At 43.6% G+C, this 68,529-nt stretch overlaps 2 protein-coding genes and 1 pseudogene across 2 annotated transcripts; 1 reads left to right on the forward strand and 2 right to left on the reverse strand.

The window, feature by feature from the left end:
- Positions 1-4,523: 4,523 nt before the first annotated feature.
- On the forward strand, positions 4,524-31,612 carry LOC128596543 (zinc finger protein 83-like). The gene is made up of 4 exons (XM_053606130.1): positions 4,524-4,577; positions 11,590-11,671; positions 24,744-24,870; positions 28,377-31,612. Exons 2-4 carry the CDS (start codon positions 11,657-11,659, stop codon positions 30,719-30,721), a joined length of 2,487 nt encoding a protein of 828 aa, XP_053462105.1. The 5' UTR covers positions 4,524-4,577; positions 11,590-11,656; the 3' UTR covers positions 30,722-31,612.
- A 7,380-nt stretch (positions 31,613-38,992) lies between these two features.
- On the reverse strand, positions 38,993-39,809 carry LOC128596544 (kit ligand-like; annotated as a pseudogene).
- Positions 39,810-67,337: 27,528 nt separating this feature from the next.
- LOC128596545 (dnaJ homolog subfamily B member 7-like) lies at positions 67,338-68,225 on the reverse strand. The gene has a single exon (XM_053606131.1). It carries the CDS (start codon positions 68,076-68,078, stop codon positions 67,338-67,340), a length of 741 nt encoding a protein of 246 aa, XP_053462106.1. The 5' UTR covers positions 68,079-68,225.
- Between the last annotated feature and the right edge of the window lie 304 nt (positions 68,226-68,529).

A 68,529-nucleotide genomic window follows, 5' to 3' on the forward strand; every position in this document is an offset into this window, starting at 1 on the left:
CCAACTTGAAAAAACAGTTAAGGTTTTACTTTTCATTCTCCTGAATGAATTGGTTAAATTTACTAAAATTTTTTTTTAAACAGAGTTTCACTTTGTCACCCTTGGTAGAATGCTGTGCCATCACAACTCATAGCAACCTCAAACTTTTGGGCTCAATAGATTCTCTTGTCTTAATTGCCTAAGTAGCTGGGGCTACAGGAGCGCAATACAACACCCAGCTATTTTTTGTTCCAGTTGACATCGTTGTTTAGCTGGCCTGGGCTGCTTTCATATCCACCACCTTTGCTGTGTGTGGCTAGTGCTGTGGGCGCCAAGCCATTCCTAAAATGTTTTTAATGATAGAAACTAGATTGTTCTGTGGAAATGTTTCTTACATTATAAAGATGATAAAGGAATTTTACAAAAGAAGATTTTTTAAAAATTAAGGAAACAATGTTTAGATTATGATACAAAGAAATATATACCATGGTTCATTTTCAAGTCTAATGAAATAATCTGGTTTGTATATAATTTTATTTTATTTTTTTTTTTTTTGCAGTTTTTTTGACCGGGTCAGGTTTGAACCCGCCACTTCCCATACATGGGGCTGGTGCCCTACTCCATTGAGCCACAGGCACCACCCCATGTATATGATTTTTTTAAACTAAAATTTTTTCTTTCGAATACTGTTTGTCAGCATGTATATTTAATATATTTTTTTCTATGTTACTTTAGTGACAAATTTAGACTTTATAAATGAGGGTGCTGTTTGGAGACAGATTTTGACATGAGCATGCTCATGGGACAATGGCAAGCAAAAGCTAAGTTCTCTATCATCTCTATAAGCATGAAAAAGCAGTCCACCTTCAAGTCTTTAGTGTAGGCATAGCTTTGGGAGAGTACAGGATAGTGAACTGAAATTTCTTTTTTCTTTTTTATAGAGACAAAGTCTCACTTTAACGCCCTTGGTAGAGTGCCCTGGCATCACACTGCTCACAGCAACCTCCAACTCCTGGGCTTAGGCGATTCTCTTGCCTCAGCCTCCTGAGTAGCTGGGACTACAGGCGCCCGCCACAATGCCCGGCTATTTATTTTGTCGCAGTTTGGCTGGGGCCGAGTTTGAACTGGCCACCCTCAGTCTATGGGGCTGGCGCCCTGCCCACTGAGCCACAGGCACCTTCCAGAATTGAAATTTCTGAATGTGGGCCTTATCTAAGATCAGATGCTTGGAAATCACATGTTTGGAAGTTAATGAGCATTTGCAGAGGAAAATGAAAAGGTAATAAGAGGGAAAATCATCCAGACTTCAACTTGACTTTGTGACAAGAAAATAATCTCTATTGCTGAATCCCTAGAGGCCATTGTGCCACCTTCCTGTGGCTTGTATTTCTATTCAGAGTGACAGTCTTTTAGGAAAGCAAGATGTGTTTGTGGCTGTGCCCGAAAAACTGGCACCCAGTATATTGGATTTTATCCAAAATTTCTTAATACAAAATTTACATAATAAATACATTTTATTTTAAGAATTTGAAGTTGCATGTGGTGCCACACACGTATAATCCCAGGTCCCTAGGGTAGCTGAGGCAGGGGAAAACAGGCTGGGCACCTGTAGCTTAGGAGTAGGGCACCAGCCAAATACCCTGGCCGTGGTGGGTTTGAAACTGGGCTGGGCCTACCAAACAATGACAACTACGACCAAAAAATAGCTGGGGGTTGTGGCAGGTGCTTTTACTCCCAGCTAATTGGGAGGCTGAAGCAAGAGAATCACTTAAGCCCAAGAGTTTGAGGTTACTGTTAGCTATGATGTCATAACACTCTACTGAGGGCCACATAGTAAGACTCTGTCTCGAAAAGAAAACAAAGAAAAGACCTAAATATATAAAAAAATTTAGCCTGGTCCATTGGCTCACACCTGTTAATTCTAGTATAGCGAGCCAGCACGGAGAAGAGGAACAAACCAGAGTAGACTGGGTGGGGATTGTGGAAAATACAACACAAGATAAGACAGAAACGAAAGATGGGATGGTGAGTTCTGACTCAGCTGATGGCTGCAACCAGCACCAAAACACAAAATCAGCTTTATTTTATAGTATCTCTTCAGGGTTGTCTATGGGGAAGTAGCATAGACAAAAGACATATCTTGGGTCTTATAGTATGATTTGAAAATGTAAATTACTTTTTTTTTTCTTGAGACAGTCTCACCATGTCACCCTGTGCAGAGTGCCATGGCGTCACAGCTCACAGGAACCTCAAACTCCTGGGCATAGGCAATTCTCCTGCCTCAGCCTCCCATGCAGGCGCCTGCCACAACACCTGGTCATTTCTTATTGCAGTTGTCATTCTTGTTTAGCTGGCCTGGGCTGAGTTTGAACCCGCCAGCCTCAGGGTATATAGCCTCGGCTGTAACCAGTGTGATATGGGCGTCCAGCTGGAAATTGTAAATAACTTTAACAAAGACAAATCATCCTATTAATGGTTTCTACCTAATGTCATTAATATATCATAAGAAGTAAAAAGGGAAAGATCACAAGGATTTCTGCATAGTTCCTAAAAATTAACTAGACAAAGAAAGAGCTAGGTGAGTTCTGGCAGAGGAAGCATGAAGAAAGGCATATGGTTTTTTGGGAAGGGAGGAGAAGCAGGTGGGGGTTCATTCCCTGAAAGTTCCATAGGCTGTTGGGGCCCAGCTGCCTCAAGGCCCGCTCTCCACATCCTAACACTGTGGAAGGGTAAGGTGGGTGGATCACTTGAGCACAGGAGTTCAAACCAGCGCAAGCACCAGTGAGACCCTGTATCTACTAAAAATAGAAGAACTAGCGGGCATTGTGGCTAGCCACTGAAATCTCACTTGGGAGACTGAGGTGAGAGTGTTGCAGGAAGACGAGTCCTAATGGAGAGAACGAGCACCCAAGCACCACGTTTATAAAAGGAAGGGCTTTATTCACCAGCTGGGAGCTTAAGGCATAGAAGAATTCCAAATGGCCATGCTCCCTGACCGGCTTGGTCTTTCCCTTTTTGTGGACAGTCAAAAAGTTCCACCCCATAGCTACCCTTCTCATTGGCCAGTTTGAATCAAGAGGGAGATGCTATTCCAGCCCCTATAGCACTACAGGATTTCACAGAACTTGAAATGTCCAAGTTGCAGGAAGTTAAGTTTACAAATTCCCAAGAGCTGAGTCACCATGGAGAGGATCCTGCAGGTGTATCCTTGTGGTCTCCTTGAGAAGACCTGTTCTCCTAGACCTCACTCTTCTGGGGTATCCTCTCTCAAGAGGATGCCTTGAGCTCAAGATTTTAAGGTGGCTGTGTGCTATGACACCATATTCACTGTACCCAGGTGACAGAGTAAGATATTCCCTCTTAAAATATATTTTTATAGATATACATATATAAAACAATTTTTAAAATGTATTTTCTAATGACCTTCATATTGAACTGACATGCACATGGATTTACGGTACATTCAGAATGCATTCATGTGAGCCTACAATAAGGCCAACAAATTTTATCTTAAAGGTACATAATCTCGGCTTGGTGCCTGCGGCTCAAGGAGGCCCAAGGCACATACACCTGAGCTGGTGGGTTCGAATCCAGCCCAGGCCGGCCAAACAACAATAATGGCTGTAACCCAAAAATAGCCTGGTGTTGTGGCAGGCACCTGTAGTCCCAGCTACTTGGGAGGCGGAGGCAGGAGAATTGCTTGAGCCCAGGAGTTGGAGGTTGCTGTGAGCTGTGATGCCAGGGCACCCTACCCAGGGCGACATCTTGAGGCTCTGTCTCAAAAAAAAAAAAGTGCATAATCTCAAGAGCGTAAGAGAATAACTAGTGTGAAGAACACATTCGTTATTCTCATTTACATTTATAGTTACTGCTTTTTCAAAGCAGCCCTTGGTGACCACCTTTCACTGGCCTGAACCCTATAGGCTCCAGGGTTGTACCGCTGACAGTCTCTGAAACTGTGCTTAGGCTTGAAGCCTTCCCTCTGGAGTAAACTGGGAATAGAAACAAAGGATTTCTACTGAGTTCTGTTGAGCATCAGCCTGAAACTGCACATTCAGCCCAGGGAAGGGTTTGCAATTCACAAGGTAGTTTGCCTCTCCTATACCGACATCCCTGGAGTAGTTTTTGGCCGGGGCTGGGGTTTTTTTGTTCTTTTCTTTTTTTTGTAGTTTTGGCCAGGGCCAGGCTCAAACCTGCCACCCCCGGTATTTGGGGCCAGCGCCCTACTCCTCGGGGCTGGGTTTGAACGCGCCACCTCCTGCATATGGGGCCGGCGCCCTACTCCTTTGAGCCACAGGCGCCGCCCCAGAACTGAATTTTAATTGCAAGCATGTTCCTGGATTTAATCACCAGTGGTGGTTGACGCTCCCAGCTAGATTCCAGTTCCCTGACCTCTAAATAGCTCCTGCCTCTTCCGACATTTTCTCCCATTAACCCATAAAACTGGGCACCTGGGGAAACGCCCGAAACGTAGCCTGGTCCAGCCCCGCCCCGCCCAGTGTCCGTGCCCGCCCACAAGCTCTCGGGTTCTCCGCCTCCGCGCGCAAGTTTCCTCAGAACCGGAAGTCGCTGATTGGAACAAAGACTATCCCGGCCCGGTGAGTTTCTCTTTTTGCGATCACGAGTTCGTTTCTCAGTCCCCAGCCCCTCTATACCCGGATTCTTGGGGCCGAAGCGACCTCAAATCCCCGCACGGCTCCTTCCACTCGGCGTCAATTCATGTCCCAGTGAGCGTCCCGGGTCGCTTCCCTGTGAACTGAGTCGCCCTGAGGCAGGTCCTGGCCCCGGTCTTTCTGACACAGGCATGGGAAACACCCCATTTTGCACCGTGTCGCTCCTAAAGCCGCTGAGTGACCCCTGCACTCTCTTCGCGCCCCCTAAAGTCCTCACTCGGGAGGGGGTTCACGCACTTCCGGGTCCCCGGCCTCCCCCGAGTGCTCTGGGTGGGCAGCGCCGCAGCCCCGCTCTCCGGGAGCCCCGTCCCGTCCCTGTTCCGGGGGTTTTGCAGACCCCACCTCTGCCCTAATCCGTCCCCTCAGCCCTACCCCGCCATTGTTCTTGGCGGGTCAGCTCCCCGGGACGGTCCTCAGTCAGCAGTTCCTATCCCCAATATGGAGAGCAGCCCAGACCATCGGTAGAGTTCAGTTTATATAATGAGGGCTGATGCAATCTTGGGTGAGTTTGCGGGATCAGAAAATTGCAGAGGCAGGTATTGTTAAATGCTTACAGGGTAAACAATAAAAATAATCAGAGATATCCAGCCACATTGGTTTTAGTCACTCCTAACAATATCTTTCTAGCCACCATGTCTGGTTGGGCCTCTCAGTATGGTGGGGGTCGCGGAGGGTAAATTGAGGAAGTGCGGGCTAGTTTCTGCAGCTCAGACTTTTCAGCACCACTACCTCTGTTTCCCCTTTTTTCCTTCTGTCTCCTTTAACATTTCATTAAACAGTAAACAGTTTGTTATGATTTCTTACACACTTATGCTATACTTAATGTCTAATGTTTTCTATTTATTATTTATTATTAATCTTTTTGTTATCTATTTTATCTACTCCTAAATTATTCTTAAGCCTTAGTAACTTCCCTAAACTACTGTTAAGCAGTCTCCCACCCCGCTCCCTCTATTGATTGTGTCTTGCTGATTTAGCGGCTGATTTAGCAAGAATTTAACCGTGAGGCAAAAAAGAAGGCAACAAAGGGGGGGGTGAGAGTGGCAGGATTTTTATACCATCTCACTCTCAAATGTAATTATTGTGCGCTGTTCAGGCGAGCATGTTATTCCTATTTATTACTGATGAATGTGTGGAGTAACAGGCGGAGAGGAAGAGGGAGGAAATAGGAAAACTTAGCCCAAGAGTGAAGGAGACCCAAGGACAGAGGATACCCTGGAAAAGTGAGGTCTAAGAGAACAGAGGTCTTCTCAGGAAGTCCCCAAGGCCAAACCTGCAAGGCTCTCCCCATTGTGACTCAGCTTTAAGAATGTGAAGACACTTTATTTCCTGGGACCTGGAAACTAATACTTGGTTCCAAGTCTGTAAAAGCCACAGCCCACTTCTCTAGCTTGATTCAAACTGACCAATGAGAAAGGTACCCTTGGGTGAAAGGGTCTTTTTGACTGGACATATAAAGAAGACAGAGCTAGTCTGGGAGTAAGGCCATTGTGGACTCTAGTCAGCATTTGCTCCCCTGGCTGGAATAAAGCCCTTCCTCTTTTAAATCCCAGCCCTTACTCTTTTTTTGTTTGTTTGTTTTTTTGTTTGTTTTGAGACAATCTCACTATGAAGCCCTCGGTACAATGCTGTGACGTCACAGCTCACAGCAACCTCCAGCTCTTGGGCCTACGTGATTCTCTTGCCTCAGCTTTCCAAGTAGCTGGGACTACAGGTGCCTGCCACAATGCCTGGCTATTTTTTGTTGTAGTTTGGCCGGGGCCAGGTTTGAACCTGCCAGTGCCCTACTCACTGAGCCGTAGGCACCGCCCTTTTTTTTTCTGGCACAGTGTCTCACTATGTCACCCACGGTAGAGTTCACAGCTCACAGCAACCTCCAACTCTCGGGTTTCAGCCATTCTCTTGCCTCAGCTTCCCAAGTAGCTGGGACTACAAGTGCCTGCCCCAATGTCCGACCATTTCTTGTTGCAGTTGTCATTGTTGTTTAGCTGGCCAGGCTGGCTAAAAACCCATCAGGCTCGGTGTATGTGGCTGGCACCCTACCCACTGAGCTGTGGGCGTGGTTGATCCCTTCCTCTTTTAAACAGGGTATTTGGGTGTTCTTTCTCTCCACTGGTTCTAAACTTCCTGCAACACTATGAATACTGCCCACTAGAGGACTTGGGAGGGAATTGCCAAGAGACTGGAGAGTGAAAGGCAAAGATACAAGGTAGCAGTGGAGCAGATCAATTCACAAAGCCTGATGTAGAGCAATAGCTAAAGGTTATTTGGCATTTCTGTGAAGGCGGGCTGGGACTCAATAGGCATCATCCTGGAAGACCAAGAGTGCTTACCTTTTCAAAGGTTTTAGGTTGGTTGAGTGGGCGAGAGTGTTACTTTGCTGTTCTACTGACTGTTGCAATATAGGGTTCCAGCTGGCTTCTGCTGACATGCTTCTGTTTAAGGTTTAGCCCCCCCCCCCCCCCAGCCATCGTGTTCCATAGTTCCAATCTCTGAAGGGATTGGTTTCAGCAGAGGTCATTGAACAACCAAGATAGAGTGCCTTGTGCTCAAAATGGATGGCCTTTGCTTGCTCTGATTTTGGAGTTCTTCTGACCAACGTATCAGAAGGAAGGACGCCAGTGGTTGGGGGATGTGTAAGGGGAAGCCTCTGAGCAATCTCCGGAAAACCTAGCTGTCCTGACAGATGAAGGAAACCAACATAGGGCAACTGGCAGTAAATGGAGAGGTGTCTCAGACAGAGAGTCATGGGAGGGCAGGAATGATTGGGAGTCAGGGTACACTGAGCAGCCTGGTTCTGGGATACCAGAAGGGGCACCTGGTGACATGGAGAACAGAGAAGGAGGCAAAGATGGGAGAGAAAACAGGGTGTGTAACAGGAAAGATGAAGTTTAACAGTCGAAGCAGATGGGGGAAAAAAGAGGGAGGGGTATGTGAGATTGGGATAGTCATAAGATTTGTGAGAAAGCTGTCAAAGGTGACACCTTTGGCTTGGTGCCTGTGGCTCAAACGGCTAAGGCGCCAGTCACATACACCTGAGCTGTCGGGTTCGAAGCCAGCCCGGGCCCGCCAAACAAAAATGATGGCTGCAACCAAAAAGTAGCCGGGTATTGTGGCAGACGCCTGTAGTCCCAGGTACTTGGGAGTCAGCCTCCCAAGAGAGAGGAGAATCGCTTGAGCCCAGGAGTTGGGGTTGCTGTGAGCTCCTTTTACAAATGGAGCAGAACAGTTAAAAGAAAGAATAGAGGGAAGACAGGGAGAAAGAGCAGCAGAGAGGAACAACAAAATGAGGAGCAGAAGCCCAGGGGAAGACACAGAGGGAAAGATAAAAGCAAGAGTAAGGGAGAGAAGGTGAGGATGAGAGGTTTGTAGAGAATGAGGGAGGGAAACACAAGGAAGTGAAGACAGAGGGGCCCTCAGCTTAGATGAGTCTTGATGTGATTGTGTATGATGATTAAGTTGTGCCACAGTGTTTTCCCAATTTTAATCTAATAAGTTTAGCATTTCCTGCAAATACAGAGATGAAAATGAGAATTGCACAATTCCTGTCCCTAATGCTGGTGCATGAAATAATTCCTGATCTCACAGGCTAGCCTCTACTTGCAGCCCAGATTCAGCCAGAGGGCAGTGATTTGACTCATTCCATTGTGGGTCACCCGCTTCCCTTTTCCTAAGATGGGGTAGGGAGTGGGAGAGTGCCTGCCATAGGAGGAAAAACCAAAGTGGCCTAAGGAACAATTTTGTTATACTGTGTTGCAGTATGTTGTTATAGCATGAGAAGGACCACCTGCTCAGATCAAAGGTTTCTGAATGGAGTCTTTCGATCGCCGGCCAGTGGCTGTCTCCACAGTCCCAAAAAGGAGACCATGCGAGAGCAGCCCCTGTCCAAGTCTGTACGGGATATTTATGGGTAGACTGATGCAAGCAAGCGGTAGGTTTAAACCAGTTTCGTTACAGAAGCTGATAAAGCAGTTGTGAGCAGTTGGCGCGGATCAGGAACTTGACTTTTTGGAAAGTTCCGGACCATTATCGGGTGGAGGGTAAGGGCTTATCTGGAGGGTTAGGGTAAGGAATTATCTCAATGTAAGACATTATAAATCTTGGTCTGTTGCCTGGAGCATCATCATAGCTTACATCAAGTTTGAACTCTTGGGATCAAACCATCCTCTTGTGTCAGCCTCCCTAGTACCTGGGAATACAGGTGGCCACCATGACACCTGGTAATGTTCTTCTATTTTTAGTCCAGACAGGGTCACATCCTTGCTCAGCATAGTCTCAAACTCCTGGGCTCAAGCAGTCCACCTGCCGCAGTCCACCTGCCTGAGGCTCCCAGAATGCTAGGATTATAGGCTTGAGCCACTGCACCAGGCCGAGACATTATATCTTAACACATTGTTTTTATTTATTTATTTTTTTGTGTGTGTGGTTTTTGGCCGGGGCTGGGTTTGAACCTGCCACCTCCGGCATATGGGACCGGTGCCCTTCCCCTTTGAGCCACAGGCGCCGCCCATTAACACATTGTTTTTTTTGTTTGTTTTTGAGACAGTTTCACTATGTCACCCTCGGTAGTGTGCTCTGGCGTCACAGATCACAGTAACCTCAGACTCTTGGGTTTAAGCACTTCTCTTTCCTCAGCCTCCCAAGTAGCTGGGACTACAGCACCTGCCAGAACACCTGGGTATTTTTGGTTGCAGTTGTCATTGTTTAGCAGGCCTTGGCTGGGCTCGAACCTGCCGGCTTTGGTGTATGTGGCCTGCACCCTACTCACTGAGCTAGGGGCTTTCAGCTTTAACACATTGTTTTTCTTTCTTTTTTTTTTTTTTTGCAGTTTTTGGCCTGGGCTGGGTTTGAACCTGCCACCTCTGGCATATGGGGCCGGTGCCCTACTCCTTTGAGCCACACGCGCCACCCTGTTTTTCTTTCTTTTTGTGCTCTGTTTCCTTGGGTAGAGTGAGTGTTATGGCATCATAACTCACAGCAACCTTAAACTCTTGGGCTCAAGTCAATGTCTTGCCTTAGCCTCCCAAGTAGCTGGGACTTCAAGCGCCCAGGACGAGGCCAGGCTAGTGTTTCTGTATTTATAATAGATACAGGGGTCTTGGTTTTGCTGAGGAGGACTGCAAACTCCCGAGCTCAAGCAGTGCACCTGTTCATACTCCCAGAGGGCTAAGATTACTCCACATTCCATGAACCACCACATGAGGCCAAAATATTGTTGATAAGTAATTTTACCCAGAAGCAGTCTCATGTCACTGGTAATATTCTAGTGTGACAATCAAGAGAGCTTTTACAACATCCTACATTATTTTGTGTTTTAAAACTTGTGATACCTAGTGCAAGTGCAGATATTCGATACCTTGTGATTGGTCAACAACATTTGGGTATGAAAACCCAAGTTAACTCTTGACCAGTCAAGAGTGTGTTCAGTGCAAAATTGTATAAAGCAAAGAAAAACAGTACGTGTTTACTTACAAGAGGTGGGGAGATACATCCTTTTGAAACTTCTCTTGAGACACTGGAGATGTAAGTGTGCAGGCCTGGCCTCTCCCAGCTCTGCTCGCCCAGGACCTCTCTGGCCTCATCTTCTGGTGTCCTGCTCGCTGGCTCTGCTGCAGCCACTTGGGCCTTTTTCTTTTCCCCACATTGCTCCTACCTCAGGGCCATAATGATGGATGTCTGTCTTTCTAGAACTCTCCTGCCTGTTAACTACAGGTAACAAGCACCCTTCCTTCATTACCTGTTTGTTCTGATGTCACCTTCTAACAGAGGACTTCTGTCCTCCATTTAATAATTTCAGCCACCTCTTCACCCCCACCATACCCCTGGTAGTCCATATTGATTGAGCTGTATATTTCTTTTGGGTCCCTCGCCATTCACTGTCAGGACACTGGTGACAGGTCTCCAAGGAGAAAGCAGAGAAAGAAGGTGGGAGGGATCCTGGCCTTGCTCTCTGAGTGGACCTCAGGCCTGGTATTACATTAGTGTGTGGAGGCTTTTTGAAAATATTATCTCTCCTGGCTTGGCGCCTATAGCACAGTGGTTACGGCGTCGGCCACATACACTGAGGCTGGCAGGTTTGAGCCCGGACCAGCTAAGCAACAATGACAACTACAACAGAAAAATAGCTGAGTGTTGTGGCGGGTGCCTGTAGTCTCAGTTACCTGGGAGGCTGAGGCAAGAGAATTGCTTAAGCCCAAGAGTTGGAGGTTGCTGTGAGCTTTGATGACTGGGCACTCTACCTAAGGTGACATAGCGAGACTCTGTTTCAAAAAAACAAAATAAAGAAAATACCTCTTGTGAGGCGCCAGCCCCACATGCCGAGGGTGGCGGGTTCAAACCCGGCCCCGGCTGAACTGCAGCTAAAAAATAGCTGGGCGTTGTGGCGGGCGCCTGTAGTCCCAGCTACTCGGGAGGCTGAGGCAAGAGAATCGCTTAAGCCCAGGAGTTGGAGGTTGCTGCGAGCTGTGTGATGCCACGGCACTCTACCGAGGGCCATAAAGTGAGACTCTGTCTCTAAAAAAAAAAAAAAAGAAAAGAAAATACCTCTCTCCTGTATTCCCCTTCACACAGTCAGGTTTAGACTCACCTTTAGTAATGGTTCTAGTGACCAGGTTTGTCCAGTCTTACGTCCAGCACTGAGCACAAAGGCTCTATGTCCTCCATTGCTGATCACAGACACACGAGGGGCTGTGCTCCCCCTAAGTAGAGGGGAGCTCAATGGAGCCCTGTATGTGGATTATCACCAGGAGGTGAGGGGGTCAGAGAATCACCAGTTTGTCTTTCTGTAGGAGTGTATCGTCCCTGCATCCCTCTCGGTGCCATGGGCAACAGAGGACCTGCCTTTCCGCAGGACGAGGTCTTCCCTGTGTGAGTGGTTGTGTCACAGGGAGGGAGTGTGTTGATTCTAAACAATAAGCAGAGTATTTTTCTTATTCAGGATTGCCTTCTAAAGAATCCAGTTACACGAAGAAGAAGCCCAGAAGAGGAAAGAAAAGGATTCAGAAATGGCTCTTACTCAGGTACAGTGATGTTCTCGTTGGGTCCTCTGAGTCCCCCTCCTTTCTGAAATGCTGGCACTGGACTTGCTGATCTCTGACTCTGCAGCGTCCACCCTGCTGTGTTTGCTGCCACTCAGCCCTGCCTTCCCTCAGTCCCTCTCCCCACGACCCAGTGACTTGAGCTGATGCAGAGGCTCTATAGGGCAGGGCCCTGGGAAGGACATCAGTTAGAGAGGGGATGTGGCCCCTGTGGTTAGTGAGGTGGGGCAGCAGGGACTGTTAAGGGGCCACATCTGGGTGCACTGTCACTCTGTAGACCAGGATTAGAGAAGCTGCTTCTAGAGAATCTACCCAGAGCAGGTGAGATTTTTCCCTCATTAAATAAAACTTCCTACCCTATTTTTTTTGTAGTTTGAAAGTTTGAAAACCAGAAACAAAATGACAAACCTTTGAGTTAATTAATATTTTTCAATTTGTTATAAGTATTCATAATTTTCTTTTTGTGAAAGTGTATATATAAAATGGATTTTCATACTTTGCTCAATTTTATTTTCATGTATTTTAGAATCTATTTTTTATCCTGTGGTTTATATTCTTTTTTTTTTTTTTTTTGTAGAGACAGAGTCTCACTTTATGGCCCTCGGTAGAGTGCCATGGCATCACACAGCTCACAGCAACCTCCAACTCCTGGGCTTAAGCGATTCTCTTGCCTCAGCCTCCCAAGTAGCTGGGACTACAGGCGCCTGCCACAACGCCCAGCTATTTTTTGGTTGCAGTTCAGCTGGGGCCGGGTTTGAACCCGCCACCCTCGGAATATGGGGCCGGCGCCTTACCGACTGAGCCACAGGCGCCGCCCAGGTTTATATTCTTTATACATATTTTGGTGTCTTTTTATAAGTTAGGCATTTTTTTTTTTTTTTTACCTAGTAGTTTTATTTTTATTTTTATTTTTTATTTTTTTTGTAGAGACAGAGTCTCACTTTATGGCCCTCCGTAGAGTGCCGTGGCCTCACACAGCTCACAGCAACCTCCAACTCCTGGGCTTAAACGATTCTCTTGCCTCAGCCTCCCGATAAGTTAGGCATTTTAAAAATGTGAAACAGATTTCAACTTCCTTGTTCATTCTTCTTCGTTTGAAGTACTCTTTTTTGTTGTTCATTTTTTCCTTCCTCTGGCAATGTTCTTGATGTTACTACTGACGGGGTCTTAATTTGGCTCACTGCTGTTCATACTGGTCTCGAACCTCTGAGCTCAGGCAATCCACCCACCTTGGCCTCCCATAGCGCTGGGACTACAAGCGTGAGGAAATCTCTTTTTTCTTTTTTTTTTTTTTTTTAATTTCAGCGTGCTTTTTCATTCTTCTTTGTTTGAAGTACTCCTTTTTGGTTGATTTTCTTCTTTCTCCGGCGGTGCCAGCTGTTTTTTTTTTTTTTTTTGTAGAGACAGAGTTTCACTTTATAGCCCTCGGTAAAGTGCTGTGGCCTCACACAGCTCACAGCAACCTCCAACTCCTGGGCTTAAGCGATTCTCTTGCCTCAGCCTCCCGAGTAGCTGGGACTACAGGCGCCCGCCACAGCGCCTGGCTATTTTTTGGTTGCAGTTTGGCCGGGGCCAGGTTTGAACCCACCACCCTTGGTATATGGGGCCGGCGCCCTACCGACTGAGCCACAGGCGCCGCCTGGAAATCTCTTTTTTCTAATGCTACCTGGTTTTTCCTGTGCCTTTCTTTGTTTGTTTTTCTTTCTTTGCAAGTCCTTGCATGATTATGAAATACGATGTTTCATTTAGTGTAAAGGTTTTTTTCTTTTTCTTTTTTTATTAACAGAAGAGTCTCACTATGTTGCCCTCGGTAGCGTGTTCTGATATCACAGAACCTAAACTCTTGGGCATAAGCGATTGTCTTGCCTCAGCCACCCAAGTAGCTGGGATTAGAGGTGCCTTCTAGTACACCCAGCAATTTTGTTGTTGTTGTCATTGTTGTTTTAGCTAGCCAGGCCAGGTTCGAACCCACCCATCCACACTGTATGTGCCCGGCACCCTAACCACTGAGCTGTGGGCACCAAGGCCAGTTTAAAGTTTTATTGTGCAACATTTTTTTATGTTTCTGTTTAATTTGAATTATTATGTAGATCTTATTTTAGGTATTTAATGTCCTAAGGGGTTCGTGTTTAGTTTGGTAAATCTCTCCACTCTCTTCTTTTCACGGTTATGTTTGTTCTCCTTTGCTGTGGCAGACATTCATTGACACCCAAGTGTTTTCCTTGTCTTTGAATAGAAGACAAGGAAAGCTCTGGACTTCTCGTCACAGAGGTCTTTACATGTTCACATGTTCTGGTGAGCATTGGGTTTTGGGGTCCTTGATCATGTCTTTGAGATGTCCTTTGAGATGTTTGTTTCTTTGCATCTTTACAGTTCAACAATGTTAGGTATATTGACATTATTCCACTCCATGTTCCTCGAAGTTTTGCATACCGGGAAACTACGCCCAGCATCACCAGTTCCCCGTCTGACTATTCATTTCTATGCCGTCTTTCATGGTGTCTTCGTGAGAATTTAACAACATTAAGTATTCCATAGGAGCAGAATGTCACACACTATTTGTCTTTTTGTGACTGCCATATTTTTCTTGGCATAAAGTCCTCTAGGTTCATCCATTTTGTAGCATATGACACAATTTCTTTCTTTCTTTTTTTTTTATAGAGACAAAAGTCTCACTTTATCACCCTCGGTAGAGTACTGTGGCATCACACAGCTCACAGCAACCTCCTACCCTGGGCTTAGGCAATTTCTCTTGCCTTAGCCTCCCGAGTAGCTGGGACTACAGGTGCCGGCCACAGTGCCCACCTACTTTTTTGTTATTGTTGTTGTTGTTGCTGTTTGGTGGGGACTGGGTTTGAACCCTCTACCCTCAGTACATGGGGCCAGCACCCGACTCACTGAATCATAGGCACCACCCTCCTTTTTTTTTTTTGTTTTTAAGGCTGAGTGATGTTGCATTACATGCATATACTATATTCTTGTTACCCACTTGTCTGTAGATCCCGTGTTCATTCCTTCCTCTTCTTGGCCATTATGTATGATGGTGTGATGAGCTTGGGTTTGCAGATGTCTCATCAGGAGAAACCTTTCCAACTGTCACATATACACATGTAAAAGTGGGGTTGCTGGATCATGTGGGAGTTGTATTTTGAATGTTTTGAGGCACCCCCTTGCTGACTTTCATGATGGATATACCATTTTACATTTGCAGCAAAAGCGCATCAGAGTTCCCACTTCTCCACATGGACTTAGCATTTTCTGTTCTAACATTAATAGCCCGAGTGCGCCTTCAAATCTTTCTGTGGTGTTAATTTGCATTTGTCTTATGACCAGTGATGATGAGCATCTTTTCATGTGTCTGTTGGCCTTTTGCTTATCTTCTTTGGAGTAATGCCTATGGAAGACCTTTGCCCATTCTACAATTTGTTTATTTTGTTGTAAAGTTGTGGAAGTTCCTTATGTAATTTGGATATGAACCCCTGTCAGAGACTGATTTGCAAATCTTTCTTCCTATTCCATGGATTGCCTTTTCTTCTTTTGGTTGATAACTTTGACACATAGCAGTTTTTTATTTGGATCTAATTTCCGTTGTCTGTATTAGCTTTTCTTGCCTATGGTTTTGGTGTTATATTGCAGAAAGTCTTTCCATTATGTCGCCCTCAGTAGAGTGCTATGGCGTCACAGTTCACAGCAACCTCAAGCTCTTGGGCTGAAGCGATTCTCTTGCCTCAACCTCCCAAGTAGCTGGGACTATAGGGGCCCTTCACAATGCCTGGCTATTTTTTTTTGGTTGCAGTTGTCACTGTTATTTTAGCTGGCCTGGGTCAGATTTGAACCCACTAGCCTCCGTGTTCATGGCCTGCACACTACCCACTGAGCTATGGGCGCTGCCCTTCAAGGTGGTTTTGATTTGCATTTCTTTGTTGATTAGGGATGATGCACACTTTTTCATGTTTTTGTTGAAGTTATATGTCTTCTTGAGAGTTTTTGTTCTTGTCATTTGCCTAATGAGAAATGGAATTGTTTGCTCTTCTTGATTAGTTTGAACTCTGTGTAGATTTTTATGTAGTATTACTAAATATATTTATGCACCTTCTTTTAAAAGTATTATTTTCCCTACAAAGCTTTTCTGTGCCTTTTCTTTTTTTGTAGCTTTCAGCATCTATTGTATTTCTCTGTTCATAATCCCTCTGAAACTCACCATCATCCTCCCAGCTCCTGCACCTTGCCCACTACTCCAGTGCATGACTCACCTCCCTGCATTTTTCGCCTTGCCGATGTGACATGCAAAGTATGTGGATGTTCCTTTCAATGTCCAAGTAGGTGGTACAGATCCTAGTCTTATGCTCAGACTCCAGAAATGCCAGAGCCATAGGTTCAAGTTCTACTTTCTTTTTTTTTTTTTGTCCGAGGAGCTGTGTATTGGGAAAGGATACAAGCCTGTTAAATAACATCAACTTCGGGTGGCACCTGTGGCTCAGTGAGTAGGGCACCGGCCCCATATACCAAAGCTGGTGGGTTCAAACCTGGCCCCAGCCAAATTGCAACAAAAAATAGCTGGACGTTGTGGTAGGCACCTGTAGTCCCAGCTACTTGAGAGGCTGAGGCAAGAGAATTGCCTAAGTCCAGGATTTGGAGGTTGCTGTGAGCTGTGATGCCACAGGGCGATAAAGTGAGACTGTGTCTCTATTAAGAAAAAATAAATAAATAACATCATAAATAACATCATCATAAATAAAAGATGGCTTTTATTCCCATCTGCCATTTCAAGAGGAAGGTAAAATTGATGCATGTAATGAAGTTGAAAACTCTCTCAACCATATTACCTCACATTGAGCACTTGAAAACATTCCTTCTAAACTCAAACCCCACATATGTATAAATGCAAGAACGATTTTGGGAATTCTCCGGTAGTCACACAAGAACTGAACATACTAATTGTAGAAGACTCTTACAGGCATAATGAGCATGGCAAAGCCTTTAGTGGGTCTTTAAAGGCTCCTAACCATGGGGTAATTTATACTGGAAAGAAACTTGTGACATGTGAAGAGTGTGTCAAAGCCTTCAGACAAAATTCAGACTTTCTATAACATTGGAGAAGCTATGCTGGAGAGGAACCTTACAGATATAATGAGTGTGGTAAGGTCTTTAGGTTGAATTCCTACCTTACGTGACATCAGAGCATTCATACAGAAGAGAGACCTTACAAAGGCAATAACTGTGATGAGGCTTTTAGAGAAAAGATACCCCTTACAGTTCATCAGGAGAAAAACACATATTGGAGAGAAAGTGTAGAAATGGAATGTGTGCGGCCAGGTCTTTAATTGTTAAAGTTACCTTGTAAAATATAAGGGCATTCATACACAAAAGAAGCCTTATAAATGCAGTGACAATGGGAAAAAATTTAGGTCACGTTTGAAACTTCATATACATCAGGTTATTCATAATGCAGATAAACTCTTATAAATGTGATCATTGTGTCAAGGTTTTCAGGTGCAGAGCATCCTTAACAGTTATCTCTGAATTCATACTAGATAGAAACCTTACAAATGTCATGAATATAACAAGACCTTTGTAGGGAAGAAAACCCTTACAGTTCATCAGAATACACACATTGGAGAAAAAGGTTAAAATTGTAATGAATGTCACAAGGCCTTTGGACACTAGATATCCCTTATAGTTCATCTGAAAACACGTACTGAAGAGAAACTTTACAAATGCAATGAGCGTGGCAAGGCCTTTGCTCACAAAAGAGACCTTATACAGCATCACAGCATTCATATAGGAGAGGAGCTTTACAAAGGACTAATTTAGGTTGCCTTCAAAACTTCATGTACATCAGGTTATTCATAATATAAATAAACCCTGTCAATGTGATGATTATGTTAAGATTTTTAGGCAGAAAAAACCTCTGGGTGGCGCCTGTGGCTTAAAGGAGTAGGGCGCCAGTGCCATATGCCAGAGGTGGAGGGTTCAAACCCAGCCCTGGCCAAAACCACAAAAAAAAAAAAAGTTAACCTCAGTATTTATACCAAGGAGAAACATTACAGATCTAATGATTGTGGCAAGGTCTTCAGGTTAAAATTGTACCTCAAAAGTCATCAAAGAATTCACAGAGGATATGGAATGTATGCACTTAGGCCTTTAGTCACATTTTGTACTTTGCATAGCATCAGAGAGTTCGTTTGTGACAGACTCTGCAGATTTATTAAGGGTGACAACTTCTCATCATGAGTTCCATCATTAGTCAGCATCACGGAGTCCATACTAAAGAGAAGTCAAATAAATGCAAAGTACGTGGCTGGGCTTTATCCAGGCCTGACCACTCACTCACTCCTCATTACACAACCAAAGGTACATCTTCCATGAAACCACCCAAATGAAATGTTTGTCATGTGACTAATACCCAGGGACCATTATTGTGGAATATCAGAGTTTGCACAAGAAAGAAATCAGTCCCTAGTTCTCCAGTATTTAATGTCTGATGTTACATGGTGGAGAGTAACTATACTCAAAATAGATTGACCAGCATGACATGACACGTATCACACATACAAGGGCATAGGGACATAGTCAGGGGTATTTAAGTTATACCATGTTTCATTATTTGAGGTCCTTTGAAAAGGCTACTTTACTTTATGTGACTTTTCACCCTGAACTTTTGACATGTCTTCATATACCATCCTTAGTGACCTTCACTGTGGTGTCTGGGAAAGAATCAATAGAATGACAGTCCTCAATTCATCACTGAGAATCATTTCTGTGACATGTTTTGGAAAGAATGGACCCTGCCTTTGGAGATTAATTTCTATTATTACTTGTATGGAGACTATAAGGCAGGGTATAGTGCACTGGGGTGATCATAGCCCATTCCCCCACCCATAATTCACGGCCTCCATCTGTCTTGTTCTCTCTACCTCCCAGATAACTGGGATTAGAGTAAACCTTATTTGGTCCCGCTCATTATTCTTAATTTGTTTTTGACAAAAAGTGTCTCACTGTGTTCCCTAGGCTGGTTTCAAACTTTGGATTCTAGCAATTCTCCCAACTGGGTCTCTCATGTGGTTTTTGCCTTTGAGATTAAATATTGGCTAATTTATGCAGGATGGCAGTGAGCAGTGAGCAGTGTACAACTGTGGTGTCAGTCTTCATGCCTAGAGCATTCAGCACAGACTTCGTAAAGAATGCATGTGGGTTACAGGAACCAACTGTTCTACCAAATCAGAGAAAGGACAGACCACTAGCTTTGGACTCTGAGAATTTTATGGGAAGACAGTAATACCTTGCTCTTTTTTAAAAATTTGTTTGTTTATGTTTTTGTTTTTGTTTTTGAGATACAGTTGTACTTTTTGCCCTGGGTAGAATGCGATGGTGTCATAACTCACAGCCACCTCAAACTCTTGGGCTCATAGGATCCTCTTCCCTCAGCCTCCAATAGTAGCCGGGACTACAGGTTCCCACCCCAACACCAGGCTGTCTTTAGAGTCGGGGTCTCACACTTGCTGATGGGGATCTTGAAGTCCTGAGCAGAAGTAATCTACCCACCTCAGCCTCCCAGAGTGCTAGAGTCAGCGTGTGTATTTAATATATTTTTTCTCTGTTACTCTGTGACAAATTTAAAGTTTATAAATGAGGGTGCTGTTTAGAGTCAGATTTTGTGACATAAGCGTGCTCCTCGGACAATGGCAGGCAAAAACTAAGTTCTCTGCCAGCATGAAAAAGCAGTGCACCTTCAAGTCTTTAGTGTAGGCATAGCTTTGGGAAAGTACAAGATAGTGAAATGAAATTTCTTTTTCTTTTCTTTTCTTTTCTTTTTTTGTAGAGGCAGAATCTCATTTTATCACCCTCGGTAGAGTGCTGTGGCGTCACACAGCTCACAACAACCTCCAACTCCTAGGCTTAGGCAATTCTCTTACCTCTGCCTCCTGAGTGACTGGGGCTACAGGTGCCTGCTACAATGCCCGGCTATTTTTTTTGGTTGCAATTTGGCCAGGGCCGGGTTTGAACCAGTCACCCTTGCTATATGGGGCTGACACCCTACCCACTGAGCCACAGGCGCCGCCATGAACTGAACTTTCTTAATGTGGGCCTTATCTAAGATCAGATGCTTGGAAAGCACCTTTGGAAATTAGTTAGCATCTGCAGAGGAATTTGAAAAGATAATAAAAGGGGAAATCCTTCAATCTCAACTTCACTTTGTAACAAGGAGAGAATCTCTATAGCTGAATCCCCAGAGACCACTTTGCCACCTTCCTCTAGCTTGTATTTCTATTCAGAGTGACAGTTTCAGGAAAGCAAGATTTTTTTTCTGGTTGTGCCAGGAAAACTGGCACCCAGTATATTTGATTTCATTCGGAATTGCTTAATAAAAGAAATTACATAATAAATACATTTTGTCTTAATAATTTCAAGTTGTATGTGGTGGTGCACACTTATAATCCCAGATCCCTGGATAGCTGAGGCAGGAGGATCATTTGAGAAGAGAAAACAAAGAAAAGCCCTTAAATTTATAAAAATTTAGCTTGGCACATTGGCTCACACCTATAATCCTAGCGCTCTGGAGGGTACTGTGGGTAGATCAATTGAGCTCAGGATCTCAAACCAGCGTGACCAAGCATGAAACCCTGTCTCTACTAAAAATACAAAAACTGCTGGGCATTGTGACTGGCGACTGAAGTCTCACTTACTTGGGAGATTGAGGTGAGAGGATCTCTTGAGCTCAAGATTTTAAGGTGGGTGTGTGCTATGACATCACAGTCACTCTACCCAGGGTGAGAGAGTAAGATGCCCTCTCGTAAAAATATATACAGATATAGATATATGTATATAAAACAATTTTTAAAATGTATTTTCTAATGATCTTCATATTGAACTGACATTCACATGACTTAAGGGTACATTCAGAACGTATTTTTTTTTTTTTGTTAAATCATAGCTGTGTACATTGATGGGATCATGGGGCACCATACACTGGTTTTATAGACCATTTGACACATTTTCATCACACTGGTTAACATAGCCTTCCTGGCATTTTCTCAGTTATTGTGTTAAGACATTTATATTCTACATTTACTAAGTTTCACATGTACCCTTGTAAGATGCACCACAGGTGTAATCCCACCAATCACCCTCCCTCTTAGGTTATAACTAGGTTACAGCTTTCATATGAAAGCCATAAATTAGTTTCATTGTAGGGCTGAGTACATTGGATACTTTTTCTTCCATTCTTGAGATACTTTACTAAGAAGATGTTCCACATTCAGAACGTATTGATACGAGCCTGCCCTAAGGCAAACAAATTTATCTTACAACTACATAATCTCAATTGTATAAGAGAATAACTAGTGTGAAGAACACGTACATAATTCCCGTTTACATTCAAGAGTTACTGGGTGGTGCCTGTGGCTCAGTGAGTAGGGCGCCGGCCCCATATACCGAGGGTGGTGGGTTCAAACCCAGCCCCGGCTGAACTGCAACCAAAAAATAGCCGGGTGTTGTGGTGGGCGCCTGTAGTCCCAGCTGTTCGGGAGGCTGAGGCAGGAGAATCGCTGAAGCCCAAGAGCTGGAGGTTGCTGTGAGTCCTGTGACATCATGGCACTCTACTGAAGGTGGTAAAGTGAGATGCTGTCTCTACAAAAAAAAAGAGTTACTGCTTTTTCAAAGCAACCCCTGGTGACCACCTTTCACTGGCCTGAACCCTACAGGTGCCAGGATAGTCTCCCCGACAGTCTCTGACTCTGAGCTTAGGCTTGAAACTCTCCCTGTGGAGTGAACTGGGAATAGAAACAGAAAGGATTTCTAGTGGGTTCTGTTGGGCATCAGCCAGAAACTGCACATCCTGCCCAGGGAGGGGTTTGCAATTCACATTGTAGTTTGCCTCTCCTACACAGACATCCCTGGAGTATTTAATGTGAATACAGGACTTAATTTTAATTGCAGTAACACTCCTGGATTTAATCACCAGTGGAGATGACGCTCCCAGCTGGATTTCAGTTCCCTGACCTCTGAATAGCTCCTGCCTCTTCCTACATTTCACACTATAAACTCATGAAATTGGGAAACAAGAATCTCAAGCTCTTGTCCTTGAGATATTCTCTTGCCTCAGCCTTTATTTGTTTGTTTTTGTTTTTGCAGTTTTTGGCCAGGGCTGGGTTTGAACGCGCCACATCTGGCATATGGGGCCAGCACCCTACTCCTTTGAGCCACAGGCGCTGCCCTTGCCTCAGCCTTTGAAGTGACTGGGACTAAAGGTGCCCATCACGATGGCTGGCTGTTATTTTTGTTGTTTTTGTTCTCGTTGTTTAGCACTCCTGGGCCTCTTTTGAACCTGCCTGCCTAGGTGTATGTGGCTGGTGCCCTAACCACTGAGCTATGAGCACAGAGTCCCTCAGAGTTTTTCACAGTGGGAGACTGTATCCCCAGCAATACCAATTCCCCCTCAGACTTTTCATTTCTCTGCTGTCTTTCATGATGTCTTTGTAAGAATTTACCAACATTAAGTATTCCATAGGAGCAGAATCCCACACTGTCTTTTGGTAACTGGCATATTTTTCTTAGCAGAAAGTCCTTGAGGTTCATCCATTTTGTAGCATGTGACAGGATTTCCTTCTTTTTAAAAGGCTGAGTAATGTTGCATTGCATGCATATACTATGTTCTTGTTGCCCAACGGTCTGTAGATCATGTGCTCATTCCTTCCTCTTCTTGGGTATTGTGCGTGATGCTGTGATGACCTTGGGTTTGCAGATATCTCACTGAGAGAAATCTATTGAACATTCACACATACACACCTAGAAGTGGGGTTGCAGGATCATGTGGGAGTTGTATTTTGAATTTTTGCTGACTTCCATGATAGATAACACCATTTTACTTTTGTACCAACTTCTCCACATGGACTTAGGATCTTCTGTTCTAACTTAATAGCCTCAGTATGTGGTCAAGTCTTCTGCGATGCTAATTTGCATTTGTCTTATGATCAGTGATAATGAGCATCTTTTCATGTGCCTGTTGGCCATTTGCTTTTCTTCTTTGGAGTAATGCCTGTTGAAGTTCTTTGCCCATTCTTTAATTGGTTTATTTCTTTTTTGTGTGATAAAGTTGTAGAAGTTCCTCATGTAATCTGGATATGAACCTCTGTCAGAGACATGTTTTGCAAATCTTTCTTCCCATTCCATAGGTTGCCTTTCCTCTTTTGGTTGATAACTTTGATGCATAGAAGTTTCTTATTTAGATCTAGTTTCTGTTGTTCGTATTAGCTTTTCTTGCCCGTGCTTTTGATGTTATATTGCAGAAAGTCATTCCAAGTTTAGTGTCATTTGGCTTTTTTCCTGTTAGTACCAGGTTTAGTGTTTTTTAGTTGAAAGGGGTGCCCAGTTTTGTCTACTATTTTTTCTTAAGAGTATATTCAGGGGTCTCCAACCTGAGGCCTGGACGCTGCAGGCGTGGATTATTTCAGGACTGTTTTGCTCATCTGTGGTGTAGGACTTTTCAAAAATCATTCACAGCCCTGTCTTTGCTCATCAGCTTTTGTTAGTGTTTGTGTATTCAATGGGTGGCCCGATACAATTCTTCTTCCTTCAAAGTGTGGCAGGAAAAAAAAGGTTAGACGCCCATATGTGACACCATTCTTAGTGAAATGGCTGCAGAGTTTTCTCTCCTAGGTATATGGTATTAATTTATTTCTCTTGAGACAGAGTCTCAAGCTGTTACCCTAGGAGAAATGCTGTGGTGTCACAGCTCACAGCAACCTCAAAGTCTTGGGCTTAAGTGATTCTCTTGCTCTGCTTCCTGAGTAGCTGGAACTACAGGCGCCCACCACAAGGCCTGGCTAGGTTTTGTTGCAGTTGTCATTGGTGTTTAGGTGGCTCAGCCTGGGTTCAAACCTGCCAGCCCTGCTGTATGTGGCCGGCACCATAACCATTTTGCTATGGGCGCCGAGCCGGTATATGGTAGTTAGCATAATTCCTAGCATGGGGAAGTGTTCAGAAGCCTCAGTCATTGCTCTTTCTGACATCATCTGTGATTTTAAATTCTGGCCTTTCCTTAAAGGCACCAGGAATGTTGTTATCTCTGAAGTCACCATGCATCCTTTAGCTCATCTAGATACTCCATATGACTTTCTGTCTCAAAAATAGTATCTAACACACGTACAGAGGTAACTCTGCATTTGCACTAATTTTTTTATTTTTCAATTTCTTTTTTTAAAGATAGAGTCTCACTTTGTTGCTCTCAGTAGGGTGCCATTGTTGTGCCCAGATCTTGAAATCCCCCACAAAGACCACTGAGGAGCCGAATCCGATGCAAAAGCAAAAGAGCCGTTATATTGCAAGTTGGAACTTGGACTCCTGGGGTCTCCGTTACAATGGATCCAAGCCAGGAGCCCAGAGTTGTGAAGCAAGGAGTTTTTATGGTCCTGTGCAGTGGGTGGGCGTGCACAGCTTGAAACAAAGGGGGTGCTTCTGGATTGGTTAGGTGGGGGGGAGGGGTCTCTGATTGGTGGGCAGTTGTCTCAAGATGCCTGGTCTTGCCTGGGCATGCCTGGAAGGTGAAACTAAATGATGGGGGGTGGAGGGGACGAAACTTAACTTCTAAGATGGCGCTGGTTTGGTTCTTTCACCGTGGTGTCACAGCTCACAGCAACCTCCAGCTCTTGGGCTTGGGCGATTCTCTTGCCTCAGCCTCCCGAGTAGGTTGGACCACAGGCGCTCACCACAATGCTTAGCTACTTTCTGTTGCAGTTTGGCCGGGGTTCAAGTTTGAACCCAGCACCCTCTGTATATGGAGCCTGCGCCCTACTCACTGAGCCACAGGCACCATCCTATTTTTCAGTTTCTTAAATAGTCCACAGGAATTAGAAATACCCTCACATAGAGGGTATTTATTTTACTCTCTTTATAAACCAGAAGGAAAGAGACACAATGTGTTCAGAAATACTTTGTTTGGATTTGTAGGAACACTCACCTCATTGAATCCTCTCACCTCTGTCTTCTCCTCTTTGTGTAAATAAACACAAGAATTCTACCCGTAACCCTTCAGTAAAATGTGTTTTGATTTCAGAGCCCTTTAACATTCAGGGATGTGGCCATAGAATTCTCTCAGGAGGAGTGGACGTGCCTGGACCCTGCTCAGAGGACTTTATACAGGGACGTGATGTTGGAGAACTATAGGAACCTGGTCTTTGTGGGTAAGGATTACTTTTCTCCAGAAGTTAGGATTTATCCTTCCATACCTTTCTATTTTTCCTGATTTCATCTTAGAACCCCCTGTGTTATTGGCTGAAATTAAAGCTGTATTTCTTCAGAAATGAAAAGCTTTGTTATGTGCCATCTGGACCTTCCCTGTCCCTTTGTTTATGTTATTTACACCCTCCACCATCCCACAGCTGAGGTATGCTGGAACTCACGTGACGTTTTATTTTTTTATTTTTTATTTTTTTTATATATATTTATTTATTTTTATTTTTTGCACTTTTGGCCGGGGCTGGGTTTGAACCCACCACCTCTGGCATGTGGGGCCGGCACCCTACTCCTTGAGCCACAGGCGCTGCCCCTCACATGACTTTTTAAATAGCGAATTCTTTATTCTCTACCCCTGTGCTTTTGGTTCAGTAGTTTTGGGAAGTCTGATAGACGTTAGCATCTTAAGTCTTCCCTCAACATTTAGAAGTGGACATTCAGTGGATGAATTTGTGAAATATTTCCCTAGATCTCTGTGTAGTATCCCCCCTCCTAACTTTATGTGGGGCTGAGATTTGGAAGAGTGCCAGGAGTATATGTTCCTTTATTTTTTATATCTATGAGAAGGAATCTGTCTTTTGGACCAGAGTATCATGTCCATATTTGAGCAAAGATGAGGCTGTGGACTCAGGAGAGTGAAGTGGAAATAGCAAAAGACTCTACTCTGGTGGGAAAGTATCTGTGAACTACAATAATTTTTTTTTTCTTTTCTTTTTTTTGTTATAGGCAGAGTCTTACTTTGTTGCCCTGGGTATAGTGCCATGGCACCATAGCTCACAACAAGCTGAAACTCTTGAGCTTGAGCAGTCCTCTTGCCTCCGCTTCCCAAATACCTGGGAATGCAGACATCTGCTACAACACCCAGCTAGTTTTTCTATATTTAGTGGAGACGTGGTCTCACCCTTACTCAGACTCATCTCTGAACATCTAGGCTCAGTTAATTCCCCAATCACAGCCTCCCAGAGTGCTAGCATCACAGGCATGAGCCACAGTACCTGACCCCCTTCTAATTTTTATATACCAAACTTGATACTGTTTTTGGAAGGACATACTATTTATTTAATATTGTAGTTAATGGCTCATCGCCTATAGCTCAGTGCCTAGGGCACTGGCCACATACACTGGGGCTGGTGGGTTTGAACCCTGCCTTGGGCCTGCCACACAACAACGACAGAAATAGCCAGGCATTGTGGCAGGCGCCTGTAGTCCCAGCTACTTGGGAGTTTGAGGCAAAAGAATCTCTTAAGCCCAAGAGTTTGAGGTTGCTCCATGACACTCTACCGAGATTACATAGTAAGACTCTGTCTCAAAAGGAAGGAAGGAAGGAACTATTATAGTTAGTGAAGTTGTTAATTTCACTAATGTGGTCAGGGTCGGGAATTTTTTTTTTTCCCTTTTTTTTTTTTTTTTTTAGCAAATGGATGGCTTGGGTTTTTTTTTTATTGTTAAGTCATAGCTGTGTACATTAGTGCAATGAAGGGGTACAATGTGCTGGTTTCATATACAGTCTGAAATATTCTCATCAAACTGTTCAACATAGCCTTCATGTCATTTTCTTAGTTATTGTATGTAGACATTTGTATTCTGCATTTAGTAAGTTTCATCTGTATCCATTCTAAGATGCACCTTAGGTGTGGCCCCTTTTCCCATCTTTTTATGAGACAGAATCTCACTCTGTCACCCTGGGTAGAGTGTCCTGGAGTCATAGCTCATAACAGCCTCAAGGTCTGAGGCTCAAGGGATCCTCTTCCTCTGCCTACTGAGTAGCTAGGACTACAGGTGCCCACCACAATGCCTGGCTAATTTTTCTATTTTTAGTATAGACAGGATGGCACCTGTGGTTCAATGAGTAGGGTGCCAGTCCCATAAACTGAGGGTGGCAGATTTGAACCCAGCCCCGCCAAACTGCATTAAAAAAATAGCCAGGCATTGTGGTCAGCCCCTTTAGTCCCACCTACTTGGGAGGGTGAGGCAAAAGAATCACCTAAGCCCACAATTTGGAGGTTGCTGTGAGCTGTGATGACATGGCACTCTACCAAGGTCAACAAAGTGAGACTCTGTCTCTAATGAAAAAAAAAAAAAATTATAGACAGAGTTTCACTCTTGCCCAAAGTGGTCTTATACTCTTGGGCTCAAGCAATCCACCCACCTCACCATCCCAGACTGCTAGGATTACAGGTGAGGGAAACAAGGCCCAGGCCAAGGGCAAATTTGAGTAATAGCCTTCTAGTTTTGTTTCTTGAGACATTCCTCGACCTGACCAGACAGTGGATCATGATTCTGCACCCAGGATTTGTCTACATCGCTGTATACTTGATAACAATATGAGATGAACCCTCTCTTTTCCATGGCCATATCCAGGTATTTCCTTTCAGGTTGAACTGAGAGCCTACCTGCATATGATTTCCTACAATTTCCCACCCAAGTAGCAACCAGGACTGATGCACCTTAGCTTCTGAGATCAGTGGAGATTGGACACTTTCAGGATGGTATGGCCATACACAGTCCTCTAGAATCTATATGTAGAATTTTTTAATGTATGTTAGAAATAGAATTCACTTGTCATTCATTGTGATAAATTTAATTCCATAGAAAACCTTGTAAGACTTATAAACCTAATATCTTCCCACGTTATCAAACCATCTCTCTTTCCAATCTCTTCCATTTTACCTCACTACCACAGCTTTAGTCTTATAGTTGAGAATGGGGTACTTGTATATTGGTTGCTAAATCACTTTTCCTTCCTGGCACAGTCAGAATTTTAAATGACATGGTATATTTCCATTTCCATAGATTTGTAAGTATAATGTCTGTGTCTGCATACCTATGTAAAGACATATTATGTATTTAGTATTTTAGTAATCACAGTGCGGTTTTAGCATATTACTTTTTGTATTGCTCAGCACACCAGTTTCCACAAGACACCTTCCTGCCAACACTACTCTCACCACGTAAACCTAGTTGCTTACCATTGGCAAACTGTGGCAGGACGCTGCCTAAGTTATTATTTTCACTAGTGTCTTTATCAGGAAATATATATATATTTTTGGTTTGTTTATTTTATTTTTTGTTTAGAAACAGAGTCTCACTTTGTTGCTCTTGGTAGAGTGCTGTGACATCACAGCTCACAGCAAGTGCTAGTTCTTTTGGGCTTTGGTGATTCTCTTGCCTCCGCCTCCCAAGTAGCTGGGACTACAGGAGCCCGCCTCAACACCCAGCTATTTTTTGTTGCTATTTGTGTGGGGCCAGCGCCCTACTCACTGAGCCACAAGCACTGCCCAGCTTTTCTATATTTATAAAGAAAAAGTTTTCTGAACAGTTAGGAAATTGTATGTTTTATGACTCTGCATGCTGTGCCTATGCTACTCTTGGTATAATGTTGTATATTTCAATAAGAGGTATTTAATGACCATGTGTAACTCATCAGACGCCTGTTATTCTTTATATCTTGTAGGTATGTCTTCTATATGTGGGATAAATGTATTGCCAGCTAAAGAGGGCAGTAGAACAGAAGAAATATCCCCCACAGGGATGGTGGAAAGGAATGAAAATGATGACATTGAAGGTGTTTGCTGTAGGGAAATCCAAACAAATATACATAACTTTGGAGGCCAGTGGAGAGTAAATAAAAGACATTGCACTAGAGTCCATATGACTCCTCTGAGAAATCTCCCTGGTAGGAGAGATCACTATGATAGGAGGGATGCAGGAAACAATCCTGTTAATAATCAGCTGGGATTGAACACCCAGTCAGATCTCCCAGAACTCCAGCTATTTAAGATTGAAGAGAAAATTCATGAACGTAATCTCATAGATATGTCTATCAGCAGTGATTTCTTGGTTTCCCTTCCCCAAAGAATTCCTTCTCCAATGAAACCCTCCTTTTCTCATGAACATAAGTATGACCTTATGGACTCGTTATTCCAACAAAGAGAGAAACCACGGATAGTGACAGAACATTACAAATGTGTTGAGTGGGAAGAGGCCTTTTTTCAAGGGTCACATTTCAATGTTCATCAAGTAATGCATGAGAAAGACAATCAATTTAAATCTGATATATGTGCCAAGGTGTTCAATAAAAAATCAAGGCTTAGAAGTCATCAGAGAGCCCGTAGTGTAAAAAAAACTTACAAGTGTATTCAATGTGGCAAGGTCTTCAATTACATTTCACAGCTTGTACTGCATCAGAGAATTCACACTGGAGAAAACCCTTACAAATGTAATGAATGTGGCAAAATGTTCACTTGGAAATCATCCCTACAAAGGCACTGGAGGATTCATACTAGGGAGAAACCTTACAAATGTAATGAATGTAGCAAAATATTCAGTGATAAATCATCCCTAAGAGCACACCAGAGGATTCACACTGGAGAGAAACTTTATGAATGTAATGAATGTGGAAAGGTATTTCCTGAATGTTCAATCCTTGCACAGCATCAGAGAATTCATACTCAAGAGAAACCTTACAAATGTAATGAATGTGGAATGGTATTCCATTTTAGTGCATCCCTTGCACGGCATCGGAAAATTCACACTGGAGAGAAACCTTACAAATGTAATGAGTGTAGCAAAATATTCAGTGATAAATCATCCCTAGGAGCACACCAGAGGATTCATACTGGAGAGGAACCTTATGAATGTAATGAATGTGGAAAGGTATTTCCTGAACGTTCAATCCTTGCACAGCATCAGAGAATTCATACTCAAGAGAAACCTTACAAATGTAATGAATGTGGAAAGGTATTTCGTTTTAGTGCATCCCAGAGGATTCACACTGGAGAGAAACCTTACAAATGTAATGAATGTGGAAAGCTATTCCGTGAAAGTTCAGCTATTACAGAGCATCTGAGAATTCACGCTGGAGAAAACCCGTACAGATGTAACAAATGTGGCAAAATGTTCAGTTATAAAGCATCCCTAGGAAAGCACTGGATGATTCATACTGGAGAGAAACCTTACAAATGTAATGAATGTGTTAAAGTGTTCACTCAGAAATCATCCCTACAAATGCACTGCAGGATTCATACTGGAGAGAAACCTTACAAATGTAATGAATGTGGCAAAGTGTTCACTCATAAATCATCCCTACGAACACACTGGAGGATTCATACTGGAGAGAAACCTTACAAATGTAATGAATGTGGTAAAGTGTTCACTCAGAAATCATCCCTACAAATGCACTGCAGGATTCATACTGGAGAGAAACCTTACAAATGTAATGAATGTGGCAAAGTGTTCACTCTTAAATCATCCCTACGAACACACTGGAGGATTCACACTGGAGAGAAACCTTACAAATGTAATGAATGTGGAAAAGTATTTAATCGTATTTCAGACCTTGCACGACATCGACTAATGCACACGGGAGAAAAACCTTACAAATGTAAGGAATGTGGCAAAATGTTTACTCGTAAATCATCCCTAGCATATCACTGGAGAATTCATACTGGAGAGAAACCTTACAAATGTAAAGAATGTGGCAAAATGTTCACTCAGAAATCATCCCTAACACTACACTGGAGGAGTCATACTAGAGAGAAACCTTACAAATGCAATGAATGCGGCAAAATGTTCAGTGATAAATCAGCCCTACGAAAGCACTGGAGGATTCATACTAGAGAGAAACCTTACAAATGTAATGAATGTGGCAAAATGTTCACTCAGAAATCATCCCTACGAAAGCACTGGAGGATTCATACTGGAGACAAACCTTACAAATGTAATGAATGTGGAAAGGTATTTAAGTGTATTTCACAGCTTGCAAAACATCAGAGAATTCACACTGGAGAAAAACCTTAAAAATGTAATGAATATGCAAAAATGTTCAAACCAAATCATCCCAGGGAAAACACTGAAAGATTCATACTGAGAGAAACTTTGGAAATGTTATGAATGTTACAAGATCTTCAGTCACAATTCACACTTTGCATGACATCTAATAATTCATACTGGTGAGAAACCTTGTAATAAAAATGGGGAAGTGTTCAGTCAGAATCCACACCTTACAAATCATGGGAGAATTCATACTGGAGGAAACCTTATAGGTATGATGAAAATGGCAGTCTTTAGTCAAAATTTGTGTCGTATTTATCATTGGAGAATTCTTTTTTTGTTGTTTCAATTGTTTTTTTGTTTTTTTCTGGGCTTTTTATTTTGTCTTTATTAAATCCTTACTGTGTACATTGATGCATTTGTGTGATTCAGAGTAGTGATTTGATATACAATGTGAAATGCTTACATGGAACTGATTAACACAGCCATCACAATCATACTCTTAGTAGTTTTGAAATGTACCATTGCATTGCATCATGCACATTATGAGAGGTCCCCTAAAATACCCGCCCTCCCCAATCCTCTCTTTCCTTTTTCTTTCTACTTTCTACATTACAGTTATGTTTTATAGTTCATATAAATGTGTAGGTGATTATATATTAATTTCACAGTAGTATTGAGTACATCGGATAGTTTATTTTCTGTTCTTGAGATATGTTACTTATAAGAATATGTTCCAGATCCATTCAGGTAAACATAAAAAGATGTAAAGTCTCCGTCTTTTTTATGGCTGCGTAGTATTCCATGGGTGTACATATATACAGTTCGTTAATCCATTCATGGGTCGATGGGCACTTGGGCTGTTTCCATGTCTTGGGAATTATGGATTGGGCTGTAATAAACATTCTCATGCAAGTGTGTTTGTTGTCACATGATTTTTGATTGTATGAGTATATACCTAGTAGAGGAATTGCAGGATTGAATGGTAGACCTACTTTTACTTCTCCAAACTTCTTTCCAAAAAGGCTGTATTAGCTTGCATTCCCACCAACAGTGTAGAAGTGTTCTCTTCTCCCTGCATCCATGCCAACATCTATAGTTTTGGGATTTTGTGATGTAGTCTAATCTGAGGGGAATTAGATGGCATCTCAAAGTGGTTTTGATTTGCATGCTGTTTTTTGTTTTGTTTTGTTTTAAGAGACAGAGTCTCACTTTATTGCCCTCGGTGGAGTGCCATGGCATCATACAGCTTACAGCAACCTCCAACTCCCGGACTTAGGTGATTCCCTTGCCTCAGCCTCCCAAGTAGCTGGGACTACAGGTGCCCACCACAATGCCCGGCTACTTTTTGTTGCAATTTGGCCAGGGCCAGGTTTGAACCTTCTACCCTTGATTCGCATTCCTATGATGATTAAAGATGTTGAGCATTCTTTCAAGTGTTTGTAGGCCACGTGCCTGTCTTCATCAGAGAAGTTTCTGTTCAAGTCTTTTGTCCACATAGACATGGGGTTATTTGTTCTTTTCTTTTTGATTAGATTGAATTCTATGTGGATTCTAGTTATTAGACCTTTGTTGGAAGCCATAACCTGCTAAAATCTCCTTCCATTCTGAAGGTTATCTGTTTGCTTTACTTAACTGTGCTCTTGGCTGTGCAAAAGCTTTTCAGTTTGATAAGATCCCAGTAATGGATTTTGGGTATTTCTTCAATTGCCTGGGAATTTGGGGGGCAGTCTTCCTCAAAAATACTCTCACAGGCTGATTTCTCCAAGTGTTTTTTCCTGCACTCTCTTCTATTATTTTTATACTTTATTTGTCTTAAGTTTAAATCTTTTATCCAATGAGAATCAATTTTTGTTAACGGTGAAAAGTGGGTGTCCAGTTTCAGTGTTCTACAAGTCACTAGCCAGTTCACCCAGCACCATTTTTTAAATAGGGAGTCTTTCCCTTTCTGAGTATTTTTGATAGGCTTATCAAAGATCAAATGAGGATAACTAGTTGGGGTTCATCTCTTGGTTCTGTATTCTGTTCCATAAATCTACCTCTCTGTTTTTGTGCCAGCATCATGCTGTTTTGAGCACTGTAGATTTATAATATAGATTGAAGTGTGGTAACGTGATACCTCCTGATTTGTTTTTGTTTCTGGTTATTGTATTGGCTATTCGAGGTTTTTTTTCTGGTTACTTAGAAGAGGAGACACTATTTTTTCAAGTTCTTTAATGTATGACAAAATTGCTTTTAGCCGGGCCTTGTGGCGGGCACCTGTAGTCCCAGCTACTTGGAGGCTGAGGCAAGAGAATCGCTTAAGCCCAGGAGTTGGAGGTTGCTGTGAGCTGTGTGATGCCATGGCACTCTACCGAGGGCCATAAAGTGAGACTCTGTCTCTACCAAAAAAAAAAAGTTGCTTTAATAGAGATTGCATTAAATGTGTAGATTGTTTTGGGTAATGTGGACACTTTAACAATGTTGATTCTTCCCAGTCATGAGCATGGTGTGTTTTTCCATTTGTTAACATCTTCAGCTATTTCTTTTCTCAGAGTTTCATAATTCTCTTTATAGAGGTCTGTCTTGTCCTTTGTTAGGTAAATTCCCAGATATTTCATCTTTTTTGGCACTACTGTAAAAGGAATAGATTCCTTCACTATGTTTTCAGCTTGACTATTGTTGGTATACATAAAAGCTAGTGAATGTAAGTATTGATTTTGTATCCTAAGACACTGCTGTATTCCTTGATCAATTCTAAGCGTTTTGTACTTGAGTCCCTGGAATTTTCCAGGTTTGGGATCTTTTTTTTTTTTTTTTGAGACAGAGCCTCAAGCTGTCACCTTGGGTAGAGTGCTGTAGCAACCACCAACTCCTGAGCTTAAGCGATTCTCTTATCTCTGCCTCCCATGTAGCTGGGACTACAGGTGCCCACCACAACGGCCAGCCATTTTTTGGTTGTAGTTGTAATTGCTGTTTGGCAGGCCTGGGCTGGATTCTAATCCACCAGCTCTGGTGTATGTGGCCAGCACCTTAGCCACTTGTGCTACAGGCACAGAGCCAGGTATGGGATCTTATCATCACTAGAGAGTAAGAGTTTGATCTCTTCTCACCCTGTTTGGATACCCTGGATCACGTTCTCTTGCCCGATTGCCATGGCTAAGACTTCCATTACTAGGTTGAATAGCAGTGGAGGCAATGGGCATCCTAGCCTAGTTCCTGATCTGAGTGGAGATGTTTTTGATTTTATTCCATTCAATATGATATTGGTTGTGGTTTTGCTGTAGATGTCCTGTATTAGTTTAAGAAATGTCCCTTCTGTGCCTATTTTCTTAAGTGTTCTGATTATGAAAGTATGCTGGATATTATCAAAAGCTTTCTGCATCAATTGAGAGAAATATATGATCTTTGTTTTTTATTTTATTGATGTGATGTATTATATTTGTAGATTTGCATGTGTTGAACCAACCCTGTAACCCTGGAATAAAACTAGCTTGATGATGGTATATATATTTTTTGATGTGTTGTTGAATTCTGTTTGCTAAGATCTTATTGAATATTTTTGCGTCAATATTTATTGGTATTGGTCTATGCTTTCCATTCTTTGTTGGATCCTTTTGCAGATCTAAGAGGTTTGGGGATCAGGGTGATATTTGCATCATAGAATGTGTTGGGAAGTATTCCTTCTTTTCCTATGCCTTGGAAAAGATTGTATAGTATAGGTACTACTTCCCTCTTGAAAGGTTTAATAGAATTCAGATGTGAAGCCATCTGACCCTGACTTTGGGGAGATTTCGTATTGTTGATGCTATTTCAGTGATTGATTTGGGTCTATTCAAGATTTTGAATTCTTATTGGGTGAGTCTAGGAAGGTTGCATGCTTCCCAGTGTTGGTCCATTTCCTTCAGATTTTCATATTTCTGGGAATAGAGACTTTTGTAATCATTAAAGATTTTTTGAATTTCTGAGGTGTCTGTTATTTCTCCTTTATCATTTGTAAGAGACGATGTTAGAGATTTTACTTTTCTGTTTCTGGTGAGGTTAGCCAAGGTTTATGTTTTTTTTGAAACAGAGTTTCATTCTTCGCCCTGCGTAGAGTGCTATAGCATCACAGCTCACAGCAACCTCGAACCTTTGGGCATAAGCAATTCTCTTGCCTCAACCTCTCAAGTAGCTGGAACTACAGGGACCCAGCACAACGCCCAGCTGTTTTTTTGTTTGTTTGTTTGGAAGCTGTCATTGTTGTATAGCAGGCCTGGGCCAGGCTCAAACCCACCAACCTCAGTGTATGTGGCCGGCACCCTACCAAATGAGCTATGGATGTCACCAAAGGTTTATCAATTTTATTAATCTTTTTAAAAACCAAACTTTTTGCTTCATTGATCTTCTGAATGATTCTTTTGTTTTCAGTTTCATTTAATTCTGCCCTAATTTTGGTTATTTTTCTTCTTCTGGGTTTAGAGTTGGTATGTTCTACCTTTTCCAGTTGCTTAAGATGGTCCATCAAGTTGTTGACTTCTTCACTTTCTTTTTTCCTGATGAAGGCTTTCAATGGAAAATTCCAGTGAATTTCCCTCTTGGGACTACCTTTGCAATATCCCTCAGGTTTTGATAATTGGTGCCTTCATGATCATTTTCTTCCAAAAATTTGGTGATTTCCTTTTTAATCTTGTCTTTGACCCAGGTACCATTCAGCCTAAGATTATTTCGTTTCCACGACTTTGTTTGAAATTGTAGCTTCCTGTTGCTGGTGAGTTCAACTTTTATTCCATGGTGGTCCAAGGAGATACAAGGAATAATTTCTATTCTTTTAAATTTGCTGAGGTTAGATTTGTGTCCAAAGATATTATCAGTTTTAAGGGATGACCTGTGGGCTCATGAGAAAAATGTGTATTCAGTTTTATTAGGATGAAATGTTCTGTGGAGGTCTGTTAAGTTCATTTGTTCTAGGGTTAGGTTTAAGTCTAGTATTTCTTTGTTAGTTTCTTCTTTTATCTATCCCAAACTGTCAAATGGCTGTTAAAATCTCCAACTATTTTTGTTTCTTATTTCTTGTTTTTACTTTTTAATTTTTTGAGACAGAGCCTCAAGCTGTCACCCTGTGTAGAGTGCCATGGCATCACAGCTTACAACAACTTCTAACTCCTGGGCTCAAGCGAGTCTCCTGCCTCCACCTCCCAAGTAGCTGGGACTACAGGTGCCCCCTCACAACACCTGAGTATTTTTTGGTTGCACCTGTCATTGTTGTTTGGTGGGCCTGGGCTGGATTCGAACCCGCCAACTCAGTTGTATGTGGCTGGTGCCTTAGCCACTTGAGCCACAGGCACTGAGCTGCAAAATCTCCAACTATTATAGTGCAGGAAGATATCAAGTTGTTCATATCTGTTAGGGTTTGCTTTATAAATTAAGGAGCATTCTGGTAGTGTGCAGAAATGTTCATTCTCAAAATCTCTTCATGTTGGGTGTTTCCCTTGGCAAATATGTAGCGACCATCCATATCTTTCTTAATCTTTGTTGGTTTAAAGCTAATTGTATCTGGAAATAAAATTGCAACCCCTGCTTTTTTCTGATTTCCGTTTGCCTGTAGAGTGTGTGTGTGTGTGTGTGTGTGTGTGTGTGTGTGTGTGTGTGTATTTTTTGAGACAAGAGTGTCACTATGTCACCCTTGGTAGGATGCCATGGTGTCACAACTCACAGCAACCTCCAACTCCTGGGCTTAAGTGATTCTCTTTCCTCAGCCTCCCACTTAGCTGGGACTGCAGGTGTCTGCCACAGCACCGGCTATTTTTGTTGCAGTTGTCGTTGTTGTTAAACTGTCCCTGGCCCGGTTCAAACCCACTAGTATCGATGTATGTGGCTGGCACCATTAACCACTGTGCTACGGGCACTGACCCCTTTTGCCTATATTATAGATGTCCATCTCTTCACTCTGAGTCTCTTTTTATCCTTTAGTATAAGATGAGATTCTTGTATGCAGCTGCTATCTGATCTGAGTTCATGTATCCAGTCAGCCAACCTGTGCCTCCTTAGAGGACAATTTAAACCATTCACATTGAGAGAATTTATAAACATGGTAGTGTTTTGGGTGTCATGTTTTTCGAATGTGCTGTGGACATTTTTAATCCTTTTACTGTTGTGGAAGTTGGGAGTTTTTTTTTTTTTTTTATTCATGCACTTTATTGAATTTTAGTGTTTTAAAAATTGGCAATCCATGTAACTCTCAATGAACCAGTACATTTAATAGGCAGGACATATATCCCCTCCCTTATCATGTCAGATTTTGTAACTTGATGCATTTTTTTAACTCCATGGACAAACTTTGAGAAAAAAGTACACTTATTATACTCTTAAGCACATTAAACAGATTTTCATAGGCCCAAGTAATTTGAAACCATTAGTTAAATAATCCAACCATCAGACTGAGAAGTTATTTGTCTTCTCAATTTACACATGACCTACATACATCACTCAAATTAATCTACGTCTGTTTATTTCAAAACAGTCAATGCCGTATATTGAGACAGACCCTTTCTGCAATTAAACAGGTTTCTGGTTTTGTTACTAATCAATTATACCATGGGATATCAGATGTACTGAACAAATTAATGCAGCTCCCCAAAGCACCTGGGTTGTATTTTAGACAGATGACTAGTGTTTAAGGAACCACAGCATGTTATCTGGGCTCTTTGGTACAAAAAGAGAACAAAGGCCATTTGCTGGAGTTGGTTTGGGTTATCTTCAACATAAGTTAAAATCCAAGTACTCTAGAAATTCTTGGAGTTTTGAAATTAAAGGAAAGCTAGCAGTCGGTTTTTTATGCCCTTTTGTATCAGTTCATTAAAAATGGTTGTAGCACATGGCAAGGGTATTATCACAAAGATTAAGTTAGAATGGAAAGCTGTGACTTCCTTTAGGTGTACATCACTGACATGTTATATGTCAGAAGAACCTTCAAATCAAACCATAAAAAGTCATTCTTTAGTCAGATGTTCCCTTCACTATTAAAAAAAAATGGCAAGGGATATTCACATAACATAAGATCTAGTTTAAAAGTACAATGTCCATCTTAGGAATTGCTGCCAAATTTACTCTTTATATGACATGCTGTCACACATTTTAAACAGCAGACTGACATGCATAACTACATAAAGCTTTCTTTTTATTTTTTATTCACAAACCTTAATAATATAGAGTGCCTGGTTTTAAATAAATGGTTCTTTTAAACAGTTAATGGTGATTATACTATAAATAACTAAAGTTTTCTGATTCCTTGTGTTCTTGTAAAAAAGCCAAGTAACCTAGTTTTTTCAACACCCTTATTAGCTTATGGGTGTGGTTTTCTAACCTTAGATACTAAATATCATAATTTATTTTTATTCTCTCCCATGGTGAAAATTGAAAATGGGACCATCTTACATTTAGCATTTTCTCCTAAGTCCCTTTACATAGCTCTGCAATAGTTTTAGAATATAAACGTGTCATAACATACTTTGCAAACATGACTTATACACTCTATAGGGGTCAAGGCACAGGGGTGCCAAACGTTCTCCTCAGCACACTCTCCGGCTGGTCAGTGTTCATAGCGTCTTCCCGCCATGACCTTTTTGGAGAGTCTCCCCTGTGCCAAGGCATAACTCAGTACTGGCTCCCCCGCATGGATAGAACCGGGCAGCCATGTCCATTTGTCTGGCGGGACATGGGTGAGCATGGTTTACATCAAGAAGAGATCAAATTCAGACCACATTGATAATCAGCAACTACAATGCTGTCACTTTGCCAACTCCAATCGCTTAATTCCCACTGCTTTCAATGCCACAGAATGGCTGCTGCTACTGAGTTTTTAAAATATTTTCTAGATCTTATTGAGAAAAATTATTACCCCCACCCCTTCCCCACTATCCAGGCTGAAATCAACTTGCAGAAACTGAGATTACTACAGACTTCAGGTTGTATGTGAAGAGTAAAAGTTAGGTTTTTCAGCATTTAGACATTTCTGGAGCCGTGCAAGAGGTGCGTGCACTCAGACACGTGCTTTCTCCTCCAACATCAGTTGTGAGTTCTACGTGAGACCACAAGTCCCCCAGGTCCTTAAAATAGTCTCGTTCCATGCAAGTTCTTTATAGATGATTAATTAAGTGCCAGTTTCACAGTAAGTCACTCTGTTCCGATTTCTGAATCATCCACATAAAGTCATGAGTAGCAAGGACAGATAAAGATGTGGTCTGTCACTCCAGACAGAATATGAATTTGTTTAAAGCTGCTTCATTTAAGAAGCAAACATGAACTGTTACCATCCAATGTACGAAAGTAACAGCATTGTTACAAGCCACAGTTACACTTCTTGAAACTCTCTCTTTTTCTTGTAACTCTCTCTTTTTCTTGTAACATACTTATCTCATTATCCTCTTCATTAATCTGTATATTTTCAACTGCCCTCGAAAGATTTGGCTGTTTCTTCTAACAGTATAAAACTCCAAAAGCAAAGCCAATTAGAAGAGAGAAGAAAGCTGGCAATTCCGTGGCTGCCCATTGTAGGCTCGAGTCTCCAGTGGAATCATTCCTAAGGGAGCTGGCTACAACAGGGGGTAACATAAATGGTTTTGTGACACTGAATGTGGAATCTTTTTCAGGACTTAATGTTGAAGAAATCACACAATCACTAGTTTCAGATACCACTGTAAAGTCCTTGAAGTCATCAATGGATATATTAAAAATTCAAAGAATTCTTCAGGAGTAAAGAGCCTAGGTTCTGGGCTCTTAGATGATTTCTTTACATTCTTAGATGAGTTTTCTTTAACGCACTCCATAAGGTCGTCCACTATGCTCACAAGCTTGTCTATGATAGAATAATTACTCAAGCCTTCAGAAATATTGGAAAACTTGTCCAGAAGATCAGTCAAACTGACAATTGTACTACCATCTCACTTATCCAACAATGACTAGGCAAAATGCCCATCCCGGGAACATATTTGAGGGTAATCATGTAGTCTTTTGTAAGATTGGCCACCAATTTTGTGACATCTTTTACATTATTAGTCACACGATTCCTGCAGATCCCTTTGGTCTTGACGAGAGGATTAAATAGAAGCAGTTGAAGATAAATGCAAGTGATAATCCAAGTTTGTGACTTCTTCATAAGGAAAGGCAGCACAGCGATCCAGCCCAGGCAGCGGTGTGGCAACTCCATTTAACTGTTCTGGAGCTCCAGCATATTGCACGAGCAGTGGTGGCAGATAGTCCATGCATTGGGTAGCCCGTGCGCAGCGCCGTCTCCACTGCCGGTGCCCTTGGCGGTGCTCCAGGTCCCAGCACCAGGTGGCGAGTGAAGCTGGAAGTTGGGAATTCTTCAATTATTTATGAGTTTACTTTGGTGGTAGAGCATTGTGCTGGTTATTGTTGAGGATGCGTCTGAGAATATATATCCTGGAGAGCTGGTTTAGTTATGACAGATTTCTTCAACATGTGTATGTCATTAAAGTATTTGATTTCTCCATCACAGATGTAACTCAGTGTAGCAGGATACAGGATCCTAGGCTGAAAGTTGTTTTGTTTTAGGAGACTGAAGGTCAATGACCATTCTCTTCTGGCTTGAAACCATTTGGCTGTTCTGCAGTCATTCTGATATTTCTTTCTTTGTAGATGATGCTTTTCTTATATGTGGCTGCTTGCAGAATTTCCTCCTTCATCTTAACTTTGGCAAAGTGTCTAGGAGGTGCTTTAATTGGATTGAGTCTTGCTGGGGTTCTGAAACTGTCTAGTCTCTGAATTTCTGTATCTCTTGCAATGCTTGGGAAATTCTCCATAATCTCTTGGATTAGAGCATCTATACCTTTAGGACCATTTTCTTCTCCTTCAGGAATTCCTATAAGACAAATGTTTGATCTTTTGGAGTGATCCCACAACTCTCTCAGGCAACAATCCATTTTTGCTCCCCATTTTTCTGCCTCTTTGAGTATTTGGGAACATTCAAAAGGTTTAGCTTCCATTTCAGGGATCCTTTTTTCTGTGTGTTCAACTCCATTACTGAGGCTTTCCACCGTATTTTGGAGCTTCTTGAATAACTTTTTCATTTCCTTGAGCTCTGCCATCTCTTTTCTCATTGTGTCCATATCTTTGGTGAGTTTGTCTTTGAATTCATTCATTTCTTGAGACAACTTTAGAACTACTCTTTGGATTTCAATTTCTAACTTTTCTTCCATTCTATTCATCTTGTTTGTCATCCGTATTCTGAATTTGATTTCTGACATTTCAGCTATTTGTCTATGCATAGCATCTTCAGTTGTATCTGCTTTGTCATTCCTGTTGGGGGAGGTTGATCTAGTCTGGTTATTCATGTTGTCAGAGTTCTTCCACTGGTTCTGCACCATGTTTCTTTTACACCATTTTGTCATTAGAACTGGAAGGGTGAGATTGAATTGGGGTTCCCAGGTAGTGGAAATAATCAGACCCTTACCAGAATGCTAGGTTTTGTAATTGTGGCTAATCCCCTACAACCTTACAATGGCCCCTTTCAGAGTTTTGGCCAGAGAGTCTGGGGACCTACTTGGTGAGATAGTGGAAGTTAGCTCTTTTGATATCAGCCAACCTCTACCAGGTTCTAAGAAGCTACGGTTTGGGTTTAAATCTCATCTGTGGAGAGATACACACTACTGCGGCACCCCACCCCCACCACCTTCAGTTCTTTTCTACTACAGAACTTTGAAAGTGTAGACATTTTTAATCCTTCTACAGAACACCTCAGAGTGTTCTGGTGTGGACAGCCCCAGGTGTGAATTCCAATCAAATTGTCTCAGGCAATACCAACCCTGCTCAACAGAGAGGGATTCAGTGGTCTCCAACAGCACAATTTGAGCCAGGGATTCATGCCCCCACCCTCTAGACTCAGTTGACATTAGTGTCTGCTTGCAGGCCAAGTTGGAGCCAGGGACCATGCCCCATGCCCATCCCCTCTTTGTCTCAGTCCATACCCAGCAAGCCTCTGCTTGTGGCTCTGGAGTGAGGGGAACACACCCCACTGCAGGTCTCTGTCCACAACTGGCAAGTCTCTGTTCACTGACCCAGTTGCAGTTGGGACCACACCCCCACTTGCAGATCTCAGTCTACACCTGAAGCCTTGCTGGCTCTTTTGGAGTCAGAGGACTACACCCTTGGCCTCAGATCTTGGTCCACACCCAGCAAGCCTCTGCTCATGGGTTCTATGGGAGTCAGGGAGCACATCCTTGCTCTCAAGTCTCAGTCCACACCTAGCAAGTCTGCTCACCAGACTGGGGCCGGGGACCAGCGCCATTCACCGAACTCAGTCCACACCAGGCAACCACTCCTACTTGTGGGCGCCTTCAGAACCAGTGATTCCCTCTCCTGCAAGACACTGCCAGAACTGAGGGTCAACACCACTCCTGGCCAAGCAAAGTCAGAACCAAGGGACTGCTCCTCTGCCCACCAAGTGTCCCTTTCTCCCTATGCCCTCTTCCTTCCCCAGTAGTCACAGATTCTGTCCTGATGTTCATTGGTCCACACTATGCCCAGATATCTCAGGAAATGACCACTCTGTGGTCTGCAGGGGGCAGAACTTCAGACCACCATACAAGGGGGGAAGGGTGGACTGGGAGTTAGGAATTGTGGAGGAAAATATTAGTTGACTTTTATACCTGGCAGGGTGGTTTCTAGGTTCATAAGTGGGACCTCCCTGTAGAGAGAGACCTGATGTTTAGTGGCTCTCTCCAGTGAGGTAAAATGACAGATCTTTTCTTCACTGCTCCCGGGCAGAGAGCCCGCAGCTGGCCTCCCACCTGGGGGAGGGGCCTCTCATCCTCTATTCCATAGGCTTTGTCCCTGTAATTTCCTTTCTGACTGCTCTTCTTGGAGTCACAGCTTGCTGAACATCTTTCTTGGCTCAGCTCCCCACCTTTAGCTTCATAGATTCTGATTTTGTGCATTTTTTCTTTCTCTAGTCAGGAGCCTCTGCCAAGGGTTGCTACTAGTTGGCCTAAGATCTTAGCAGAATTCCCATTGGAGAATTCTTATTGGAGAGAAACCTTATAAATGTAATGAATGTGGAAAAGTTACCAGTCCAAACTCATGCTTAGCAATCATAAGGTTCATACTGGAAAGAAGCCTTAGAAATATAACGAGTGTGGCCAAACCTTTAGTATACTCCATTCTAGAGAAACCAAATATATAAATAGAACATGGCAAGGTTTTCAGTGACAATTCCTACCTTGAACATCATAAGGGATATCTTTCTGGAGAAACATCTTATTAATAGGACAGTGTGATTAATGTAGGAAGGTTTTTCTCAGAATTAAAACCTTGGAGGGCATTAAGTAATTCACACTAGAAGGACACTTCACAAGTGTGAGAAATGCAGCAAAGTCTTTAGGGAAGAGGGCAACCTTGGAAATATATTGAATGGGAAACATTAGGGCATAAGTGTGACATTTGAATTTTTTGAATATTCCTTGCTGGAGTCAAACCTAAGACCTGAGCACAGCAAATTGTTTAGTGTCCATTCACTTCTCAAAACCCATACAGGACAGAGAATTCAAATCTAATGCACATGGCAAGGTCTTCTGTCACAATTCACACCTCACACATGGTGAGAGAATTCCTACTTAAGAGAAATCTTACAGTGAGAGTTTAATACCCTTCCTTATGAGTTCAAGTATGAATTGACACAAAAAGTTCATTTTAAAGGGCATTCGTGTAATTGTATGTTGAAGAGACATTATCCTGACCTCAAACATACTGGGCCTCAAGAAATTTATCTTTGGTGAAACCATACAAATATATGGTGTGTGCTTTGGCTTTTGAAAGGCATTGAACATCAGAGTGCTCATATTGGAGAGCAGCTACCCAAACGTCGTGAATGCATCAAGCCGTTTAGTCATGAGTGGTTCATATTGGATAGAAAGCAAGACAAATGTAGTGAACCTAGAGAGTTCGCTAATGTAATTTGCATCCTTAAGATTCTTTAAAGAGTTTATACTCAAGAACACAAATACAGCGATATGATAAACTAAACAATTCTCACAATTTACATTGCACATTGGAGAGTTGATACAAAGAATAAAGAAGTCTCTAATTTTCCAGGATTAATCTGGGTGTATACTGCATAACAATCATAAGTTGAAATATGTTAAGAGTCATGTCAGGCTGGGCTGGGGGCTCATGCCTATAATCCTTGCACTCTGTGAGGCCGAGACCAGTGATTGGTTGAGTTCAGGACTTCCACACTAGGTTGAGCAAGAGAGTCCACCTCTAAAAATAGCTTGGCATTGTAGCGGTGCCTGTAATCCCAAGGTATGGAATCACAGCCATGTTGCCTGGGTGTCTTTCTTGTGTACATTAATTCTGGGATCACAGTCCTCAGCTCTCCCATATCTGATGACCTGAGTTCCCTACACTCCTTAAAATCTCCCACCTGGTCCCTTCACCTTACGTGAACTCATGTCCCCAGGACCACCTGGTGTCATGTATCCTTTTGTTGAAATGGCTCAGCAATTGGTCTTGTCCCCTGTCCATGCCATGCACACACCTTCTGATGCCCTGTTTTCCTTTTTTTTTTTTTTTTTTGAGACAGAGTTACAGTATGTCGCCCACAGTAGAGTGCCGTGGAGTCACATCTCATAAGCAACCTCAAACTTTTGAGCTGAAGTGATTCTACTGTGTCAGCCTCACTAGCAGCTGGGATTACAGACACCCACACCAATGCCCAGCTATTGTTTTTTTCTTTTTATTGTAGTTGTCATTTAGCAGACCCAGGCCATCCCAAATCCCACCATCTTCAGTATATAAAGCTGGCGCCCTACTCACTGAGCTATCGGTGCGGAGCCCACCCTGTCTTCTTTTTTCTTTTTTGAATTATTTATTTATTTATTTATTTATTTGCAGTTTTTGGCTGGGGCTGGGTTTGAACCTGTCACCTCCGGTATATGGAGCCAGTGCCTTACTCCTTTGAGCCACAGATGCTGCCCTCACCCTGTTTTCTTAATTGAAACCCTTCACTGACTTCTCAGCTTCTTTGTCATGTACAGTCCTCACCTGCCAAGTGGATTCAGGAACCTGAATTCAGGATTTTTGTCCCCCCCGCCCCCAAGCCATAGGCTTGTAGCTCCTGGAGGGTAGCACCGCATCCCCAATCAGGAAGGAGCCCACTTTTCTCCTGGGTTCCAGGATTCCTCTGACCCCACCGGCTCCTAATCCCCCCAGCACCTTGTTCTCCTGGTGTTGGGCCTCTTTGCTACCCCGGCTTCCCCCTCAAGCCCACCACATCACCTGACCTGGCACAATGGGTGAGGATGCCACTTAGACATGCCGTTTGACACTTGTTCTACATTCCCAAATGCCACCTCACTGAAAAATGTGCTGTCCCAGACGCTGTCATCTTATCCCATCTGTGTCTCTGTGCATGTGCGTCTAAGAGTGAGTGAGAGTAAAAAGAAACATTGAGTAGAATAAAAAAATGATGGAGACCCAACCCAGAGGGTGGATGGGGAGGATTTTGCAAAGACACCATAGGAGTAAAAGAAGCTGAAAACAGGAAAAGAAAGTAACTAGAGAAATATACAGAAGAGCCCCACGTCCATGGAGGTGAAGGGCAGTGAAATGGGGAGCAGGGCACCACAGGGGAAGCGCCTCAGACTGACAGTGAGGGAGAAGAGGAAGGACTTGCAGCCAGGACAGATAGAGCAGCCTGGTGCTGGAACTAGAGGGGGCACCTGATAAACAGTGTAAAGGTAGAACCACAACAGCAAAGAAGCCTACACAGGGGAGAGGGGAGGCGAGGCTATCAGACAGTGGGGAAGGTGGTGTCAGAGGTGAGAGGGAATTTGCCAGGGAAGCGGGAAAGCAGAGACAGGGAAGAAAGAGGCAGAAATACATGAGATTGGCGGCAATACGGACATTGGCGAGAAAGAGCCCCAGCAGGTGAAACAAGTTTCCAGAATGGAGCAAATCAGGTGTAAGAGAAGGAATTGAGAAAAGAGGAAAAAGAGCAGGAGAGGAGGGGACACAAAATGAGACGCAGAAGCCACTTGGGAAACATGGAAAAGAGTAAAAGAGCAAAAGAGAGAAGGAGAGTGAGAGCTATGCAGGGAATGTGGGTGGGAAACAAGGAAAATGAAGACAGAGGGGACCCTGAGCCCAGATGTGTGGCCAGTTGATTGGCCATGGATGATTACATTATGATGTGTTGATTTCTGCCTTCATGATTTCATGAATTTAAAATTTGTTTACATCATACAGATGAGAATGAAAATTGTAATATCTCTGTCTGTACTGCTGAAGCATTTTATAATTACTGGTGTCAGAGGCCACCTTGCATTCGTAATCCCGGTTCATCCAGAGGGCAGCTTCATTTAGTCCTGGGTCTCTGTCTTCCCTTTGGGGGAAAAGAGGTTGGTTGGGAGGAGTGTATGAGCCTGAAGGAGAAACCACAGTGTTTTTTTCTCCTCTTGTCACACTGAACAACTGTAAACACTCAACACAAATACTTCACCTGTGGTTACCAAGTACAGTCACTGGGAATTGCTGCCCATTCTCCGTCAGATGCAACTGGTGTTCTATAGTTTAGCTGAGTCCTGACACTGTCTACCTGGAGTTAGCATCCGGTCCCACAGTGTTAGTGTTCAGTTCTTTAAGACTGGCCACACTTCAGATGCCAGTCACAAGTCCCAGGGTGACGTTCTGACCAACCAGCTATAAATGGGGGATTCCCATTGCCCCTCCTCAGTCTGTATTAATTTGCCAGAGCAGCTCACAGAAATTAGGAAAGCAGTCACTGAGGTTTACTCACTTGCTATAATGAATATTATGAAAGATACAGAAGAGCTGGATGGAATGTTCATTCTAGAAGATGAATCAAACACGGAGAGGACTGGTAACCCTGACGTTTAGCTGGTCAGTCAGAAGCACAGGTGGCAGGTCGGACTCGGTGCTGTGTGTGAGGGGGGCACAGTCTCATGGGGCTGAGCCGTTAACCTGTGGGATCAGAAACTATCTCCTCAAAGATAGTGTGAGAATTAAAGGAAAGTTTAGGATTCCCATGTGGGAGTGTCTGGGAACCGGTCACTGTGGAGAAAACCACACATTTCAGTGACCAGAGTTAATTATTCTGTGCTGTGACACTGGTAAGGACAGTTTGGTTTTTTTCTTCTCTCAAACAGGAATTGAAGAAATCATCCCCACCCCGCTCACTGGCCTTCCTCAGGGCCTGTGTCCTCTGTGCTGTGTTGACTTGGACTCGTCTGCTTTTGCTTTTGCTTTCATTTCTGTTGTCACCTTCTTCTCTTACAATTTCCCTTTTCTGTTGTTTCCCGAACTCCCTGTTGTCTGCATGTATAGTGACCCCAGCTTAGTCCTTGGACCTCTTCCCCTCTCCGTCCACACCCACTGCCTTTCCTCATCACGTCCTGTCAGGATTTAGACCCATGTGACATGTCTGTTTCCCGGCAGCCCTCTCCCTGGAACTCTGCAATCCTGTGTCTGGTTGTGTTTTCACCTCTTTGCTGGGATGTTGAAGACACATTACCCTGTCCAGGCGTCCAAAAGGGACTTCCTGAACCCCCAAATCTGTTCCCCTGTAGTCGCCACATCTTAGGTGAGTGGACCGTGTACTTCCCTGGCCTTCTGTGTCATCCTATACGTGTTTTTTTTTTTTTTTTTTTTTTTTTGTAGAGACAGAGTCTCACTTTATGGCCCTCGGTAGAGTGCTGTGGCCTCACACAGCTCACAGCAACATCCAACTCCTGGGCTTAGGCGATTCTCTTGCCTCAGCCTCCCGAGTAGCTGGGACTACAGGCGCCCGCCACAACACCCGGCTATTTTTTGGTTGCAGTTTGGCTGGGGCTGGGTTTGAACCCACCACCCTCGGTATATGGAGCCGGTGCCCTACCGACTGAGCCACAGGCGCCGCCCCTATATGTGTCTTAGGGTATGTGTTTAATACACAGGAGATGTTACATTTTTGGAAACATCTTTTTTTTATATATATATCATCCACCTGAAATGGTCAGGCCTTTATTTAATTTTTTTTATTGTTAAATCATAACTGTGTACATTAATGCGATCATGGGGCACCATACACTGGTTTTATAGACCATTTGACACATTTTCATCACACTGGTTAACATAGCCTTCCTGGAATTTTTTTAGTTATTGTGTTAAGACATTTATATTCTACATTTACTAAGTTTCACATGTACCCTTGTAAGATGCACCACAGGTGTAGTTCTACCAATCACCCTCCCTCCCCTCCCTCTCCCCCTTTTCCCTATTCTTAGGTTATAACTGGGTTATAGCTTTCGTGTGAAAGCCATAAATTAGTTTCATAGTAGGGCTGAGTACATTGGATACTTTTGAAACGTCTTAATAATACACAGAAACAAAATTCTTTGCATATTTACTTAGAATGAGGAAATTACTCATTTCCAAAGCTCTTGTGGTGTGAGAGAGGAACGTGTGCAGGCCAGGCCCTCCCTGCTCTGCCCCCACGGCCTCTCTGGCCTCATCTCCTGCTTGTGTCCTGCTCACTGGCTCTGCTCCAGCCACACGGGCCTCTTTTTTTTCCCCAGGAACATGGGTGCTCTTGCCTCAGGGCCTCCAGGTAGGTTGCCCTCTGCCTGGACAACTCTGGCCCCTTAGCTGGACCCCTTCTTGGGGTCCTTAGCTGGACTCCTTCTTGGGGTCTCTGTTCTGGTATCCACTTCTTCATGATGACTTCTGTGACCTGCCCCATTTAACACTCCAGGCACACACATGCCCTGCCTGTCGTCTGTTTTCTGTGTCTTTTGGTTTTTTTCCTTCTACTGCCTGAATGCTGGTGAGAACAAGGCCTAGAGGAGAAGCAGCATGATAATATGAGACATGTGCTGGGCTTGAACTCCAGTCGAGGTCAACCTCCCTTCACAATACAGTGCTGAGGCATTTTGCAGAGACATCTCTTTGAGTCCTGTCCTGAATAATCTTTGAGGTAGATTCTAATCTATGTCCAGCACTGAGCACTAGGGCTCTGTGTCCTCTGTTGCTGAGGGTCTGAGCCTGTGATCTTACAGGGGTGAGGGGCTGTGCTCTGCATGAGGTTAGGGGCTCATGGAGGGGAGCCCAGTGCAGCCCAGGTCCTCACCACTGCAGCATGTGGGGAGCATCACCAGGAGGAGGGCAGGGTCTAAAGAAAGGCATCAAAACTCACTATTAAGCCTCCCATTGTAAAAGCCTGTTAGCTCCCCAAACCCCAACCACCCCCCACCACACCCCCCGTAGATTCTAAGAAACAGCTCTGTTAGCTCCCAAAGCTTAGTCCGCCAGTGTCCCCCAGGGTAGATTCTGAGAAACGGCTTCAGAATGAGAAAGCACGGAGAGTCCCCACGTTCCTGAACCCCCCCCCCCGAGTTCCTGGTGCACAGACAACAGTAGAAACTTACTCAAGCTGTGTTTCTCAAGCTGTAACCCCACCCTGAGCTAACCGCAATATTCTGCTTCTGTACTAGCTTGCTTGCCACAGGGCACTAAAAAAGGTATAAAAGTCAACCTGCCTTACACTTTGGGGCTGCCTGCCTTTCAGAGCAGCGGTCCCCTGTGCAGGTGTAATAAATCACTATCTGATTTTACCTAAGTGGGGTCCGAGTTTATCTTTACAGGCTGCAACAGGTACAACATCATAGGAGTTTCCTGTCCCTTAATCCCCCTGGTACACTGCACAGCAGGGGACCTGCTTTCTATGGGAGAGATCTGTATGTGGGTGTGTCACTGGGAGGGGGTGTGTTGGTTCCAAACAATAAACAGCATATTTTTGACATTCAGGATTGACTTCTAAGGATTCGTGATACGTGAAGAAAAGCCCAGAAGAAGAGGAGGAAGTCAGAGGATTCAGGAGTGGCTCTTACTCAGGTACAGAGGTGTTCTTATTGGTTCCTTCTGAGTCCCCCTCCTTTCTCAAATGCCAGGGACTGGACTTGCTGATCTCCTCTGACTCTGCAGCATCTGGGCTGATGTGTTTGCTCACACTCACCCCTGCCTTCCCTCAGTCCCTCTCACCTGCACTGAGCTCAGTGCAGCCCTGCTCCCCACTGCTGCAGCCTGTGTGGGGGCGGCACCAGGAGGGAGGCAGGGTCTGATGAAGGGGTCAGAGAATCAGTAGTTAGTTCATCATCCTGTAGGAGGGTTTTGTCCCTGCATTCCCCTGGTGTTATGGACAGGAGAGAACTGTTTTCTTATCTGGGAAGTCTTTCCTTTGCATGGGTAGTGGCACAGAAAAGGGGTGTGTTGATTCTTGTCAGGGTCCCACCCAGAAAGCAGTGTCTGCTGTGACCTGTGGAAACTGGCAGTGATCAACTGAAGAAATACAGAGTTAGAAGCACAGTAAGGAAAGACAAGGGACATAGAGTAGAATTAAAAGCAACAGCTCAGGGTTCCATTGCTCCTGCTGGGATTGATTTTATTGAAGTCTATTTGCCCAGAGGGTAAAATGAAGGCGGGAACAAAGACATCAGCAGTTTCTTGGATTGATTTTATCAGTTTCTATTGTTATTATAACAAACCTTAAGGGTGGCCTTCAGTAATCTGAAATCTGAGCCTTGGACTGGGAGAGCCTCCTATTTGAGGTCACACATACAGATTTCTACGGAGGTGTTAAGCTCCAGTAGTTTTCTGTGGAGTAAAATGCCATCAGTGTTAATCTCCTCTGAGGGATTGGTGGGAGGGAGGCATTTTCCTCCCATCACTACCACAGAGGATTTTTCTCTGCTATAAGAGATATAAACTCTCTGCCCCTATCTCAGAGCTCAGGCTACTCCCTTGGTCTCTGCCCCAGGCAAATGCAAATCTCCACAGTGGGTATCTGCTTTGCCTGTTTAACAGGCAGGAAACGCCCTAGAAGATGTATCTTTTTCAAGGACTTGACATAGACTTTTCTATGACCGTTATTCACCTCAGAGTGCTCACAGACCCAGCAGGGTGTTTGTAAACTACATCCCCAACAGATTAGAAAGAGGCAAGAAGCTTACTAGTAATGGCTGGCATAAACGTAAACTGTCTTTTTTTTGTTCTGACTCACTCGGCTTAGTTTTCCTCTTTTTCTGGGGATGCTTTCCTTTGACAAGAATGGGGTCTTCAGTCCCCATTCTCACACCAATTCTCACCATTGAACACCACATTTTAAATTAGGGACTGACTTTTTTTTTGAGACAGAGTGTCAAGCTGTCGCCCTGGATAGAATGCTGTGGCATTACAGCTCAAAACAACCTCCAACTCCTAGTCTCAAGCGATTCTCCTGCCTCTGCCTCCTGTTGTTTGGCAGGCCCAGGCTGGATTCAAACCCACCAGCTCTGGTGTATGTGGCTGGCATCTTAGCCGCTTGAGACTACAGGCACCCACCATAACACCCGGCTATTTTTTGGTTGCAGCCACTATTGTTATTTGGCGGGCCCGGGCTGGATTCGAACCCACTAGCTCTGGTGTATGTGGCTGGCACCTTAGCCACTTGAGCCAAAGGCGCCGACCCTAGGGACTGATTTTTGATGATTCATGTATGGTGAGGAAGAAGCCCAGATCAGTAGGAAGTGGAAAGAGGTGTCTGGAATGTCTTACTCGGGTACAGAGATACTCTGGGTGGATTGTTCCGTGTCTTTCTCCTTTCTCAAATGCAGGCCTTGGAGTTACTGCTCTTGTCTGACTCTGAGCCAGTCTCAGTGACACGTTTGCTCCCACTCTCCCATGTCTTCCTTCAGTGGTTGTCATCTCTACTTTGATGCCATGTCACTGAGATACTGTGACACAGTGACATGAAGAGCCTCTGTGAGGGCCTGCGTCCCTACAGCCTTTGCTGGGATCTGTACCAAGGGCAGTTGACCAAGAAGAAACTCAGACTCCAGTGAGCCATTTCAGTTATCACAGATGAAATAACTGATGGAACCCTGTGGGCACTAAGCCAGCAGCATCTCAAGTGCAGCCAGCAAGTGCAGCCCTGGGCCATTCTCCCATAGTTCTCTTTATTCAATCAAAAACCATAAATCATGTTGACAGCATAATGCATAAACTTAATTCAAGTTATTCAAAGGCAGGCACCTCAAGTAATCATTAACCATCAGAAAAAGGGAAACAGGCTGGGTGCCTGTAGGTCAAGCGGCTAAGATGCCAACCACATACACCAGAGCTGGTGGGCTCGAATCCAGCCTGGGTCTGCCAAACAACAATGACAACTACAACCAAAAAATAGCTGGATGTTGTGGCAGGTGCCTGTAGTCCCAGCTACTTGGGAGGCTGAGGCAAGAGAATCACTTTAGCCCACGAGTTGGAGGTTGCTGTGAGCTGTGATGCTATGGCCCTCTACCCAGGGCAACAGCTTGAGACTCTGTCTCAAAAGAAAAAAAGAAAGAAAGAAAAAGAAACAAAGGAAAGGATTATCTTGCAGGAACACAATGTGATTACAACTTAAACATTACAAATGGGGATAAACTTGCCTAATTCGCTTCAATTATTTTTATCCCTGGGCAGGAGTCAGGCAATAGTAATCATTGGTTGCTAGGCCTTCTGTTCTCAGTCACCAGGTAATAATAGGGCTTTTTGAAGCACCTGAAAGTGGGGGCAAGACACTGAACTGTGGTCAACAGGATCCCTATAATCCTAACCCTGAGCTTGCCAGGTGCCAGACATCCTGTGTAGACCACCAGGCTATTGCTAGCCTCGAGGTGTTTGAGGAATTTGGAGTCTGGTGGACAAGCCCTCCTGAAATGCCTGGCCTAAACTACCCTAAACATTTGACTCCCACAACCCTCCATTGGGCACAGTCCTGGGAGGGGCTTCACCCCCAACCCTAGGTTAGGGACGGGCTGTGGCCCTGGGTGTCAGTGCTGTAGGGCAGCAGGGACTGTTCAGGGGCCTCATCTGGGTTCACTTCCAGCACTCTGTAGAGGAGGATTGGACCAGTTACACGTGGAAGTCACGAGGTAACGTGGTACATTCTGTAAAGGATGTACCTTGTTACCATCTCTCCTCTCTCTCAGGGAAGATCTTTTCTACCCAATTTTCTATTAAATTTCAAGCTAAATTGGGTGAATCACTGTGTTTCTCATGCTAAAGTGTTTGTGAACAAGAATAGTATGGACAAATAGACATCGGTGGTACAGAGTGTTTGATTCCATCATCTGTTTGTTGTTGTTGTTGCAGTTATCATTGTTGTTTGGCTGGCCCAGGCCGGGTTTGAACCCGCCAGCCTTGGAGTATGTGGCCAGTGCCCTACCCACTGAGCTATGGGAACCCCTTCATCATCTGTTTTTTGTTTGTTTTTCTCTTTTGAGACAGGGTTTCACTATGACGCCCTTGGTAGAGTGCCATGGCATCACAGCTCACAGCAACCTCAAAATCTTGTGCTCAAGCGATTCTCTTGTTTTAGTCTCCCAAGTAGCTGGGACTACAGGCGCCTGCCACAGTGCCCGGCTATTTTTTTGTTCCATTTTTCATTGTTGGTTAGCTGACCCAGGCCGGGTTTTGGGCCAGGTTCGAACCCTCCAACTTTGGTGTATGTGGCTGGCACCATAACCATTGTGCTATGTGCACCAAGTCCCATCATCTATTTTAAAATATGGAATCAACATAAACGTCTGGCAGCAGGAGACTGGTTCAGTCATTCTCAGTGTTTCCTTCCCACAGAGGTTGTGCTGTTCCTGTGGGGACTCTTTTTTATTTTTCCCACTGACAGATAGGATCTGTGTTACCTGGACAGGATGGCCAAATTACGTCCACTGCACCTTACAATCCCTGAGATCAAGTTATCCTCCCATCCTTGCCTCCCATGTAGCTGAGAGTGCAGGTGCACATTCCTGCACCTGGCTACTTGTTTTTTTTTTTGTTGTTGTTTTGTTTTGTTTTTTTCCAAATGGTCATTTTATCAGATTGTTTGAACGTTAAATTTGTCCTTGTTTGTGATCCAAAATAGTTACCTGAAGTTTGCTGGTTTTTTTTTCTCTGTGTGTGTATGTATTTACTTTTATTGTATATGTTTTCTAAATTATTTGGCACAATTTTCTGGGGGCTTCAGACTGCCACGATATTAAGTCAGGAGAGAGCTTTTCTCCTGTGCTGCCAATTCTGAGCATTTAAATTTTGGTTTGGGCTGTGAATTTCTTGTTTTTGAAGTCTGCATTCTTTATTTGTAACAGCTGTACTTTTATTTTTCTATAACCTCTAACTCCAGAGTTTTCTTTTTATCCCCCCTCCTTCCCCCCCACTTCTACATTCACAGTTGAACCATATTATTAGGAAAGGCACCTTGATGAAAAGATACGGATAGGAGCTCTGACCATTCATCAGTGTTTTCCCTAGAATAATTAAAAAAACAAAACCCAATGCGGCGCCTGTGGCTCGGTGAGTAGGGCACAGACCCCATATACCGAGGGTGGTGGGTTCAAACTCAGCCCCGGCCAAACTGCAACAAAAAAATAGCCGGGCATTGTGGCAGGCACCTGTAGTCCCAGCTACTTGGGAGGCTGAGGCAAGAGAATAGCCTAAACCCAGAAGTTGGAGGTTGCTGTGAGCTGTGATGCCATAGCACTCTACCGAGGGTTAAAAAAACAAAACAAAACAAAACAAAACAAAAAAAAAACGTAAAGAGCATCTTTCCTTTCTTTTTTTTTTTTTTTTACATCTCTTGTGCTGCCTGGCTACTTGTTTTTTTCTGTGTATACAGAAAGGGTCTCGTGATGTTGCCCTGGCTGGAGTTGAACTTCTGGCATCAAATAATCCTCTCCCTCGATTTCCCCTTGTGCTTGCATTTGCACACATGAGGCACTTGCATGGCTGGAAAAAATTCTTCAGTGATTGTTGCATTGTGATAATTTATACTGCAAGTGTCAGGTTATATATTTAGAGGTAATATATGTCATGATATATTCATGGCATTTAGCAAGCTGCCTGTTTTCTTGTTCTTTTCAAAATTATGTTTCTGTTCCCTCAACTTACATAACACATAAGGATCACATCCATGCATCCCCTGTGTTTATCAAGCCTATGGTCTGTGGATAAGGGGATTCTAGACTATTCTGTATCCAGCTTTGAAAACTAAGGCACAGGCTGGTGTCGTGACTCAGAACTGTAATCCCAGCACTCTGTGAGGCCGAGGTGAGCAGATCACCTAAGCTCAGAAATTCCTTTCTTTTTTTTTTTTTTTTTTTAGAGACAGAGTCTCACTGTACCGCCCTTGGGTAGAGTGCTGTGGCATCACACGGCTCACAGCAACCTCTAACTCTTGGGCTTACGCGATTCTCTTGCCTCAGCCTCCCGAGCAGCTGGGACTACAGGCGTGCGCCACAATGTCCGGCTATTTTTTTGTTGCAGTTTGGCCGGGGCTGGGTTTGAACCCGCCACCTTCGGCATATGGGGCTGGCGCCCTACTCACTGAGCCACAGGCGCTGCCCATAAGCTCAGAAATTTCATACTAGCTTGAGCTAGCGCAAGACCCCATCTATAAAAATATCCAGGCATTATGACTGGCACCAATAGTCCCATCTACTGGGGAGGGTGAGGCAAGAGAATTGCTTGAGCCCTTGAGTCTGAGGTTGCTGTAAGCTATGATGCCACCACACTCCACCTGGGGTGACAAAGTGAGCGGCCGTGTCAAAAAAAAACCCAAAAAAACCAGAAAAATAAACAAAAACTAAGGTATGGTGTTTGTGAGTGTTGAGATCAGCCTATGATCCCCAGAGAAGTGAGGGGGGCTGTGCTGTGCCTCCATTTTCATCCGGGCCTGGTCTGTGCTCTGGAGGAGAGCTCACTCCAGCACAGCTCTCCCTGCTAAACTATGGGAGTGGGCTTCACCTGTACTTGGTCTTCCTTTAGGAGTTACTGTCCATTATGATTGACTGGGCAGGAAAGGGTTGTCTTTACACAGAGACACGTCCTGTTATTTCAGTGGATATGTGTTAGCATACATGTGTATACATGAGTGTGTGTACGTGTGGTGTGTGTGAATATGGGCATGGGACCACAATGGCACATCATCATTTCACATAAATTTTCTTTTTTTTGACCATTGTAATTTTCTCTTGAATGTTTTCCATGGGTCTTAAATTGTTCTTTACTCTCATGTTATGTTTTGTTTTGTTTTGTATTGTTTTGTTTTGTTTTTTTAGGTGTTCCAATTTTATTGAAATCTCTTTCTGAGGACATAATTCTAATAAGGTTCATTGCTTGTGGTTTCCAGGCATATAGAAATCTCAGTTATACTTTACTACAAGAGAATATGAAAGACAGTTCAAAGTATAGTGTAAAAAGAAATTTCCTAAATGAACACTGACTCATTAAATTAGATGTTTGCAAGTAATTTCTTTCTAAGGACTTACTAATTATAGCTCTTTAAAAAAAATCACATAACCAGTTTGAATTGAGTGAGAAAGGCTGTTCTTAGTATAACATAAATCGTGTTCACACTGAGGCATGTCAGCCACAATTTTCACAGACTTCTGTAACTTAGAAGGCACTTTGTTGCTAAATGACAAAAAATGTCATATTTTTTCCACATCAGGGAAAATTACACTGGACTTAACACTTTTAAGTGAGAAATAACTCTCAACATTAGAGTGAAATCACCGCTTGCCTTATGAATGCCAAATAAATTCTCTAGACTTCTCTCTTTGTAGACAGAGTCTCAAGTTGTCGCCCTGGGTAGAGTGCCCTGGCATCACAACTAACAGCAACCTAAAACTCCTGGGCTCAAGAAATTCTCCTGCCTCTGCCTCCCAAGTAGCTGGGATTACAGGTGTCTGCCAAAACACCTGGGAATTTTTTGGTTGCAGTTGTCATGTTGTTTGTCGGCCAGGGCTGGATTCAAACCCGCCAGCTCAGGTGTATGTGGCTGGAACCTTAGCCGTTTGAGCTACAGGTGCCGAGCCCGCTTTGTAAAGATTATCACTGACTATTAAGGCATGAACCTCAGTTAAGTACAGTTTGAGAAAGAAAACAGACTTCTACTTGAATATTGGCTAGAACAGGCATGCCCTGCAGGGAACTCCTCTGTTTTTGTTCAGCATTCTCTCAGTCTTTTCAAAACCCACTCCATTCCTGGCTCGCGCCTATGGCTCAAGTGGCTAAGGCACCACCCACATACACCTGAGCTGGTGGGTTTGAATCCAGCCCAGGCCTGCCAAACAACAAGATGGCTTCAACCAAAAAATAGCCATGTGTTGCCTTGGGAGCCTGCAGTCCCAGCTGCTTGGGAGGCAGAGGCAGGAGAATCGTTTGAGCCCAGGAATTGTAGGTTGCAGTTCGCTGTAATGCCAGGGTATTCTACCCAGGGCAAAAGCTTGAGGCTCTGTCTCAAAAAAAAAAAACAAAAAAAACCCCACTCCATTCCTAGGATCACTAAAGAAAGAAAGAGTAAATCATAAGGCCCTGACAGCAACCTTCATCATGTCAAGGCAATGTTTTAACTTGTGTCTCTGATATTTCAACCCACTTCCTATGACAGTGTCTCCCCCATCTGTTAGAGTATTTGAGGTTCTTCATGTGACAGACCCTTCCTTCTTTGGCTCTTGGCATAACATTTGCATTTTTTCAAAAAATGCACTTAGTCAATATTTTTCAAACCCTGTACCTAATTTTCTGATATGGAAAGATGGAAGTTTGGTTTGCCTCGGGACTGTCTGATGCTGACTTTTTCACCAACCATTTAGGTAGATTCCTTAACTTCTAAGTTTTCCTTTACAGACCAGAATTTATAGAAAACAAATTGAGTTATGAAATACCCATTCCTAATTTAGAGCAAAGCTATACAACATAGCAATCTCCATTTATTAACCTCAGTCCCATGCAGATTAAAAAAAAAAAACATACTTCCAGACCCCAATATAGATCTTGAAGCTACTTGGTTACCAATTTGAGTTACCAGCTCAAACATGGTAAAACACATTTCCGTAATTTTCAGTTCTTCGAGAGAAGTGTAGTGTTTTAATCAACATTATAGATCAAATGTGTGTTGCCCGGGAGCACAGTATCTGACCTGATCACAGAAAGTCATTCTGGTAACATGACATATGACAGTCATTCTGGTAACATGACATATGACAGTCATTCTGGTAATGTGACACAACAAAGATTCTGAGACTAGAATTCAAGGCATTCTCTTGGGATTCTGTCCTTACTTCAAGATCAGTAGATACATTGATCAAAGCTTGGTAAAAATAAGCTGGTTGGAAGACCGTGTGTAATGTTCTCCAGCAAATTCAACAGGCCACTGGGTTTTTCAGAGGTCTGTGCCATTTCTCCATGGCGCCTCTGCCAGAATCACAGTCTTGCCCATTCTCATCTCATACTTGGCCCTCAGAAGGCCCACATCCCTACTGCCTGCCCTCCTTAAAGCCTGCACCCCATTCTGTGGGGATGATCCCGTCATCCAGACAAGTTCCACTTAGGTACCACATGGCGTTTTCTGCATGTGCTCTTGAATAGTCTTCTACAAAGCAGAATCCACACGCTGTTCTTTTCATTTTATCCAGACTCATAATGCTTTTCTTTATGTCTCTGCTTTGGCTGAAGAGTTCATAGACCTCTTCTTCGGTTGCGTAAAAGAAAAGATTTTTTACAATGCATAGTTTTTCCATCCTTTTCTTTCCTTTTTTTTTTATTTTTTTATTGAGACATACCCTTACTCTGTCACACTGGGTTGCATGCTATGACATCATACCTCACAGCAACCTCAAACTCCTGGGGTCAAGGGATCCTCCTGCCTCACCTGCCTGAGTAGCTAGGACTATAGGCAGCCACCACAATGCCTGGCTAGTTTTTCCATTTTAGGTAGAGATGGGGTCTTGCTCATATTCAGTCTGGTCTCAAACTCCTGACCTTAAAGGATCCTTCCTACTTGTCCTACCAGAATGCCAGGATTACAGGTGTGAGACACCATGCCACACTCATTAGTTTTTCTTGAGTAGTTTTTCTTAGTTTTCACTGTCACCCTGGAAGTGCAGGTCCCAGTGGTGGCTCAGCTTCTTCCCTCCACCCTCGGGAGGCAGCCAACATAGTGCAGGAGGTGGACAGGCGGTGGGACACTCCCTACTCTGTCACATTAACGAGTTGTTATCAGTAAGAAGGCTAACGTATCAGCCGCATACACTGGTGTATGTGAACATAATGACCTTTATGCAGTTGCATGTTCTCACCCTTCAACTTGTTTCAGTTTTTCTCCATTAGGTAATTCTCTGTCAATTTACCTCTGAGGCTGGTCTGCTTCTTAAGGGTTTGAACTATTAAGTTCAATCCTAGTACCCAGTCACCTGGGATCAGTGCTTACTCTGCTCCTTTTAGCCCATTGACCCCAGGGAAGGTTTTTCTTATAGTATCTGAGACACGGGTGTCTCCTCAGAAAGATGGGATGAGATTTTTCACTCATGGCTGATGTTAGTACAGCAGGTGGTCCAAGTGTTTAAAGTCCTGCTTATCACATGGGAACTGTTCATTAGCCTCTGACATGGCTGTTGCTGTCATCATACCAGTTTTTAGATTCTGATCTTTCTAAGAGTGACAAAGGACATAGTCATCTTCAAGACAACATTCATTATCTAGTTTGGGAGGGGGATACTGAATAATATTTGCTAACATCTCTGTAGGAAAAAGGTATAAGCCTGTGTTAATGTGGTCCTTGTTTCTCTTGTGATGTCCACAAAACTGAGATCCACACTAATTTAGAGAATATCCTAACTGCTCAAGGAAAAGTATAAAACAACCCATAACAAGCTGAAAATTATATTAATGTGGATCTTTCAAAGCACTTACTTCAATCACATCAATTCGCCAATGGTTTTCTCATTCTCTGTGAAGAGAGAATTTCTTTCCATCTCTCTTCAGTGAAACGTGTTTTTCATTTTCGGGACCCTTGACATTGAGAGTTGTGGCCATAGAGTTCTCTCAGGAGGAGTGGCAGTGCCTGGACCCTGCTCAGAGGGCTTTGTACAGGGCCATGATGTTGGAGAACTACAGGAACCTGGTCTCCCTGGGTGAGGATAACGTGGCTCTCACAGTCGGCCTCTGCCCTGTGTGTCTTTGCATTTTTTCTTCTGTCCCTTGTGCAAGCCCCCACACAGCTGGGCTGAGATGGAAACCTTATGGACTCAAGAGAGAAAAGCTCCATATGGATTTGGAACTTTCAACATCCCCTTTCTGCAGCTGTTGTGCCCCTTCCTGACACAGCACTTTGTGGGGCCACAGCTTACATATGCACAAAACCCTTATGGCAGACTTCCAAAACTCTAGTTTTCTCCTCTGGTCCTTTAGACTCAGTAGTTCTTGGCAGAGAGCTAGATGTTTGCATAACACAGTTTCATACAGCTGCATGCGGATGAATTTGTGAAAAAGTTCTCATCATCCTAAATCAGCAAAGAAATGCAAATCAAAACCACCATTTCTTGATCCATTTGTAATTTCCTTTCTGTTACCTAACTGGAGGGCTTAGATTTCAGCAAAGCCACAGCATTTCTTTATTTCTTGTTTTTATAAGCAGGACTCTTGCTTCCTGAGCTGACTGTGCTTTGCATATTGGAGGGAGGAAAAGAGCCCTGGACTGTGCAGACTGAAGTGAAAACACCAAGAATTTCAAACTAGGGGAAGTGAATCAAAGGAGTGCACTCAGGTAAGAGCTCAGGTGGGCACAGTGGGAGCCACACTGTTACACAGTGTGTGGGAAAGTCTGCAAGTGGAGAGGGAATTCTCAGGTTGAGCAAAACATTAACTCCTGTGAGCTCTAAGCAGAAACCTTTGTCTCAGCTTACCACTGTGTTCTTTAGATGAGAAATAATTTATTTTTCACCCTCCAGTGGTGTTGCAGCTCAAACAGAGACCCAGGCCAATTCTTTATTTTATCAGGAATGCCCTCCGAGAACTCTTTGGTCTTGTGACTGTGTGAGACACAGGGAGGGCCATTTCCAAGGCATCTCTTTCTCCTGTGGTCTGTCCTTCTGTATTTGTTTCCATCTGGTGCTCAGTTCTCTGTCCATAGAGGTCAGAGCTGAGGCCGCCAAAGACCTGAGGCCTTGACCTCTTCAGGTGCTGCCCCATTTCCTGTACTTGGAAGAACTGATCAGGATATGGGAAAACATTGGCTGCTCTTTCTTTGCATGTGGGGCTGGGAAAAAGCACAGAGCTGGCTGCGGCCCTCTCTGCCTGTTAAGGTCATTTGGAAATAAGAGGAAGCCAAGGTTTATTCTGTTCTCCCCTGCCACTCAGCACAGAATGTCTCTCTTCTGGTCAGCAAATTGTAGTGGGTTTCTACCCACCAATAACCAATTTTTTGGTAGCCATCAAAGGTTTCCCTGTACTTCATTTGCAACTCTGTTTACCTGAGTTAGAGTTAGATCCCACAGGCAGAGGGCTGCGTCCCCAAGCCTGCTCCCCACCTGATACTCCACTCCTAAGTAGGAGGTTGTCACTCTCCTTCTGACCAACCAGCTGTAAGGTGGAGGTGCCTGGAGGCCCTTCTCAGGTGTGATTATTTGCTAGGTTGGCTCACAGCCCTCAGTGACACACTAGAAAGTACATTCTGTGCTTGTCCCTTTATTATAAGGGACATTTGAGAGGATACAGATGAAAAGGCACATGAAGAAATCTACTTTTAGCTCTTTGAGGATTCTTCATCATTCTTTTCTCAAAAAGGCAGTATTAGTTTGATATCACACCTACAGTGTGTAAGTGTTCCCTTGTCTCCACACCAACACCAGCCTCTGCAGCTTTGGCCTTTGGGATGTGGGCTATTCTCACTTAATTCCTACCTAACTGAGGTTAGGTGATACCTCAAGCTTTTGATTTGCCTTTCTTTTCTTTTTTTTTGGGGGGGGGGAGGGATAGAGCCTCAAGCTGTCGCCCTGGATAGAATGTGGTGGCATCACAACTCACAGCAACCTCCAACTCCTGGGCTCAAGCGATTCTCCTGCCTATGCCTCCCCAGTGGGAGTAGGCAAAATAAGGCTGGGACTACAGGCGCCCACCACTACACTCGGCTATTTTTTGGTTGCAGCCATCATTGTTGTTTGTTGGGCCCGGGTTGGATTCGAACCTGCCAGCTCAGGGCTGGTGCCCAGCCTGATTTGCCTTTCTTTGCTGATTAGGGAATATTAGCAATTTTTCATGTGTTTGTTGAAGTCATGTGTCCTCTTGAGAGTTTTAGTTCATGTTGTATGCCTAATGGTAAATGGAATTATTTGCTCATTTCTTCTTTTTTTTTTTTTTTTTTTGAGACAGAGTCTCACTTTGCCGCCTTTGGTAGAGTGCTATGGCGTCATAGCTCACAGCAACCTCAAACTCTTGGGCTCAAGCGATTCTCTTTCCTCAGCTCCTGAGTAGCTGGGACTACAGGCGCCCACCACAACTCCTGGTATTTTTAGAGATGGGGTCTCGCTCTGGCTCAGGCTGGTCTTGAACCTTTGAGCTCAGGCAATCCACCGCCTTAGCCTCCCAGAGTGCTAGGATTACAGGTGTGAGCCACCACACACGGCCTGCTCTTTTCTTCTTGATTACTTTGAACTCTGTGTAGATTTTTATGTAGTATTACTAATATGTAAGCAGCTTCTTTTATATGTCTTATTTTGCCTACAAAGCTTGTCTGTGCCTTTTTTCAGCAGCTTTCAGCATCTATTGTATTTCTCTGTTCATAATTTCTCTGAAACTCACCCATAATCCTCTGGGTTCCTGCACATCACCCACTACTCCAGTGCATGACTCACCTCCTTGTATTTTTAGCATTGCTGATGTGACATGCAAAGCATGTGGATGTTCCTTTCAATGTCCAAGTAGGTGGTACAGATCCTAGTCTTATGCTCAGACTCCAGAAATGCCAGAACCATAGGTTCAAGTTCCACTCTCTTTTTCTTTTAAGGAAATGGATGCAAGCCTATTAAAAATCAACTTGGGGGCAGCGCCTTTGGCTCAAAGGAGTAGGGCGCCAGGCCTCCAGCATGATATGCCAGAGGTGGTGGGTTCAAAGCCAGACCCAGTCAAAAACTGCAAAAAAAAAAAGAAAAAAGAAAAAATCAACTTAGATTATGCTTTTACTCCCATCTGCCATTTCAAGAGAAAGGTAAAATTGATGAATGGAATGAAGTTGAAAACTCTCAATTGGGCAGTGCCTGTGGCTCAGTGCGTAGGGCGCCGGCCCCATATACCAAGGTGGCGGGTTCAAACCCAGCCCCAGCCAAACTGCAACTGCAAAAAAAAAAGCCACACTTTGTCACGGGTGCCTGTAGTCCCAGCTACTTGGGAGGCTGAGGCTAGAGAATCGCCTAAGCCCAGGAGTTGCAGGTTGCTGTGAGCTGTGTGACACCGCAGCATTCTACCGAGGGTGATAAAGTGAGACTCTGTCTCTAAAAAAAAAAGAAAGAAAACTCTCTCAACCATATTACCTCATATTCACCACTTGAAAATATTCGTTCTAAGCTCAAAACCCACATATGTAATAAATACAAGAACAATTTTGGGAATTCTCCAATAGTCACACAAGAACTGACCGCACTCTTTAGAGGTTTACAGGCATAATGAGCATGACAAAGCCTTTAGTGGGTCTTCACGGCCTCCTAACCATGGAGTAATTCATACTGGAAAGAAACTTGTCACCTTTGAAGCCTGTGGCAAGGCCTTGAGGCAAATGTCAGACTTTATACAAAATTGGACAAGCCACACTAGAGAGAAACCTTAACAGATGTAACAAGTGTGGTGAGGTGTTTAGATTCAATTCCTACCTTACACAAAAACAGCAGGGCGTTAATACTGAAGAAAAGCCTTACAAAGGCAATGAGTGTAATGAAGCTTTTAGAGAAAAGATATCCCTTACAGTTCTTCAGAATAAAAACACATATTGGACAGAGAGTGTACAAAAGTATGTGGCCAGGTCTTCAATTATAAAAGATACCTTGTAAAATATCAGTGGATGCATATAGGAGAGAAGCCTTATGCAGTGACAGTGGGAAAAAATTGAGGTCATATTCAAAAATTCATATATATCAGGTTATCCATAATGCAGATTAACTCTATAAATGTGATGGTTGTGTCAAAGTTTTCAGGGGCAAAGCATCCTTAACAGTTCATCTCTGAATTAATTTTTTTTTTATTGTTGTTGCAGTTTTGGCCAGGGCTGGGTTTGAAGCCGCCACCCTCAGTATATGGAGCTGGCACCCTACCCACTGAGCCACAGGCACCTCCCATTCATACTGGAGAGAAACGTTACAAGTGTAGTGAATGTAACAAGGCCTGCGTATGGAAGAAAACCCTAGGGCGCCGGCCCCATATACCCGAGGTGGTGGGTTCAAACCCAGCCCGGGCCAAAAACTGAAAAAAAAAAAAAAGTCTATGGAAGAAAACTCTTACAGTTCATCAGAAAGCACACGCTGGAGAGAAAGGTTAAAAGTGTATTGGATGTGACAAGGCCTTCAGACACAAGGTATCCCTTATAGTACATCTGAAAACACATACTGAAGAGAAACCTTACAAATGCAATGAGTGTGGCAAGGCCTTTGCTCACAAAAGAGACCTTATATAACATCAGGGCATTCATACAGGACAGGAACTTTACAAATGACTAATTTAGGTTGTGTTCAAAACTTCACGTACATCAGGTTATTCATAATGTAAATAAACCCTATCAATATGATTATGGTAAGGTTTTTAGGCAGAAAGTATCCTTAAGAGTTAACCTCAGTATTTATACCAGAGAGAAACATTACAAATCTAATGATTGTGGCAAGCTCTTCAGTTTAAAATTATACCTCAAGGCTCGGCGCCTGTCGCATAGTGGTTATGACAACAGCCACATACAATGAGGCTGGCAGTTTCGAACCCGGCCTGGGGCAGATAAACAAGAATGATAACTGCAACAACAACAAAAAAAGCCAAGCATTGTGGTGGGCTCCTGTAGTCCCAGCTACTTGGAAGGTCAAGGCAAGAAAATTGCTTAAGCCCAAGAGTTGGGGGTTGTTGTGAGCTGTGACGCCATAGCACACTACCAAGAGAGACATAGTGAGTCTCTGTCTCAAGAAAAAAAAAAAATGAATAAAAATAAAATTATACCTCAAAAGTCATCAAAGAATTCACAGAGGAGAGAAACCTTACAAATGGAATGTATACAGTAAGGCCTTTACTCATATTTTGTACCTTGCATAGCATCAGAGAATTCATTTGTGAGAGACTCTGCAGACTCATTGAGGGTGATAACTTCTCATCATGAGTTCCATCATTAGTCAGCATCAGGGAGTCCATTTCCCATACTAAAGGGAAATCAAATAAATGCAAAGTACGTGGCTGGGTTTTATCCAGGCCTGACCACTCACTCACTCCTCATTATACAACCAAAGGTACATCTTCCATGAAACCACCCAAATGAAATGTTTGTCATGTGACTAATACCCAAGGACCATTACTGTGGAATATCAGAGTTTGCACAAGAAAGAAATCAGTCCCTAGTTCTCCAGTATTTAATGTCTGATGTTACATGGTGGAGAGTAACTATACTCAAAATAGATTGACCAGCATGACATGACACATATCACACATACAAGGACATATGGACATACTCAGGGGTATTTAAGTTATACAATGTTTCATTATTTGAGGTTCTTTGAAAAGGCTACTTTACTTTGTATGACTTTCAACCTGAACTTTGACATGTCTTCATATGCCATCCTTAGCAACCTTTCACTGTGGTGTCTAGGAAAGAATCAATAGATTGACAGTCCTCAATTGATCACTGAGAATCATTTCTGTGACATGTTTTGGAAAGAATGGACCCTGCTTTTGGAGATTAATTTCTGTTATTACTTGTATGGAGACTATAAGGCAGGGTATAGTGCACTGGGGTGATCATAGCCCATTCCCCCACCCATAATTCACGGCCTCCATCTGTCTTGTTCTCTCTACCTCCCAGATAGCTGGGATTAGAGTAAACCTTATTTGGTCCCGCTCATTATTCTTTTTTTTTTTTTTTTTTTGCAGTTTTTGGCCAGGGCTGAGTATGAACCCGCCACCTCCTGTATATGGGCCTGGCGCCCTACTCCTTTGAGCCACAGGTGCCACCCCTGCTCATTATTCTTAAATTGTTTTTGACAAAAAGTGTCTTACTGTGTTCCCCAGGCTGTTTTCAAACTTTGGATTCTAGCAATTTTCCCAACCTGATCTCCCTGCCTGCTGGGATTACAGATGTGAACCATTGTGCCTGTTTCGTTTGAGATTAAATATTGGCTGATTTTCGCAGGATGGCAGTGAGCAGTGAATATTGTACCACTGTGGTGTCAGTCTCATGTCTAGAGCACTCAGCACACACTTCTTTTTTTTTTTTTGTAGAGACAGAGTCTCACTGTACCGCCCTCGGGTAGAGTGCCGTGGCGTCACACGGCTCACAGCAACCTCTAACTCTTGGGCTTACGCGATTCTCTTGCCTCAGCCTCCCGAGCAGCTGGGACTACAGGCGCCCGCCACAACGCCCGGCTATTTTTTTTTGTTGTTGCAGTTTGGCCGGGGCTGGGTTTGAACCCGCCACCCTCGGCATATGGGGCCGGCGCCCTACTCACTGAGCCACAGGTGCCGCCCAGCACACACTTCTTAAAGAATGCATGCTGGGTTATAGGAACCAACTGGTCTAGCAAATCAGAGACGAGAACAGGCTGCAAGCTTTGGACTCTGAGAATTTTATGGGAAGAAGGTAATACCTTGTGGGGTTTTTTGTTGTTTTTGTTTTTTGCTTTTTGAGACATAGTTGTACTTTGTTGCCCTGGGTAGCGTGCGATGATGTCATAATTCACAGCAACCTCAAACTCGGGCTCAAACAATCCTCTTTCCTCAACCTCCAGAGCAACTGGGACTATAGGCGCCCACCACAACCCCAGGCTGACTTTAGAGTTGGGGTCTCACTCTTCCTGATGGGGATCTCGAACTCCTGAGCAGAAGTCATCTACCCATCTCAGCCTCCCAGAGTGCTACTGTTACAGGGAGGAGCCACCATGCCAGGCCTCAGTAATAGCTTCTTAAGGACTAATAAAGGCTGTAGAAATAACACAGGAATACTGGTGGTCACCTTCTCCATTTAATGGCAATAGGTGTTTTTTATTGATTTAAAAAATAGTCTTTTTTTCAAGCTAAAGAGTGAAAAGTTCTATGCCAGTAGACAATTTCATCAATACTACTAGTAGAGCAGGTTTTTTTTTTTTTTTTTGGCAGTTTTTGGCCAGGGCTGGGTTTGAACCTACCACCTCTGGTATATGGGGCTGGTGCCCTACTCCTTGAGCCACAGGTGCCACCCTTAGAGCATGATCTTGAGACCATTCACATTTACCTCTTGGCATTGTAATTTGCATCTCTTTTATTCAGGATACATCATAATATCCCAGTTTGAATTAATAAAGCTTAATAGTTTTTCATAGCTGCAATTGAGTCACAGTGTTTCTACCAACGTTGTATTATCCCACCTGAGGAGGATACTTTATAATAGACAATAACATTGACCAGTTGGGCCAGTGATTTTTAACCTTTTTTAATATCACAGCACACTTGAACCTACAGTTAACTTTTTGGGGGCACACTTGAGGAAAGAATAAGAATATACTTATTGTGCTATGAGTGTCTTTCCTAAGTCATTTCATTAATGATCTTTAACAATTCTTTTTTTTTTTTTTTTTAGGAAAAGAAACTTCTTTATTCTAGATGCATTCTAGGTAAAGTAAGCCTTCTTGTAAAAAGAGCCCAGAGCCCCTGTGACACTTGACTGTGGCAGGAGAGGCAGGCCCAGCTCTGACCCACTGTGCTCCTCCTCGCTCAGCAGCTGCTCCTCATACTCCTCCTCACACTCCTCGCTGAGCTCCCCCTCGTCCCCAGGGCTGGCCTCCTCCTCGCTGGAGATGGGCTCCAGCTCCTCACTGAGGGGCTCGCCCTGGCCCCGGCTGTGGCCCTCGCTGGCCTCATCCTCACTAGAGACATCCAGGTCCTCGCTGGAGATCAGCTCCAGCGCCTCACAGTCCTCTTCACTCCCGCTGTCCTCCACCGTCTCAACTGCTGGCTGCTCTAGGTCTTCACTAGGCTCCAAGTCCTCACTGGCCATCTCCTCGCACCCAAAGAAGTCAAATCTAAAGGGGTCTCTTCCACCAAAAAATTCCCTGAAGACATCCTCGGGCTTACGGAATGTGAAGCCATAATCAAATGGATTGTCAAAATGACTTCCACCTCCTCCACCATTTAATCCTTCTTTGCCATATTTGTCATAGATGTCCCGCTTTTTAGGATCTGACAACACCTCATACGCCTCAGCTACTTGTTTGAATTTTCTCTCTGCTTCTTCTTTATTCTCAGGGTTTTTATCTGGGTGCCACTTTAGTGCCAGTTTTCGGTACGCCTTTTTAATATCCTCGGCTGAAGCATGTCTCTGCACGCCTAAAACATCATAGTAATCCACCATGTTTTAAATAATTGTTGGAACAGGTCCGAGGACGCGGACGACCGACGGCGGGAAGGAGGGAGGGGGCGGCGGCCCGGGGCTCCTCGCGGCTCCGGCACGGCTGCGCTGGTGGTGGCGGATGGTCCTCGCGCTTTCCTTTCTCTCCTTTCTCCCTTCTTTTTTTTTTTAAGACAGCGGCTCACTATGTCACCCTTGGTAGAGTACCGTGGCGTCACAGCAATGTCAAACTCTTGGGCTTAAGCGATTCTATTACCTCAGCCTCCAAGTAGCTGAGACTATAAGTGCCCACCACAATACCTGGCTATTTTTTGGTTATAGTTGTCATTGTTGTTTTTAGCAGGCCCAGGCCAGATTCAAACCACCCAGCCCTGGTGTATGTGGCCGGCGCTCTCGCCACTGAATTATGGGCAACGAGCCGATCTTTAACAGTTTTTGAGGCACACCTAAGATT

The sequence above is a fragment of the Nycticebus coucang genome, chromosome 10 (genome assembly GCF_027406575.1).
Source record: "Nycticebus coucang isolate mNycCou1 chromosome 10, mNycCou1.pri, whole genome shotgun sequence".
Classification (NCBI taxonomy): Eukaryota; Metazoa; Chordata; class Mammalia; order Primates; family Lorisidae; genus Nycticebus; species Nycticebus coucang.

Bases quoted from the DNA above. Each gene is read 5' to 3' on its own strand.
- LOC128596543 (XM_053606130.1), top strand. The intron at 24,871-28,376 runs GTAAGGATTACT...TATATCTTGTAG, and splicing joins TAGGAACCTGGTCTTTGTGG to GTATGTCTTCTATATGTGGG.
- LOC128596545 (XM_053606131.1), bottom strand. From the start codon at position 68,078: ATGGTGGATTACTATGATGTTTTAGGCGTGCAGAGACATGCTTCAGCC.